General features: G+C 55.5%; 2 protein-coding genes and 1 long non-coding RNA gene across 14 annotated transcripts; 1 reads left to right on the top strand and 2 right to left on the bottom strand.

The window, feature by feature from the left end:
* Positions 1–8,125: 8,125 nt before the first annotated feature.
* Positions 8,126–41,297, top strand: TMEM184B (transmembrane protein 184B). 6 transcript variants are annotated; one of them, XM_024127311.3, is made up of 11 exons: positions 8,126–8,288; positions 17,606–17,855; positions 19,384–19,549; positions 21,322–21,405; positions 31,395–31,485; positions 32,006–32,081; positions 34,826–34,917; positions 35,771–35,940; positions 36,411–36,605; positions 38,637–38,657; positions 39,617–41,296. In XM_024127311.3, the coding sequence occupies exons 2-11, from the start codon at positions 17,664–17,666 to the stop codon at positions 39,856–39,858; spliced, it is 1,329 nt and encodes a 442-aa protein (XP_023983079.1). In that variant the 5' UTR covers positions 8,126–8,288; positions 17,606–17,663; the 3' UTR covers positions 39,859–41,296. The 6 variants fall into 6 exon arrangements, with proteins under 6 accessions (XP_023983079.1, XP_023983081.1, XP_023983080.1 ...); XM_007111732.4 differs by lacking the exon at positions 8,126–8,288 and adding an exon at positions 18,569–18,668 and having other exon boundaries at positions 17,772–17,855; positions 39,617–41,297; XM_024127313.3 differs by lacking the exon at positions 21,322–21,405 and having other exon boundaries at positions 39,617–41,294.
* On the bottom strand, positions 21,872–31,387 carry LOC129391832 (uncharacterized). The gene is made up of 3 exons (XR_008616569.1): positions 28,403–31,387; positions 28,107–28,205; positions 21,872–23,382 (listed from the first exon to the last, which is right to left on the bottom strand). It is a non-coding gene; the product is annotated as an uncharacterized lncRNA (long non-coding RNA).
* Positions 41,298–43,904: 2,607 nt separating the features above from the next.
* Positions 43,905–54,032, bottom strand: MAFF (MAF bZIP transcription factor F). 7 transcript variants are annotated; one of them, XM_028484279.2, is made up of 3 exons: positions 53,898–54,032; positions 46,335–46,400; positions 43,905–45,748 (listed from the first exon to the last, which is right to left on the bottom strand). In XM_028484279.2, exons 1-3 carry the CDS (start codon positions 53,913–53,915, stop codon positions 45,278–45,280), a joined length of 555 nt encoding a protein of 184 aa, XP_028340080.1. In that variant the 5' UTR covers positions 53,916–54,032; the 3' UTR covers positions 43,905–45,277. The 7 variants fall into 7 exon arrangements, with proteins under 7 accessions (XP_028340080.1, XP_028340082.1, XP_023983253.1 ...); XM_028484281.1 differs by having other exon boundaries at positions 53,821–53,907; XM_024127485.2 differs by lacking the exon at positions 53,898–54,032 and adding an exon at positions 53,674–53,887.
* Positions 54,033–54,287: the final 255 nt, after the last annotated feature.

The following is a 54,287-nucleotide window of genomic DNA, read 5'->3' as shown; positions in this document are numbered from 1 at the left end:
AGCTGCATGAGCTGTTTGTATATCTTGGAGATTAATCCTTTGTCAGTTGCTTCATTTGCAAATACTTTCTCCCATTCTGAGGGTTGTCTTTTCTTCTTGTTTATGGTTTCTTTTGCTGTGCAAAAGCTTTTACGTTTCATTAGGTCCCATTTGTTTATTTTTGTTTTTATTCTCATTACTCTAGGAGGTGGGTCAAAAAAGATCTTGCTTCGATTAGCACTAATATTACTAATCCTCACTGAAGTTGGTGTAGGGCTTTGCAGTTTGCAAATTGCTTTTCACATATATCATCTCATTAATCCTCCCAGTGGCCCTGGCACCTTGGAATTATTGTGCCTACTTTGTAGAAGAGGCTCAGAGGGGGTGAATTTGCCTAAGATCCCCTGGAAGGAAGCACCCAGGTTTTTTATTTCGAATCCTGTGCCCTTGCTGCTCTGAGTGACCCCTTCAGCACAGCCATGGCCCCCAGAGAGCCTTCATTCCCACTGGGAAGGCCAGCAGGTGGAACTGCTGCTTAGACTTAGAAAGAGCATTCATAGAGGATCTGGTCGAAGCTGTGGGGGCCCCAGGAGACAGCAGTCTGCTCTGCCTGCCGGTGGGCCGGGGGCCCAGGCTCCCTGGGGGAAGGGCAGTTGAGCTGGGGACTCTGATGGACAGTGGAGGTGGGCAGGTGGAGAAGCAGGGGAGGGCTTTCCAGGTAGCAGGACCACCTGGAGCACAGGTACAGGCAGGTGAGTGGAGGCGTGGAGGGAGTGAGCTCTCCCAGAGCAGTTGGCGTCAAGGCCTAACCTCCCGGAAGAGAAGTACATCTCTACATGTTTGTCAGTAGGTTTTAAACAAATAGGGTGTGTGAAAATCTAGATTTAGCAAAACCGTACATACTTGCTTTACAAAGAAAGCTTGATGCACTGGGCAGTGGTTAGAAAAATGTTAATAGCGATAACCTCAGTGCATTTAAGTATGATTTGACTTACAGGTGTTCCTGGCTGTCCAGTCTGTTGGAGCAGAGCACGGGCTGGGAAACGGGAAGGTTGGCGAGGGTTCTGCCTCTCAAATGCTGGCTTTGCTTTGCCAAGAGGTGTCTCCCACTGGGTCGGGGGCAGAAGACCATTTCTTCCATTTGCAGTTCTTAGTAGTTGAGCCAGATTCGTGAGGGTGGGAGGAAGCCCTGCCCTGCCCGCTGCATTCACCCAGCTGTCCTCACTCACAGGGGGGACACTAGGTATCCAGAGGCCTGCCTCCATCCTCTTCCAGCCACCGCTTGATGAGTGAGGTTTAGGTGGCCATTGCTGTTACGTAACAGGTCCACGATGGACACAGCAGTAAATGTCGTGGAGCCTGAGTGTGTCTCGCATGGCAGTGGTGTCCCTACAGCTCACGCACGGGAAGTGGCCAGAGGTGCTTGTCACTCGTTCAGGATAGCTTGACTGGAAGCACCCCACCGTCTCGGGCTCTGCACTCCCACCTGTCCCCGCCAGACCTGCTTCTGGTGCACGCTCCGTGGCCTGCCTGCTCTTCCCCTGGCGCCTTTGCCCAGGGAGACCAATTAGGGCCGGGAGTCGTGGTGCCTCCAGTCATCTCCCACACTTCCCCCTGCCCTGGGACCAGGGCGCCAGAGCCTGTCCGTTCTGGGAACGGCCGAGGGGCTGAGCAGGTCTGGCCCTTCACTCACAGGTGAGGAAATGCGAGTCCATGGACCAGGACACTGGGCGAGTTGGGGCTGATTTGGGTCTAGAGCCATCTCCCGACCCAGTGCTCTCTCTGTCTCTACTGTGTCTTCATCTGGGCATCCTTGGAACTACATGTTGTCCGTGTTTTCCCCAATAATTAGGCTTATTTTTTTGGATGAGCAATTAAGATGTATCCTGCCTCTCTAGCAACGTTTTCAAAATTACAGATGCTTGAAGGCTTTCATCCAGCAGTTGCACTTCTAGGAATTTATCCTACAGATGAGTTACCACGTGTGCAAGGTTAGTCACGGCTGCCTCATTTTTAATAGCAAAAGGTTGGAAGCAACCTGAAAGTCCATCAACAGGAGCCAGGAACAAATTATGGTCCATCCAGACCATGGACTACAGTGCAGCCATAAAAAATAAGATGAAGACTCCATGCACGGAGACAGAACAACCACCAAGATAGATTGCTGTGAAGGTAGCAGGTACAGGATGTGTGTGTGGTGTGCCTCCATCTGCGTGAAAGTGAAGGGAAATAGAAAGTGCATTTGCTTATGTATGTGCTCTGGGTCTCTGGGGATTCACACGAAGTTGGTGACTGCAGTGCCTCTGGGATGGTGGCTGGTGCCAGGAGACTGTTCGCTGGAGACCCTTCGAACGCTTTGAGTGCCGCCGATTCATGTGAATATGTGACTTTTTCAGAAAACTAAAATGAATACTATTAAATAAACAAGAACCATAAGAAATGTATCCTCACCCTCTTGCCCAATGCAGGAAGGTCAAGGCTACCCCCTCAAGGACCAGCCATCCTCATTCAGGCCCCTGACCATCAGCTAATCAAGAATGCAAGCTTGGGTCTCACGAAGGGGACCAGGTGTTCCTTCGGCCCCTGGCCCCAGCCCTGGAGAAATGTAACCACCTCCCTCTGGCCCCTCCCAGTCACCCGCTGTTATCTGGCTTGTCATTTAAATCCCTGCTCTGATCTGCTTATTTCCCCTGAAACCTTCAGGGGCTTCCCCACTGACACATAAATAAAGACCCTGTCCCAGGCCCTGTTTACTGGGTCCCCTGTTGTTGAGCCACAGGCACTTGACTGGTCTCTCTTTTCTCCCTGCGCCTCCCTGCCTTCCCACCTCTGTGCCTTTGCTCATGCTGTCCCCTCTGCCTGCTTGCCTTGCCCTCTCTAGCAGTCTCCACGTGCCCAGACCCTCTCTGCCTGTCAAGGCCCAGCTCAGTTTCCACCTCTTTCGGCCCTCTGACCTCCCCTGCTTCTTTATCTGTTCCTCTCCTTTGGCACTTAAGCCTTTTACGTTGTGTCCTAGGTGTCTGATTCCCCACTGGGCCACGGTCTCCTTTAGGGCAGAGTCCACATCACAGCCCCAGTTTTGTTAGATGTTTGCCGAGTGGGTGAATGGTGGCTGCTCTCTTTCATGGTGGGATTGGGAGCCGTGGAGGGCGGGGCCCGTTTCACATCTGTGAACCGTGGTGCCTGGCGCAGGGCAGGCCCACCCTGCAACAGGAATAACAAGTCTTATGCCCCAGTGCTTTGTGTGCATTCTTTCGCTAATCCTCACAAGGACCCATGAGGTGCTGTGGTTCAACTGTGGTTCCCCCGTAGCGTGAAGAAGCAGAGCGAACATCTTGTCCAGGTCACACAGTTAGAAATAAGATTTGGACACAGGTCTGGCTGCCCCCAAAACTCCTGCATTTGATCAGTTTATTCTGCCCCTTCCCCTGACTCACGAGTAATACGGATCCCTTGGCCCACTCTCATTAACTGCCCCACTGGCCGTGGTCAATCTTATTTGGTATTTGAGTGTATTTTCTTCCCCACCGGACTGTAAGCTCTTAAGCTTAAGTTAGAGTCTTGCCAGAGATACCCTTTGGACTTAGCACATAGAAGGTGCTTGAAAGTGCATGTTTATTAACCTACTCCAGTAAAATACACAACTAGATGTACAGTGCGATGGATTTTTACCTCTGTAAATACCCGTGTAAACCACTGTCCAGATCAAGCTGCGGAACATTCCCAGCCTCTCCCTGGGGGCTCCCTGGGGCCTCCTCCAGGTCATGAACCTCTGAGGTAACCACTGTTAACACCTCATCACTATTGACTGTTTTTGACCTTCTTGCAAATAGAATCATACAGGAATACCTGTAGTGAGAGTCACCCAGGTTGTGTAGAGCAGTCCTTGCTCACTGTGCCATGGAAGTCCACGCTGTTTAAATATACAGTTGACCCTTGAACAGCATGGCTTTGAACTATGTGGGTCCACTTATACATGGCTTTTTTTTCAATAAATACATACTGTGCTACATGATCCACGGTTGGTTGAATCCGAGGATGTGGAACCGCGGACACAAAGGGCTGACTATAAGTTATGCGTGGATTTTTGAGGGTCGGCGCCCCTGACCCGTTGTTGTTCAAGATTCAGCCATCACTGTTCATTCTGAGGATAGGCATTTGGGTTGTGTCCAGGCTTTTTCTGTTATATATAGGCCTGCAGTGAAGTTTCTTGTTCTTGTCTGTGTGGCACACATGGACTCCTGTGGGGTGTGCATCTGGGGTGGAACACTGACTCGCCCGCCTCAGTACACGTTGGCGTGGATGAAGTTCAGGCTAGGATTTCTCACTGGGCTGGAGCTGGGCTTTTGTTTTTTTTTTTTTTTTTTGAATTTTTGAATTTTATTTTATTTATTTTTTATACAGCAGGTTCTTATTAGTCATCCATTTTATACACATCAGTGTACATGTCAATCCCAATCTCCCAGTTCATCACCCACCCCCACCCCCCCCGCCACTTCCCCCCTTGGTGTCCATACGTTTGTTCTCTACATCAGTGTCTCTATTTCTGCCCTTGGAGCTGGGCTTCTTGCCAAAGGGGTCCCAGGGGTCAGGGCAGGTTCAGGGGTCTCAGTTCAGACAGCCTGCACCCAAGGGCCAGCGGGACTGTTCAGGGTTCCGCATCCAAAGGGGACCCGTTTGCTTAGGGCTGGGTGGGGTTTAGCTGGATGAAAAGGTGGTCTCATTAGAGGGACACAGAGTCTAGCTAGAGAGACCGAGCACCGGCCCATCCGTTCTCAGTTTGAGAGAAAACCGTAAGGATCAAAATTTGGCCTGGAAAAAAAAAACACAACAAATTTGGCCTGGTATGTATTGAAAAAAAAAAAAAAAAAAAGACTTAATTACAAGGCTGAATTAAGTAAGTGTTTGCTGAAGGATTTTGGATTACTTTGTTGTTCTCTTTTATTTCTGCACCTACCCCCTGCCCCCAATACCAAGTGAAGGACAGATACATGATTGGATGGTTTTTCTTTCCTGTTGAGAGATTCGTGGGAACTTGACCCCAGGAGAACAGGGACAGATGTGGAACCACTAGCGTGGCCTCAGCTTGTCCGTGTTGATCGAAGGGGAGTAGAACTGAGAGATGGGACCCTGCCCCCTCGTGAGGGCATGTGATCCTTTTTCCAAAGGCTAACCAGGCAGCACCGCCCAGCCCTTGGCTGCTCTTTCCCTCTAATCTCCTCTGGAGAAGGGCCAGGCTGTGGGTTGCTGACCTGCTCTGATGTGGGTCAGCCTCCCCCAAAAGGCAGCCACCCGGAAGTCCACAGAACAAACAGCCCTCGGAGACCGGAGGGCCCGTCATCCCCAGGCAACTGAAGTGAGAGCAGTGGCCAGTTCAGATTAACCGTGCTCAGGTCAAGTGCTGCCTAGTGAGCTCTGCGAAGGTGGAGATTCCTCCACGTATCTTAAATAAAAGAACCGAAACCCCTCCCAGGCTGCGTTCGTATCCCGCGTTGCATTCTGGAGACGTGCGTGCGTGCGTGCGTGCGTGCGTGCGAGCGTGTTGCCAACCCAGTTTGGCCCGTGGGTGTGTAGGAACTGCCTGAGCGAGCGCTTCATGGGTGCAGCTCAAAAGGCTTTGGATCTGAAACTGATGAATGAAACTATGACCTCAGAAGATTTTAAAAAAGAGCCAACTACCAGAGACAGGACTGGCCCGGGTCTCAGAGACCCGTGGGAGTGTGCTCTCCCGGCCTGGCTGAAAGATACAATGATTGAAACGGGAGTGAATCATCACAGGTAATGTCGTAGTAGTACGGTGCCGGGCCCTGTTCTCAGTGCTTTCCTTATAGTGACTTGTTTCTTCCCTACAGCTCCCTCGGAGCTAAGTGTGGCTGCAGGCCCATTTTACCGCTGAGGAAGCTGCAGCAGGGAGAGGTTATATAACTTGCCCGCAGACGCAGAGCGAGTAAGTGACAGAGCTGGAAGTCAAGTCCAGGTGTCTGACTCCAGAGCCCATGGCTCTTCAACAGCCCTTGGGTATCTGGGCACCTGACAGGATGGCACGGGCAGCGTGAGGAGCCATTCACCAGGATTCTGTGGGCAAATGACTTTAGGCCTCCAGGCCTCTGTTTCCTCATCTGTAAACTAGGTGTATTAGTTTCCTACTGCTGCTGGTAACAGACTGCCAGAAACTTAGTGACTTAAAATGCAAATTTATTATCTTCTGGTTTTGAGGCCAGAAGTCTAAAATGTATTTCACGGGGCTAAAATCAAGGCGCTGGCAGGCCCGTGTTCCTTCCGGAGGCTCAAGGGGAGAATCTGTTTCCTTGTCTTTTCCAACTTCTAGAGGCCACATGCATTCTTTGGCTCAGGGCCCTTCCTCCAGCTTCAGAGCCTCTCTTTCCCACTCTTGTAAGAACCCTTGTGATAATATCTGGCCTACTCAGATAATCTGGCATAATCTCTTTATCTCAAGATCCTTTACTTAATCACACCTGTAAGTTCCCTTTGACCATTTAAGGTAAAATATTCACAGGTTCAGGGGTTTAGGATGTGCACGTCCTTGGGAGGCCATAATTCAGCCTTCCAGGCAGGAAATCCGTGGGGGACACCAAACAGCAAGGTGCCTCCCAAGCATGAAGTGAAATGGCAGAATAAAATCTGGGTGAGATGGTGAGATTCTCTGAAATACCTAAATTCCAAGGCGGGTGTCTGAGTCTGGTGACTACACAGAACTCTGTAGCTTTTCTGGAAAAGGTGGGTGTCTTCAGAAAGGGAGTCAGCCAGAGACGTCCCTCCCAGAGAAGGACAGGGTGGGGCTTGTGTTAGGGGACATGAGCGTTTGCATCACTCCGAGTTGTTCGCTAAGGCATGGCTTGGCTCATCAGGCCTCGCCAGGGCCTGGTGGAATTTTACTCGAGACCCCTCACTTCCCTGTACTCCGAGCCTGTGCTCTGAAGTGCCCTTCTGGCAGCTAATAGGAGGTGGAGAGGACATGCATAAACTGGCACTCCTCCCTTTTCTTGGGAGCTGGGTCTGCCTGGCCCCGTTCCCTCGATCCCTGAAGCCTGGCTTTGTGCACCCACAAGGTGAACTCTGTCCAACCTTGCGGCTTGGTGCTCCCCAAGGCCCTCTCCGGGGACCTTGATACCCCTGCCAGGATGTTCTGACTGCAATAAGGCCTACTCCACACGGCTGTCAGGAGTGCTTCGTCAACTGTAGAGTGCCACAGGCCTGCTCTGGGTACACCCCTGGCCGAGTGTCTGTCGGCGTATCCCCAAAGCAGTCATTCAGCAAGTACTTTTTCATCACAGTACTTGGTCCCTGCCCTCATGGAGCCCCACCCACAGGATGTTAAGGGAACAAATCTAATCGCAGTTATGGTAAAGACCAGGGAAGACATGCCACGTGCAAACCGTAATAGGCCGTAGAAGGGGGTAGCTACAAAGGCAGGTGGGAATAAAGATCTGGGGGTGGGGGCGGGGCAGGAGGACATGCCATTCCTGGGAGCTGGTACAAGGATGGTGGAGGGTGTCATAGAGTTTTAGAGTTGGAAGGAGCTGCAAAGCCCAAACATTCATTCGGTTGACCCCTTATCCAGCCAAAGCCTGTTGAGTGCTAACCGCATCCAGGCTCTGAGGTAGGTGCCGGGGATCAGAGCTACACATAAGACATGACCTCTGACCTCCACAAGCTTGCGGGCTGGTTGGGGAGAAGACAGGAGCGAGTGACCACCCTTCAGAGGTTCCTTGATCAGTGTTCCTGCACCAGGAGACTTCTAGCCCTGTTTGATTGGGAGCTTCCTTATTCTGGCAGAACATTGCTAGATTGTGCCAGCTGGTAAAAATGTGTCTATCTTGGCAGATTGTCACTTCCTGTTGCTTGCACCAGGTGGACCGGGCTGTGTCCTGTTGGAGCACTTAGGACAGGTTCCTTTGCCCTCGTTGGTGTGGCTCTCCACAATGGAAGAAGCGTGTGAGATGGTGTGACTCAGCCTCCATCCTTTGCCCTCACCCAGCCCATCCCTCCCTGCAGCCAAATGTCCAGGTCCTTAGCTGAGCTCTGGATGGTGGGGAAGGGACCAAGTGACGGAGAGCCGGCAGCGTGCAGCACGTGGCTTAATGCCGGACGTTCATCAGTCATCTCATTGATTCTTCTCTTCCAGGTCCCTGCTGTGTGTCTGGCACCGTGCCAGGCCTACAGAGAGATGCCTCAGGTGTGGGGAGACGGGAGCACTGTCAGAGCAGACCTCATGGAGCAAGCACGGTGCGGCTGGGCGGGAGTGAGTGGGCCGGCCCTCGGTGAGGCCGTGACGTTGAGGATGACCTGTGAGTGAAAGTTGTCACCCGCCACGAGGACCAGGGCAGAGGGGAGGGTGCGTTGGCACAGGGGCCAGAGCTACATGTGGAGGGACCCGGTATTGCCAGCACTTAGGGAGGGAGGCTGGGACCCAGCTGGCAGGACCCTGGGCTCTGCAGAGGAGTCAGGACTGCATCCCACCTTCAGAGCCTCTCATGTTCTCAAAGGATTTCAGGTCAGGAGGCGGGCTGGGGTCATGTTTGAAAATAAGTGAAAGAATAAGCCACACTGGATTCCTGCTTCCTTGAGCATCTACCTCCCTGGAGCTCTGGAGGATGGTCCACGCCCAGGTCCCTTCTCCACCTTTCTGGAATCCAGAACGCTCGAAATCCCAAAGGTTCTTCCTAAGTCTGCAGCAAGCTAATTTCGTGGCAAAAATCTGACCTGAATTGATGCGAGACTAATTAGGGTCTTTAAAAATATCTCACCTTTCTCTGTGGAAGTACTGTGTGTTTGATTTTGGGGTGCCGCCCAGACCCCCCCTAGGGGTGTTACTGCCTAAGCACCATATACAGCACCATAATCCTTCCTAAAGTCTGAAAAGCTCTGAATTCCTAAACCCATTTGGCCCAAGGGTCCTGGTTACAGCACGATGCACCCAGGAAACAAATTCGGAGCCATCCAGTCCCGGCTGGGTGGTAGCACCAAGACTCCAGCTCAGTTTCCCCGACTCAGAGCCTAGGATTGCAAGGGAGGCCGGTGAGTGAGGGCCCGGGGGTGGAGCCACCTTGCCAGTAGGTGGGCCACTGGGAGAGAGAGAGGCAGGACCGGGCCTGGACTGGGCTTCTGGTCTGATTCAGCCTGGGCCTGAGGGCAGCGGGAGGGCAGAGGCAGAGACGTTGCAGAGAAAGTTAAGAGCCATGTCATCGACTGGCTTTTCCCACTGCTTACAGCACCACTCTTTAGACATTCTTTACCCACACATCCCTATCAGTAGTAGAACTTTGGGGGCATGCACCCCCAGTATATGGATAGTGATGAAGGTATCCTTTACTTGTATTACGTTAGTTATACTATGTATATCATAAAACCTACACCAAAAACAAATCAAAGGATGAGTTAAAGATGTAATAATGAAAAAAAAATTTTTTTTTTCCACTTTATTTAATTCTAGCCACTCAGGGGCTGGAGCCGCTGGGTTCCTGGTATTAAAAAGATGCCAACAGAGGTAGCTGTGTCTCACCCAGGGGCCCGGCCCACTGTGAATACCCCCCAAAAAAGGAGAAAAAAACACAAAATAAACCAACAAAATAAAACCAAAAGGAGGAAGAAATTCTGATCATTTTCTTCAAGCCTGTTGGGAACCAGCAACAGTTTGTGTGTAACAGACGTTACCGTGGGGAGAAGCCAGGGCCCAGAAGGCCAGCCCGCCAGCTCCCCGCAGATGGCGCCGGCGCTACTGCTGCATGTCTCTCCAGCAGGAAGGGCACCACTGCCCCTCACTCCCTCCCCTCCCCCAGCGCTCAGTGGGGCTGTTCCTCTACAACTTGGAAGATGGGGCAGAAGGAAGGAGAGGGTCTCTCAGGCCCCCAGGGGAGAAGCTGGGCAAGGGAAAGTGAGGAAGGTCACTGCTCAGCGGTGGAGGTGGTATCATCAATCTGGATCTTCACTGCTGCTGGGCTACCTGCTGTGGAGGTGGTTCAGGTGCCCGGTTTGCCAGGCGACTGAGAATATTACGCTCTGACATCTGTAGCCTCACAGCAACTGGGGGAATTCGGGCAATAGTAGCTGGGAGTCGAGTCACATCGGCTTTCATGTCACTCAGCAGTTCTTCTAGCTGTTTCAGAACTTTGTGCAGGACCGCATTTTGTTGGTGGTACAAAAACCTTTTGACTTCATGTACTTATTTTTGGAAACTCCTCTGATGCTCTGGGAAAGAGCCGTTTGTTTAGATACTTGGTTTTAATGGCCGCAGTCCCTGAAAAAGATCCCTGCCCAGGACATGTAGCTGCACACAGAGGAAATGCATCATTGGCTTTTTTTCTATATCGGGTTACTCATTTTTCCATCCCATCCACTGTGTATGCAGAGGATTTGTTGAAATTTGGCTAGTACATTTCCATCCTCCCTGATGCCAATCACATGTTCTTGTGAACTAAATGGAAGGTATTTTAAAGTTCTTAACACATGAGTCCAAAACCCACTCAAATGCTTTGGAAATTTTTAAACAGATTAGAAAATTCTGTTACGTAGGCTTTTAGGAGCTCGGACATGAGCGTTTTTGTAAGTTACAGACATACCGTTTTTGGTGATAAAATCCTACAGCAGGAGAAGCATTTTCACATATACTTTTCCAGAAAGCTCCGCCCTAACTGAGGTTTCTTTCGAAGAGCAGTTCCTTTCTCATTCATTGTGATAACATGCCTTTCCTGTGAAGGGACATATTAAATATGCCTTAAGATGTTTTTGGAACATCCCTGGGAAGCATATCTCTGATAACCAGTAGTCATAGGAAAAAATGGGGAACTGGAACTTTTTTTTTTTTTTTTTTTGGTAAAAGAAAGATGTGTTGAGCTCAGCTGTTAGGTTTGACAAATCTTTCTGATTGCATTTCTACTAGATACGCAGTAAATCTCTGATACAATTTCCTGAGTGACGGCGCGTCTCTTTACAAATTTGGTGGAAAATTCTACTGTTCTACAGTCTAAAGCTTTTTATTATGGAAAATTTCTAACACAAGAAGAGCGCAGAGTATTGATAGAATGCATTTCTACCCGTCAGTCACTCAGCTGCAATAGTTAGCCACACCTTGTTGAATCTGTCCCTCTCCCCCTTTTCAAAGAGCGAAAGCCCAGATGTCGTGTTCCTTTTTGCCCTTAAGTAGTTCATCGTACATCTCTTCTTGATAAGAACCCTTTAAAAACTTTTAAATTTTGAAATAATTATAGGCTCACAGGAAGTGGCAAAAATAGTATGTAGAGTCCCATGTACCTTTCTTCCCCCCAATGGTGACATCTCAGATTACCGTAGGACGGTATCAAAACCAGGACGTGGACGTTCGTACAGTACTGTTAACTAGACAAGAGACCTTTCTCAGTTTTCACCGTTCTTATGTGTGTGTGGTTCTATGCAGTTTTGCCTCCTGTAGACCCCTGTAGCCACCACCACTATCAAGATACAAAGTACCTCACCGCCTGGAGGGAACTCCCTGTGTGACCCTCTGGGTATCTGTGCGCCCACTTTGCTGGCTGCCTCGGCCAACCACCGATCTGTTCTCCATCTTTATACATCTGTCATCTTGAGAATGTTATCTAAACGGAATCGGGCAGTACGTGATCTTTTGAGATTGGCTATTTTCCCTAAACGTAGTGCCCTGAGATCTGTTTGGACTGTTGCCTGTGTCAATAGTTTGTTCCTTTTTGTTGCTCGGTAGTATTCCATGGTCTGGATGTAGCAGAGTTTAACCTTTCACCTGTTGAAGGACATTTGGACTGTTTCCATGTTTTGAGGATTACAGACACAGCTGCTGTGAACATTTGTGTATACGTTTTTGGGTGCATGTGCAATCATTATCTCTAGGATAAATGTCTAAAAGTGATTACTGGGTTGTGTGGTAGGTACATGTTAGTTTTACAAGAAACTGCCAGACTCTCTTCTAGAGCCGCTCAGCCATTTTATACTCCCACCAGGAATGTATGTGAGATCCAGTTTCTCTGCATCCTCACCAGCATTTGATGTCACTGTTTCGTATTTATATGTGGGTAGTGATATCTCATTGTGGTTTTAGTTTGCATTTCCCTAATTGCTAATGTTGAACAGCTATTTGTGTGTTGGCAATGATCCTTCTTGAGTGAAATGTCTGTTCATGTCTTTTGTGCGTTTTCTGATTGGATTGTTTGGGGTTTTTTTGTGTTTTTTTTTTTTTTTACCGTTGAGCTTTGAGCATTCTTCCTATACTCTCTATTCTAGATGCCGGTCATCTGTTGGATATGTGTCTGGAAGATATTTTCTTCCACTATGTGGCTTGTCTTTTCATCCTCTTCACAGAGCCACAGAATGAAAGTTGTTACTTTTAGTGAAGTCCAGTCAATTTTTCCTTTTACAGGGTCATGCTTTTTTTTTTTTCTTCGGTACACGGGCCTCTCACGTTGTGGCCTCTCCCGTTGCGGAGCACAGGCTCCGGACGCGCAGGCTCAGCGGCCATGGCTCACGGGCCCAGCCTCTCCGCGGCATGTGGGATCTTCCCGGACCGGGGCCCGAACCCGTGTCCCCTGCATCGGCAGGCGGACTCTCAACCACTGCGCCACCAGGGAAGCTCCCAGGGTCATGCTTTTGGTGTCAAGTCTAAGAACACTTCGCCTAGGCCTAGGTTTCAAAGATTTTCTCCTGTGTCTTCTAAAAGTTTTGTAGTCTTACACTTTACATTTAAATCCATGATCCATTTTGAATTAATTTTTGTATATGGTATAGGGTTTAGGTTAAAGTTCTTTTTCTTTTTTGCTTCTGGATATCCAATTGTTCCAGCACTATTTATTAAAAAGATTATTCTTCCTCCATTGATAAGGACTTTTATTTTTACAATACCCACCATGCACCTAACAAAATTGGCAAGAATTCCTGCGTGCTGTGTATTTCAAAGATGTCTTCTTTTAATCATTGGTTTGTTCGCATCAGGACCCAGCAAGGTCTAGTAGACATTGCATTTAGTTGTAATGACTCCTTGGCTCTTGTTATGTAACAGCCCCTCAGCCACCTTTGTTTATAAGCCACTAATTCCTGGGAGAAGCCAGGTCATTTGTCCTATAGACCGTCCCATGGTCTGGCTTTGGCTGCTACTTCCTGGTGGTATCATCTGTTTTGCTACCCTCTGTATTTCCTGGATACTGGTGGTTACTTCTAGCGACTTGTTTTGATTCCAGTTCACTTTGGGGATGAGGGTCCTTCCTACTTGGTACTGTGTGCTGCCTGTGCACCTCACTAGGGGGCTCAAAACTTCTGGCTGCCCCTCTTTAGTGATGTTGATCTTGACTGTGAGTTTGGAGGGTGCTGCCTGTTCCATCCCTTATCAAGTTCCCCGTCAGCCTCTCGCTTTGTGGTTTCATCATCCACTGATGATCTGTATCTATGCCCATTATTTGTGTTAGGAGTTGCAAAATGGTCATTTTTTGGTCGCGTTCTGTCTCCATTTACTAATAGGCTTGTATAAAGCGGAACACTCCCCCGACAATGACGTCGTTACCCTCAAATATTATAGATGAAACAACTGAGTCTCTGAGAGATGAAGTCAAGCCAGCAGGCGGTGGAGTCTGGCAGGAACTCCGCTTGGTGACTTCACAGCTGGAGCTTGGTTACGCTCCATAGAGACTCTGCCCCAAAGTCCCTGCCGCTTCAAAGCCTACCCCACCCCTCTCCCCAGCCTTGGCCAAGGCAGTTGGTGCTTCCTCGGGGTTCCCTGGGTGCTCGGCACTCACCCTCGTGCAGTGCGGTGGGGTAAGGCCTCTGTGTACCCCTGTTGCATCGAGCAGGCTTGCAGAGGAGCCGTGAGTCCTTGAGGCCGAGGCCGGGTCTTCCATGCCCAGCACAGCATCCAGAGGCCTCCGGACATGTTTGTTGGAAAGATGACTCCAGCGTCTCCCCTCAGGCTCTCTGCCTGACCCTGGCAGAAGTTTAACGTTCAGTCGATTAAGAAAATACAGGGGACCTGCCAGAGCATCTGGGGTTCTGAGCTGCATCCGTGTGTCCCCCGCTCTGGCATGTGTGTGCCGCATTGAAGAAACGCAGCCGGGGGGTGGGGGTGGGGGGGTCTTTTCCCTGGGGAGCAAACTCCCACTTCTCCCAGGTCCGGAGCTCCACCGGTCCAGTGTCCTGCTCACTTATGGGACTCGGGCAGGCAGAGGTCCTTTCCAGGTAGGTGCCCGTCCCGAGTGTGAAAGGATGGGACCCCAGTGTACATCCTCTGCCACCAGCACCCATACTCTGTGAAGTTTGCGGGGTCTAGTGCCGTGAGCTGCCTGGGGTCCTGGGAACAGGGTGAGCTCTGGGAGACAGCCTTCCAGGAGTTGCCTTCACCTGCCTCTCTGGGTGCCGGGGACGCTGCATCTGTAAGTCAGAAGATTGCCTGAAGTATTTTGAGGGGTTATTATGAAAACCCTCAAGTCATTTGGTGCTATCCCAGGAAGCTGTAAAACCCAGTTACGCATCATTTTTCTCATCTTTAAGATGTAGATAGTGTTACTTACTTCAGAATTTGTGTGAGAGAAAGCATGAGATCGTGTTGGGGAAAATGGTTTACAAACAGCGAGGGCCGCCCGAGAGTGAAGTAAATGGGTTGTATATCACAGCGCCCCGGTACGAAACGTGGCCAGCGTGGGTCGGGCCGCCGGAGTGCTCGCCCGGGTTGTGGCTTCCCCTCCTGGGAAGTACCTCCCTCCCCTTCCTGCAAGAAGAAGTCAGGGCCCTGGTGAGACGGCTGTGACCCCGGTCCTGGAAGGGGGCTCTGGAGCCCGAGGGCAGCTCATCCACAGCCCGGGTTGGTAGACAGTAGGCACCTAAAACGTGTTCTAGGACCTGGGTTTAAGTCCAGCGTCTAATCTGGGGGCAAGTCACCTGCCCTCTCTTGAGTGGACTTCTTGGGAACCAGATGACCTACATAAGGAGGGCCTTGAGTGTGAGGAAGCAGAGTCCCAGCAAGAAACGGGGCGGAGCCTTCCTCAGCTCCCACAAGCTGCATAGATAACCTGGAGGGTTACCTGTGGTGCGGGTTAGGGTGGGGTCAGAGCTCAGCGGTCTCCCCTCTGGGGAGTCTGTACAGGGCCTTCTCAATGCTGCCATTAGTAGAGGACAAAACAGCCTTTGACACACCCGGCCCTTGCTCAGAAGGAGAAGATTGGGGCATATTTGTACTTCCTGAAGCCCCCCCCCCCATTTCCTTGTGTTTGTTCATTTAATTTGGGATGACAGACAAAGATGATGATTTACAACCCAAATCTTCTTTTTCTGGAAATATTTCTGGCACTGCTTTTCAGTTTTGCAACCATACTTACAGGAGCTATTCTTAGACTTGTCACTGTGTCTCTTTTTCAAAGCACCACCAGTCTTTATATAGACACCTTCTCCAGTTTTGAGTTTCTTTATATAGATGACGTCTCCAGTTTTGAGTTTTTAATCTAGATTCTTCTCTTGGTTGGTGTGTTAGAGATCATTTATTTTTATAGGAAAATAGCAATATAGAGGGCTCTCCTGGGGTAATAACTTACAGCTAAGAGCAGACATGGCTCAGATGGGGGCAGAAGGGTGGGGAGATGGTGGGCAAAGAACCTCTTCTTCATTGCGGGGTCATGGTGTACCCCAGGAAGGCCCAGGGAACCTCCCGTTGGTGTCAGAATGTTTTGGCTGAGAATATCAGCTCAGACTGGGAAGGCACTGGGAGAGGTCATCTGGGCTGACCTCAGGGTTCAGGCTGAGATGATTGGGTTTGGGGGTTTGGTCATTTTCTGGGTCAGGCAGTGGGGACCCTCTGGGCCCAGTGAGCCCGTGCAGGCACACGGCTGGTTGGGGTGGAGCTGAGACTTGAGCCCCGGCCGGGGCTCTTTCTCCTCTCACCTTTGCACCTGTTTGCATCAGTGGTTGGTTGGTCCCCTGGTCCATTGCAGCTTAGTCTTCCAGGGCCTCTGTTGCCAGGAGACTCCGTGACCCCAGGATGGTGTGCCCAACCTGTCAACAGGTGGCAGCACTGAAAGGCACTTCCGTCAGGGCCGTGGGTCTCGGAAGCCTGCGGATGCAGGAGTGGCAGCCCTCCCAAGAGCAGTTCCGGGTGGTTCTGACAGAATGGCTTTGCTCTTTGAGAGCGATTCTAGCCCCCGGCCAGCACTGGTCCCTGTTCGTAAACTTGCCAGGAGATCCCTAACAACAGCTCCTCCCATAACATCTGGGTTACCATCCAGCGTGCAACCATTAATTTGTTGCCACCAGGAAGTGCGGAGCTGACATGACAGCCCACCTGGGGTAACTGCCTGGGACCCTGGAGTGCCATCCTGTGTCCTGCCCACTCGCATCTCTCCCACCCAGAATCTTCCTTTGTGCCAGCTTCCTCAGCTCTGTTCTTTGCTTCTCTCTTCAGAGAGAAGTACCTCAAATTCCTTTTGAAATAAGTTGTGAAAATCAATAGATAATAAAATAAATGTTACAAATGGCCTTGGTGCTAAGCTCGGTGCCGGGGATTTAAAGATGGAGATGTGGTCTTGCCTCAAAGAGTAGGCAGTCTTAGGAGGATAGACGCGAGCAAATGACAGAACTGCGTGTTATGTAGAACAACAGAGGCGGGTGAAATGCATGGAAGTACCTGACTGGGGAAAGTGAACAGGACAGGCTTTTAGGAAGAGTGATACATGAGCTAAATTAACAGGTGAGCAGTTTGTTGGTGGGGAAGAGCCACAAAGTCTCCAGAACGGCACAGCTGGATGGTGAGGAATGGACGTTAGCCATTAGGGAAACTGGGGAGAAACGGCAAAGAAAAGACACATACCCGTAGAGGGGATGCCTCAGTGTTAAAGTGATCTTGCTAGACCCGGAGGTGTAAAGATGGGCGGAGCCAGCAGGTAATTACTGAACACCTGCTGTGTGCCCTCACTGTTCCAAGTGCCAGAGATCCAGTCGTGAGCAGAACGGGGCCCCTGCCCTCGGGGAGCTTGTGTCTGGTGCAGGAGGCAGTTAATGAACATGTGAGTAATGTACAGTTTGTCAGATGGAGTCAGATGGTGATGAGTGCTCTGGAGAGAAGTCAAGCAAAGCAAAGTGGTCAGGAGCGCCTGGGGTGAGGGAGGGCTTGCCACATTTGAGCAGGTGGTCAGGGCAGAGGCCTAAAGAAAGTGCGGGAGCGAGTTGTGTGGCTGGGCAGAGACAGCCAGTGCAAAGGCCCTGTGGCAGGAGCAGGCTTGGCGTTTCCAAGAAACAGCAGGAGGCCAGTGTGGCTGGAGGGAAGGATCGAGATGGGAATTGTGATGAGATCAGAGAGCATGGAGGGCCCATGTGCTCTGTAAGGACAGCAGCTTATACTCCAACGGAGATGGGAACTGTTGGAGGGTATTGAGCAGAGGAGGGACCCAATCTGGCTAACATCTTAGAAGGCTCCCACGGCTATCGTGTGGGGATGGAGCGGGCAAGGGCAGAAGCAGAGAGGTTGGTCAGGAGCCTGTTCATTAATCCAGGAGAGACATGCTGGGGGCTGGAGTGAGACGTGGTCAGGGTCTGGTCACATTTTGAAGGTGGAAGTAGAGACCTGGAAGGTTCTTTCCAGCACCGCCACTGACGCTGGAAGGAGGCTAATGTTGCGGTTCCCTCTCTCTAGGCCAGCTCATCGCTTACCCCGAGGGTTTCTCTCAGGAAGCCCCCTGCTGCCGGGCACCATGACTGTGAAGGTGGTCGCACTGGCCCCAGATCCAGCGTCGCCCACGACAGCAGCAGCCTCGCCCAGTGTCTCCGTGATGCCCGAAGGCAGCCCCACGGCCATGGAGCAGCCCGTGTTCCTGATGACAGCCGCCGCTCAGGCCGTCTCTGGCTTCTTCGTTTGGACGGCCCTGCTCATCACCTGCCACCAGGTACCCCGGCCGGGCAGGAGCCCCCGAGCCAGTGAGCCCCAGCCCTCTGGGGAGGTCCTGAAAAGTTTGTTGTCCAACAGAGTATTAGTTAGGCCAGGCCAGTCTACACTGCAGTAAAAAATAAGCCCGAAATCTCAGGGGCTTCCTCCGGGGCAGTCAGGTTCTTGCTCAGTCAGCCCAGTGCAGGTCAGTTTCCATTCTGTGACTCCAGCATCTTGCAGCTTTTAAGACATCATCCATCTGACAGCTGCGGGGAGGGGCGTGTGCAGAAAGCACTCTGGGTGTTTAGCCTTCTCAACCAGAAATGGCCCATTTCCATGGGCCAGAACTGGTCATGTGTCTATAGCCTAAACGGTAGGGGAGCCTGGGAACTGTGCCGGAGCACAGGATGGCAGTGACCCCTTTGCAGATGAGAAAATTAGGACCCAGAGAGGGAGGAGGGAGGGGAACTAGCCTAGTCACGTACAGGTTGGTGGCGGAGCTGGGATAGAAGTCAAGTCTCCCGTCCCCCTGTGCTCACTTTCCCCGGGGAGGCTGCCAGGGGCTGGGATGTGCCTTGGCTGCCCCAGGAGGAAGGTTTGAAGGTTGCCAAGCGAAGAGGGGAGGCTGAGCCTGTCCGGGTCCCAGTGTTCCCCGTCCCTTCTAGAACTCGACTGTTTCCAAGGCGGTTGGCTCACAGCAGATGGGGAATACTTTGTTCTCTTCCTCCCAAGCCCAGGGCTCGGCTGGGCCAAGCATGAAGTCATGGGAGCGGAGACAAGAGACTCCGGCTGCTGGGACTGTGCATCGTGGTTAGAGCAGTTCTTGGCATTTGTATGCAGCTTTTATTTTTTCTCCTGCTTTCTAAAAACCGCATTGCATTCTCCCAACTTCCCAGCAAGGCAGGCAGCACGGCACCTGTTCAACAGATGGGAAAATGAGACAGGCCATCACTGCAGCCATTCAGCCAGGAAATGCTCCCACCTTCTATGAAAGTGAGGGTCCCGTCCCTCCCGCCCTCTACACCATAAGTTAGTTAAGGGACGGGGTGGGGTGGGCGACCACCTGGATGCCTGTGTTTTAGCTCCATGCCCCAGGGGCCAGGTGTTTAGAAAGGCCAGGCGGCGGAGGGACACGCACACGCATAGCCTCCTCTGCACCAGGCACCCAGTTCCCAAACCTGGCCGTGCACTCGGGTCCCCAGGGAGCTTGTCACAGCTGCGGATGCCGGCACATCCCTGGCTGATTTGCACGGTCTCGGGTGTGGCCTCGTGGCCGGTGTCTGTGTGGTGGCCCCGGCGCCACCACGCGCAGCCTGCAAGCTTCACGCACCCTGTGGTTGGATGCTCCCACAGCCTCACGACGGAAGTTTTGTGTCATCACACTTTACAGAGGAGGACGCCAAGGCTCAGGGTTGAGTAACTTGGTCCCAGCGCTAGTGAGGACAGAGCTAGACGCGGGCTGGTCTCCTCCTTCTGTGGAGCAGGCGGGCCAAGGCGGGCCAAGGCGGGCCCTTGGGCTCTGACTGACCCGGCCCCTCTGCCCCCAGATCTACATGCACCTGCGCTGCTACAGCTGCCCCAACGAGCAGCGCTACATCGTCCGCATCCTCTTCATCGTGCCCATCTACGCCTTCGACTCCTGGCTCAGCCTCCTCTTCTTCACCAACGACCAGTACTACGTGTACTTCGGCACCGTGCGCGACTGCTACGAGGGTGAGGACAGCGCGAGCGGCACCGGAGGGCCAGGGGAGGGGCGTGCAGAGCTGGGCCGGGGGCTGTGCACCCACCTTGTCTGGGAGCCAGAAGCCCCTCCTCCCAGCTTCCTCCCTGAGGGGCCAGCCGTCACTTCCTGACCCCCTTCACAGTTTCCATCCAGGTACCAGCACACATGTAGCCAGAGTCTCACCTGCTGAGGCGCTTTGCGATGTGGCCCCCAAACACCTCCACAGATACCTGGGAGCAGGGACCCTCCACCTGTGTCTCATTTCTCAGTGCCGGCATCTCTGATGGGGGGGGTGGGCAGCAAATAAGTGGTCCGTTTGTAGGTAGAAACCCCAGGTATAGACGGGTAAGGGGCTTATCCAGGGGTCCGTGGTAAGGTGGTAGCAGGACTGGACCTCCCTCCCCGCGTGTCTTAATTCTGAGGGCTTTGTCCCAGGAGGAGCCTGTGCTCCTGGGACAGGTGACTCACTGCCTTTCAGGGGGGCAGTCCTCATGTGTGGTGTGAAAGCATCACCCGCTCCTATACTGAGTTGCAAGCACCGGCCAGGCCCTGTGCTGGGCCCTGGGCAAGCCTGCCCTCAACCCGCCTGCTCTCCGGGCATCTGTGCCACCTAAACTGTCAGCACAAGGAGACAGGGACGCTCTCTCCCAGTGGCCCTGGCCTGGGGTGGGCAGGGAGCAGCGTCTTAGAGAATGAGTCAGCGTCTGCCATGTCGTACCGTGGATGAGCATTCATTCTGGGCAGAGAGGAGTCCCAGCGTGCTGGGCTGGGAGGTGCTGGGAGCTGTGCAGGGGGCCGGCCACGGCCAGAGGAGAGACCAGCAGCTGGAGGGCACTGCCCGGGGAACAGGGACGGGGACATACAAAGCCTGTGGGACATAGAGGGAAACTTAGATTTCTCTTTTACTGGTGATACACAAAAATACGATGCGATTGGAAACTGCAGTTTAGAAAATCTCCAGGTGGTGGGTGGGTGAAGGAGGGGGTGGCCAGAGGCCCCAAGACAAGTCACAGGCCCGCGATGCTTCGGCCTGTACGCAGACAGGCCCGCAGGGATGGGGAGGAAGGCCCTTGAATTCCAGATCGCTGCTCTGACGCCCACCCCCCTCTCACGGTCCTGCGTTTTCCTGTTCCTCTCCATACCTGCACTGCTGGTTTCGGGTCGCGTGGCCAGACCTGGTATTCCTTATGCCGAGGCCCGGCAGCTCTGACCACGACTGGTTATTTGCTTCCCAGACCCCAGAGGGCTTTGCCCCGGCCCTGGGCTCAGTGGATATTGGGGTGCAGCATGCTCATCCCCAAAGAAGCTGGAGTCTCTCTTCTTGTCCCACTTTGAACCTGTGCATCCCTGAGGACTCGTGGGGCACAGGAAATGCCTTTGGACTTGGCGAGGGAATGCAGGCAGCTGACAGGCACAGACTGCGCCCCACCAGCCCCTGCGGTCACATTGACCCCTTTTCCCGCCCACCCGGGCACATAAGTTTCCCCAGTGGTTGCAGAGCTCCTCCTCCTCCTCCTTCATCTTGACTCCAGCATCTCCTCAGAAGGGCCTTCCCCGTCACTCCCGCTCCCAGCCCCCCTGTCCGAGTCCTCTCGGCCTTACCGCGGTTTGCAGTTAAGCTCAGACAGCCTGCGAGCCTGGTTTGCTCCGTCTCCCTCGTGGACTCTCAGCTCCATGAGAGCAGGAATGGCCGGAGAGCCTGTGCGACAGAGCCAGGCACGTGATGGGTGCTCACTCCTTCTGTATTTTTCGAATGAATAAGGGACTTCATGGAACACCTGCTGCGTGCCTCGCGTTCGCCCACGTGGGGCCTCATCGAAGCCCCAGGCTGGCCCGGCTCTGTCAGGTGAGAACACTGCGGCCAGGCCGGGGACCTGCCCAGGGCATAACTGGGGCTCCAGCGCCTGGTGTTCCTGGAAGCAGTGGAGTCCCCAGGGAGACCTTGGGGCACCTGGGGAGCTGTAAAGGCTGGGGACGGGGAAGGTGGGGCTGAGAACCCTTTTCCGTTCGGCTGCCAGCCTTGCGCGGTGCCCAGGGGCAGCCGGTGCCGACTGGTTTCTTCAGAAGCAAAAAGCTGGTCCCTGCTGGGGGCGGAGGTGGGGGGTGTCTCCTGTGTGATGGGGGGCAAGTATAGGCTCCTTTCTCTCCTGGGCCCTGAAGTCTGGGGCGCGTGGCAGAAGGCGGGGCACCGCCGGGGCCTCCGCACCATCCTCAGTCCAGGCCTCAGAGGCAGCGGCAGATGGTTGGTAGCTCCCCCCACCCCAGAAGCCCTTTTGTTCAGGCCCTGCCTGTCCCAACTTTCCTCCCAGCCACGTAAAGATCCTCCCGGGAAGCCTGCTGCCCTGCGAAGCACATCTCCTAGCAACGCTATTATCCGCTTGGCCTCTCCGAGGGAGTTTACAAACAGCACAGCAGCTGCTGTGAAGTTCAGGCTGCCCCCGAGTTCACCAGCTTGCAATGTCTGAGTCAGTGGGCTTGGCCCTGGCCTGGCCAGTTCGTGCACCTCTGCTCTGTCTCGGACCCTCCCCCTTTGTGGTCTTATCTGCAGGTGCCAGCAGCTGCCAGCAAGAGCTTCCCCTGTAGAGTTGGTGATGGGGTTTATCCCTTACAATTCAAAAAGAACCCCCCCTCCTCGTTCATTCCCCCTCCCACCCTTCCTCCTCAGTGTCCCAGCACCCGGGTGGGATAGGAATCGACTGGGCTGGAGGCCTGGAGCCAGCCCGTCCCGCAGGCCAGGTCAGAGCCAGACTCCCTGCCAGGCATCACAGAGACATTTGCTTTTCTTTTTAACAAAATTAAAACAACTAAAGTTTTATTTTTATTAAGGTAATACATGCACATGTTTGAAACACAGAACTGCCCCAACTCCTCCTCCCTCCCAAAGTCATCCTACTGTAAACTCTTTAAACTGGTTTCTTTTTCTAGAATAACCTAAAAATATGCTTATACTGTTGTTTCTTGATTTTTCAATTTTATGTAGCGTTACATAGTGACTTCCTGCTGTGGAAGGTCTCGATTTAGGTATGTTACCTCCAACTACACGCGCACACACACGCGCGCGCGCACACACACACACACACGTTTTCTTTCCTTCATCCTTTTTTTTTTTTTTTTTTTGCGGTACGCGGACCTCTCACTGCCGTGGCCTCTCCCGTTGCGGAGCACAGGCTCCGGACGCACAGGCTCAGCGACCACAGCTCACGGGCCCAGTTGCTCCGCGGCATGTGGGATCTTCCCAGACCGGGGCACGAACCCGTGTCCCCTGCATCGGCAGGCGGACTCTCAACCACTGCGCCACCAGGGAAGCCCCCTTCATCTTTTTAACGTGACCATATCATGATTTTTCTTAGTCTGTGTTCAGCGTGTACATCATTACATGTCTGTAAATGTTGTTCAAAGCTGAGCCTTACAGTGTCCCAAGACGACATTTCCTTGTTTGACTTCATTTTTCCTCTGGTTACTACTTGTCTTGCTTTTTGGTTTGCTCTGTTTTCTGTGTCTCTATCATTACTTTATTCCGCAAATGCTTCAGTCGAGTGAAAAAAGAAGCCCTCCTGTCAGTGACGCCAGACACATCAGCTCATCTCCTAGCTCTAGGGTTCCTGGTGGTGATCCTCCTGGAGCCCTGCCCTTCTTGCTCCCGTCTGGACTGGTTGCCCTTGAGGCCTCTTATTGCTCAGCTGTTGTCCTGCGTCTTTCCTTCACCGTCATCCCGGGAATCCTGTTGCCTCTCCTGTCCTGAATCACCTGCTCCCTGGATGCCATCTTTTCCACGTTGGACGTTTGCTGTCTTTTCAGTTCGCGCACATCTTCTAGGAGCTTCCTGAGAAAAAAAAGTTGCATGGGAGTTTTGTTTTTTGAAATCTGAAAATTATCTGCAAATATCTTTATTATATTGTCTATTCGATTGGTGTTCAGTGGGAATATGATTCTAAATTGGAAATCATTTTCCCGCTGAATTTTGAAGGCATGTTTTTCACATTCTCTTAGCTTCCCGTGTTGTTTTTGGAAAGTCTGCTGGATTCTGATCCTTAATGATTGTATGTGACCTTTTTTTTTTTTTTTTTTTTTCCCCCTGGCTTTTAGGATCTTGCCTTTATCCCCATTGTTCTGAAACCTCACAAGAGGTGGGATGTTCATTGTGCTGGGCACCTGATGGGCCCTTTCAGTTCAGTGTGGAAGCAACTCCTGTCCTATGGTTCTGGGAAATTTTCCTGAATGTTTTTTTGATAATTTCTTCCCATCCACTTTATTATCCCTTTCTGGAATTCCTGTTAAGTAGAATGTTGCACTTCTGGATTGAGCCTCAAATTTCCTTTACAGTTTCCCGGGATTTTCCATCTCTTTTTTGTTCTGCTTTTCAGGGGGTGTTTTTTTGTTTGTTTGTTTGTTTCTTGTTTTGCTTTTTAATCTTTACCTTTGAGCTTTTCTGTTGAAGTTTTTTTCTCTCTCTCTCTGTTTTTGTTTTTTGTTTTTTTTTTTTGGCTGCATTGGGTCTTCGTTGCTCCGCGCAGGCTTTCTCTAGTTGTGACGAGCAGGGGGCTGCTCTTCGTTGCTATGTGGGGGCTTCTCACTGCGGTGGCCTCTCTTGTTGCGGAGCATGGGTTCTAGGCACGCGGGCTTCAGTAGTTGTGGCACACGGGCTCGGTAGTTGTGGCTCGCGGGCTCTAGAGTGCAGACTCAGTAGTTGTGGTGCAAAGGCTTAGTTGCTCCACGGCATGTGGGGTCTTCCCAGACCAGGGATTGAACCCATGTCCTCTGCATTGGCAGGCGGATTCTTAACCACTGTGCCACCAGGGAAGTCCCTCTGTTGAGGTTTTATTTCCTTTATCATGTTGTAAAATGTCAGGAGCTCGTCCCTGCTCTCTTTTTCCTAGCCTTGTTCTTGGTATTGGTTCTTCTTTCTCTGGGGATGCTAATTACAGTTTTCTTCTGTTCCCTGCATTATCTCTGTCTCCTGAGTTCCTTCCATCTGTTTGTTTGCTTTGCTCTTTGACCTTTGGGTAAGACGCTTTCCTCAAATGTCTCATGTCCTTGGCTATTTTTTATATTTAAGAATGGGGCTTAAAACTGTTGGGCCTCCTCCCAGTTGGGTGATAGGACACGGGGCTCTTCCTCTTCCATTTTCATGTGGTGGTGGGGCAGACACCAAATGAAGGCTTTGATTCTGGACCTGTTTCCCCAGAGAATAATGTTCTCATCTCCTGCCTGGGAGGAAGGAGCTGAGGGGCTGAGCTATGGGTGCAGCCGGGGAAAGGCCTTGGACATCTCCCCTTGGTATTTAGACTTCCTCTCTATATTTTCTGCAAGTCTTTGCATTGCTGTCCTCAGCTGGGCCCAGTTCTGTGAGGACAGAACCATCACAACCTGTCTTGAAAGTACAAAGCCAAGAGCTCCACGTGGACACTTGTAGGCCAGTGTTTCCGTTTGCACCCCTACCCACAGCCATCAGAGCTGCGTGGTGAGCCCAGTCTTCGGGTTTCTAGGGTTCTCGCTGGCTCCCTCCTGTCCCTGGGGTTCGTGACCATGCCGCATCTTCCAGAGCTTTGGTCGACATCCCTTGTTTGCTGCCTCTGGTGCCATGTCCTTGTCCTTGAGGGTTTGTACCTCTCCCCCGATTCGTTCTCACTTCAGGGGCATTTCAGGGGACGGTGGAGGTAAACCCTGCGAATTTGGAGGTAGTGTTTCCATTTTCCAGGGAGAAGTGAATGCTTGTCCACGATGCCCCTGCTCTGCATCTACTACCTGGTAAGGGCCGGAATTCATAGAGCCTCAGGATGTGCCACCAGGGTGTAGGGGGCAGGCGGATGGTGGAGGGGTAGAATCCAACCCCCTTACCTACATTTAGTGTTTGATTGTGGTCGGGGTGAGAGGTAGCCCCTAAAGATGACTCTGAGACAGCCTGGGGAGCTCTGTGGGCAGACGTGTGGGTGGCCAGAGCTCAGACGAGGGAGACGCCCTCCACAGGTGTTTCGTGCGGCACTGTTTTTTTTTTAATAATGTTCGTGTGTCACTTCACAGTTTACCATGTATTCTTCATTACTGTTAGCTCATTCTCACCTCTCAATTACCTGGTGGGGTATATATTATCATCCCCGTTTTACAAATGCGAAAAAAAAAATTCACGTAGGCTAAGAAACTTGCCCAAGTTACCCAGAGAGTAATTGCCAGAGGCTGGACCTCAGCCCTGGGTCTCTGAGGCCCCGGAATTGCTCTGTGCCAGGCTTGGTGAAGAAATACAGGACAAGTTTCTCCCCTGCAAAAGTGTGAACTCTTGTTAAGGGAAGAGATTTTACATGCATGAAAGAAGCAAAGAATGATGCTTCATTTTCTGAAATCTGTCCCAGTTTCAGATTTGGGACAAACTTAGCTTCCTGGAATCTGGCCCAAGTAAAACATCTTCCCAGGTAGGGAGCATACAGCCTGGATGAATACAGCTGAGGACCACAGAAGACCCAGAGGCCAGTGTGCTGCCAGGAGGACTCACGGGCTGGTAGTGGCCCTTGCTGGCCATGGCTCTGAGAGAGCCAGGAATCAGAAGAGCTCAACCAATCAGAATAAAGGCAGACATCCTGAAGAAACCAATAGAAAGAGGGGCCAGAATCGGTGTTTCAGGCGGCAAGAAGCATCAATGAGCAGGAACAGCAAAGGACAGAAAAGCTATGAGGAAGGAAGAGCAAAGTGCCATCGGAGCAGCTCAGTGTCTGGGGACAGGTGCTTAGGGAGGACCCCGCCCACCTGGCTGTAGCACGTCGCGTCTGTTGTTGTCAGTGGTGATCACCAGTCAGAAAAAGCAGGAAAGAATGTTTGGGTGCCCCTGTTTACTGAGCAGAGAAGATTTCTGTCCAAAGTGGTCAAAATTAAGTTTTCTGGGCTCATCCACAAGTTACTCTGAAATATATCTTTCCAAATAACCAAAGTATTTTCTGTGCAGCGAAAGGGCCTAGGCCCTGAGGCCGGCTTTAGGTGCTGCGGGTGTGTGGAGGAGGTGAACTTGGGATAATCAGTGACCTGTAGCCAGTGTCACTTGCAGTGGGGGACTCATGAGGACAGTCCCCTGCAGCTGGCAGGGACAGTCAGAGTATGCTTCTTAGCGGGTCCTCTCTTGAAGCCCCTCGGGCCCCTCAGGGTTGTGTGGTTGCAGTTGTCAGGCCAAGGGGGATGCTGGATGGGAGGCTGGGTGGAGAGTAATCTCTTGGTCTGCAGCTTCCTGTGCAGGCAGCTCTTGGTGGGAGAAGTTGCCAGTGAGGAAAGAAAGCCTCGCATCTCAGGGTCGGCAGGGACCTGTAAAATCCTAGCTGCTTGGAACCCCTTTAATGTCTCAGCTCAGAGGCTGCCTGGCCTCTGATTGCATGCTTCCCCTGGCAGGGAGCTCACTACCTTTCATCTCTGAAGACTACCTGCCAGAAATTGTTTCTCATACTAAGCTGAAGTCCTAGGATCTGCCCCTGGGATGAGTGGGTCCTGTCTGACCCTCTGGACGAAGGTGGTCATCACTTATATGAAGAGAATGATCCCTAATGACTTTTCTCCAGGCCTCAAGTCTCCAGTACCATCCTCCTTTCATCTCCATTCTGGTCCTTTGCCCCTGATTGTGTGCATTTGTCTCTAGTTCCTTTAAGATTTGGTATCTAGAATGGAGCTGAAAGTTCCAGGTACCTGATTTTCCAGGGCGAGAGAGAGGGGGCTGGGGGGTGGGGGTGGGGGTGGGAACCCATCCCTTCCCTCATGCTGGATGCTCCCTGGGGGCCCCTTTGGTCACTTGTGTGTGGGGGGCCTCTCCAGGGGACCAGAACTGGAGCTGTGGTCGGAAGCGTGGTCAGGCGACAGTGCTGCTGGTCGAGAACCCCACTCATAATGTTTTTTGCTCTTCTGATGTCCAGAGCCAGCATATCTCTGTGTTTGTTCCTGGGGTGTGTGTTGAGTTGTCCAGTTTAAACACGCCTGCTGGGGTGGGGGGGTGGTATTTTACATGGCTCTCATTTCCTCGGAAGGGCATTGATTTGTCCAGATGGTCAGTGGATCTTGGTGTGGGCTGGTTGAGTCATCTCGAGGAGATTCTGTCTTGTCTCCCTTCTCCGAGATACATTATTGACTCACTAATGACTCTTTAACAGATGCCGTCAGCAAACTGGTATTTGGCCAGACTGTCTGGCCCCACAGCACTGTGAAAAGGTCAAAAGTCCTGAACTGAGGTGGATGAAATTTGATGATCTGACCAGTTGAATGCAGAGCTGCATATGGACAGACAGGTGGACCACGTAATCAGGAGCGTGCTGTGTGTGTTGTGACACAGGAAAGGATGTGAGCTCAGGCGCCAGGCTCTTCCCAGGAGTGGATTGCAGGACAGCCTAGCTTGGTGGTCCTGGACAGAGGGGCGGATGAACCTTGGGTCCCTGTGGCCTTGCCTGAGGGTTTTGTCTTTGGGAACTGGAAGTCTGATCACCTTGGGGAAGGTGCAGCTTTCCAGGCTGTGACAGGGTGAGCTCCTTGAGCTCAAGACTGAGTGCTGGCCGTACCCGCCTGCCCCGCCTCTCTGAGCCTCACCCGGAGCTGTGGCCTGTGTCCATCTGTTCGTTCCTTCCGTGTTGATTGAGTATGGAAGCGTCAAGCCCTTTGGTGGTTGTTGTGGGTGGGCCTCGGTTCCTGCCTGCAAAGTGTTTACAGTGTTTACAGAAGACTGTGGGTGACACTATGGACTGTTCATTGTGAGCACAGCCTTATAGATAAGGCATCACACTCCCACCCCTAAGGCCCGTCCTCACAGCAGCCTCACCAGGAAGAAGCTGTTGTTATCCCCGGCTTAGAGATGAGGAAACCGAGGCACAGAGCACTTAAGAAACTTGCCTGAGACCACACAGCTCCTAAGCGGTTGGAACCATGATGCACAGCCAAGCAGTCTGGCTCCGGGATCCGTGGCTTTCTGGCTGCTTTATGCCGCCTCTTGTACTGGAAGGATCAGACAGATCAGCAGAGAGATCGTGGGGTGTGATGTGAGCATGGCGACGGGACAGGAGAGGCCGCCAAGGACGGGGTGGCATCTGAGCTGGGTCTGCCTCTGGGGTTTAGCAGAGAGATCGGATGTGCCACCAAGGGGAGGTGTGAGAGATCACGTCGTGTCCTGGGAACTCCGGAAGTGGTTTTATGTACATTCCACTGACTGTAGCTGTGTACGTAACTACCCCAAAACCAGACTAGTGTAAAACAGCCATGTATTTTGTTCATGGATACTGCACATCAGGAATCTGGACAGGGCGTGTTGGGGACAGTTTGGTCCTGCTCCATGATACCCTGGACCTCAGCTGGAGACCTGAGGCTTGGGGAGGGATCATCGGATGTCTGGTTTACTTATGTGTCTGGCAGTTGATGCTGATGTCAGCTGGGGGCCTCAGTTCCTCCCCCACATGAGCCTCCATGTGGACTCTCCACGTGGGCCAGCGTGGGCTTCCTCACCGCACGGTGGCTGGGTCCAAGGGCAAGCATCTCAAGAGAGGATGAGCCAGAAGAGAGAGGCCTTTTCTAACCCCAGCATCAGATGTAACCAAGCTTCACTTCCGCTCTGGTCACCCCAGTTCACCCAGATGCAAAAAGAGGGAAGAAGACCCCATCTTCTGAGAGGAGTGTCATTGTCATGGGATGTGGCTGCCTTGGGAAAATACCATCAACCACAATACAGCTGGACCCAGATTGGAATGGACATATCCACTCTACTTGGCCTTGAATGGTTTTGGACGAAGGTTATTAGCCGGCTGACATCAGATTGGGCTTGACTCCCCCCACCCCCTCACCCCCCTGCCTTCAGATACCCCAAGGTTTCTGTCAGTGGAGAGTGATCTGGAGCCCAGTCAGTGGAGAGTCCTGCAGCCACCAAACGTCCTGAGCTGCTTCCATGTCGGACAGGCAGCTCACAGGGCCCTCAGCCCCGTCAGGGGACAGCAGGCCCCTGAGGAAGGCGGGCAGATAAACAACAGTGGCCGTGACAACCAACACTGAGAGTGCTGGCCGCTCTTCTGAGCACTTTGCCTACTCACTGAAATCCTACCACCTCCTAACTCCGCAGGGGCTCTTTCTGTCCCCATTTTAACAGATGAGGAAACTGAGCCGCAGAGAGGCTCCCCGCAGAGTCGCACTGCAAACCCTCTGCTGTATGTCTCTAGGGGGACGGTTGCAGCACAGCTGACAGGTGCTATGGGTCATGTTTATGCAGGGTGCCACTTGGGCCCCTGTTCCTCAGCCCCAGACGTGAAACCTTACTAGGTTAGAGCAACTGAGGGGCGTACAGCCCTCAAATATATTCCTTTCCACGTTGCTGAAAGCCAACTTCTACCTCCAAACGCACGGCCAGGATTTCCTGTGTTCCAATTTCAGGCAGTCAAGCGTTTGTGGTGTGGTTAGTGTATGCCAAGGGCTGGGCGCACGCTGGAGGGAGAAGCAGGCTCCCAGTCACACTCCGGGGATGGGCGGGGCAGGGGCACAGCGTCTGTCCGCAAACTGGTAGGTAGGTTCCGTGGGTGGGGACGCACGAGCCCCCACGGCGGTGGCCGGGGGCTTCTCATGGTGGGTGGTGTCTGACGGGTTGACGACGGTACTAGGAGGTCAGAGGGCAGGGCGTCCAGGCAGTAGGATCTGCAAGGGCGGAAACACGGAGGGCACAAGACCCTGCTGAGGGGAAGGGGGCACCTAGTGTTGCTGGGAAGGAAGTGTGACGGGTGGGCAGGGACCAAGCCACCTGGTGAGAGATCTTGAGCTGAGCCAGGGGGCTGCACCGGGGGGCCTTGAAGGCCCTTCTGCTGCAGGGGGGTTGGCCGGTCAGACGATGGAAGGAGCCCGCTGGCTGCAGGGCTGCTGGTGCCTCTCCCTTGATCTTATTATCCCCTGACCCCGCCTTGACCCTCCCCTTGGCCTCACTCCTGCGCTGGACGAGTCTCCTGTTCCCCTGAGCTAGGTCCCTGATCTGCCTCCTGTATCCTCTCCTCCGTGGTGTCCTCCGCTGTGCCCCTCATCCTCCTCTCCACACCCTGTCTCCCTGGCTCCCGGCACTTCTGTGTGCTTCTAGCACCCTGCAGGCAGCAGCCTGCATCTGCTGACCCCGCAGAAGTCCTCTGACCAGGAGACCAATTACAACATAGCGCTGTATTTGCAGCATTTACAGCGTACTTCTACTGTGCCCTAGGTTGCTGTTGTAAATTTTGGATCTTTGTGGGTGATGTCAAGCTGTGTCATGATTCAGGATGAGCTGACCCAGCTTCCTAAGAAATTTGCACTATATTTTGTGCACCTCTCATAGGTTTTGTTACAGCTTATCATACTGTGCTCACTAAGATGCCGCTACACGCTGTTGAATGCATAAGGGGTTCTATCTCATTCTTCATGAGAATGTCTCCTGAGATCCCTCTGGAGAAAGTTTTATTGTTGCTTTGTCATAAAATTGTGATCTGTGACACACAAACAGAAAAGTGCATAAAGCTAATAAATAACCGTAAAGCCGAAACCCAGAACACGCACACTGCCAGCTCCTCAAGCCCCCAGCATCCCGTCCCGATCTCCCCTCCCACAGCTCCCCACACGTTGCTGGATTTGGTGGTAATCTCTTTCTTGCCTTTCTTTGTGGTGTGACCAGCAGTGTGTGTGCGCATCCCTGAACAGCATGATTTAGCCATGACTGATTTTGATTACAAATGGAATATTCACTGCGGATTCTTATGTCCCTGAGGTTCCCTCCCCGTTGCTGCCTGTGACTGTGGTTCTTTCACTTTCGTTGCTGTTTAGAATTCCACCATCTGTTTATCCATCCTGTTGATTTGAGTGGTTTTTCTCTGGACATTGTTTTCACAGCCTTGGTCATCTATAATTTCCTGAGCCTGTGCTATGAATACCTTGGGGGGGAAAGTTCCATCATGTCAGAGATCAGAGGGAAGCCCATCGAGTGAGTATGAAGTCCCCCCAGAGCCCCCCACACCACCCTGTTTCCTGGGCCTGACGTTCTCAGAGCTCTCCTGGCCGTCAGCCGGTCACACAGACCATCTCTGCCCGTGACCTTGACCTCTCTGCCTCTCCCACACTTCCTGAGCGAGGCCATTCATTGGAACTCTTGGGAGGGCCTGTCTGGCTCTTTCTCCTTCTCTCTCTTCCTGTCCTTTCCTGTTTTCCTGTTTCTCCCTCTTGTAGTTTTTACATTCAGTGCCTTTTAAGTTGGTTTGTTATCCCAAGGTCAGCGTCACCCCGCTACTGCATACCCTACTGCATATGCAGATACTCTCCTGCGTCTCTCCCTGTGCTTGGCCTTGTGCTCAAAGACTGCCCAGGATCCAAGCCCCATCCTCACCCTACCCCGCCCGACCCCAGCTTGTCTGGATCTGCAGGAGGGTGAGGGCGGCCTCCCCCAGCCCTACCTTCCCGAGTCTGGCTCTTTGCTCACCAACCCCTTCTCTGCTTGTCTCTTCCAGGTCCAGCTGTATGTATGGCACATGCTGCCTCTGGGGAAAGACTTACTCCATCGGATTTCTGCGGTTCTGCAAGCAGGTGGGTACCCCCAGCAACTGCCCTGGTCAAGAGTTGCCGGCCAGGCACCAGGAGCCTGGGTCCGTGCCCTGGAGTAGCAGCTGCAGGGGACGTGCTGCCCCTGGTTGACATAGTGACAAAGACGGGCATAGGGCCCACCTGCAGGGTTCCCATTTCCTGTGAGGCACCCCAAGCCCCAGCACCCACTCCCTGAGCTGTGAGGGCTGCCCCTGCATTGGTGGGGTGTGCTGAGAGGGGCAGCAGCAGGTGTCCCAGGGGTGCCTGATGCAGCCCTGGGCAGGAAGCGGTTCTAGACTCTTGCTCACTTTGACCAAGTTGTGGTGTGTGAGTGTCTGAGGAAGTGCATGGCGATTCTAGAATCTCAGTTTGAAAACTTCTCATCAGCTGCAGCTAGAGGCCAGGAGGGTTTCTGCATTAAAGAACATGAAAAAACAGGCCTGAGCAGCCTCTGGTCCCTTCCCCCATTTCCCACTTGGCAGGCAGTCTAGCAGCTTCCAGTTTCCAGAGCTGCCGCCCCAGTGGCCTCGAGTGGCCTGGGTGGAGGCAGTGTGGTGTTGTGCGTTAAGTGCATGGGTCTGGGTGTCTGACCATCTGAGTTTGAATTCCAGCCTCTCCTATGACTGTGTGACCTTGGATAAAGTACGAAACCTCTCTGAGCCTTGGTTTCCTCTTCTGTGAGATGAGCGTAGTGATACTTACCTCAGGGGATGGCTTGAGGAACAGGTGAGGGAAAGCCCTTAACGCGGGCCTGGCTCAGAGCCCGCTGTCCCTTGCTCGGGAGGAAGTCAGGCGCTACGCCCAGCTGGCATGACCTCGATTCGGTCTCCTCTGGGGCTCCACAGGGCCTGTCAGCCCGTCCAGCGTCGTGCAGCGTCACCACAAGGGGAAGTGAAACCCACGGCCCGTCACCATGACCCGCGGGAGGACTGGCCTTTCTGCTCCCTTCTGGGCGGGGCCGTGCCCGCAGTGCAGACGCACCCACAAAGCACTGCCTGCACGGCCCGGGCTCCAGTTCTGCTTCCAGATCCTCCTTCCCTAGGGTGTTTCTAAATTCAGAAGCTCCCCACAGGACCTGCAGGGAAGGAGTTCAGACTGTCCTGGGTTCAGGGTGGGGCCTGTCCGAGCCATTGTTTACCAGTGCTGGCCCAGCTGTGACTCACTGCCTCCTTTGATGAGGATGTGGTGTATGAAGTTTTGACCCCAGATCACTAGCTGGGTTGCCTTGTTGCAAATTATTCCCCAGCCCTGTGGGCTTTGATGTTCCACTGCTGTTCCTGGAAGTGGCAGGGTCAGGTAGTAAAAGGAAAGCACTGAAGAAGCCGCCTCCCCGCTTTCCCATGTGAGAGAGGACACTGCAGCTTTGTCATCGGTGCCGGCGCCCGGGTCTGAGTCTCCTGGAGAGTTTGCCTCTTCTGCCACTTCAGCTTCTCTGTGCCTCAGTTTCCTCATCTGTACCCTGAGGATGATGACAGTACTTACGTCACGGGGCTGTCGTGAGCACCCAGTGAGCTGACCCGGGGCAGCACCAGCCTATCGGCAGGCTCGCAGGGCTCGCTTGGGACACGCTGCTGACCACTCTTTCCCCAAAGCGTGCTGGTCCCGCTTCCTCTAGGGGTGGGGGGCAGGGGAGTTTTGTGGGGTTTGCTGACAGCAGCATCGCCCCTCTAGCCCCCGTCACACGCGCCTCTCCTCCAGACAGCCACACGGCTCAGGCCGCCCCGGGCTCCCCTGCAAACTTCACTCGAGCCTCTTCCGGGACAGAAACTTTGGGTTCCACAGGTTACTTTCTCTGCTCCGGGGTCCTTGTCCCATTTGGAGCCACACTAGCTTAGCCTTCTTAAATGACTCTCATCTCCACAGAAGGGGCCTTGTGGCTTAGATTTATTTGGTTTCAAGAGAATGGTGCTTCTAGTGATTTAATGGGCACCGAGGGTACCTCTGGCGTTTACTGGTGCCTCTGTAGGGACTTGTGGAAACCTGGCTGAGGGACTCTTTCTGTGGCAGAGGCCTCTGCTGAGTGCTCAGAAGTGGGAGACCTCCGAGGACACCCCGTGCGGTCTTGCTCTCCAGTCGCCGCACAGCGAGCGTGCAGCACGGGGCTGGTTACAACCAACCACCGTGAGCAGCCACTCGGAGGCTGAGTGACCGCCCACTCGGTCTTCTGCAGCGGTAGTTGGCAAGGCCAGAATTCAGACACGTGTCGGGACTCCGGACCTTGGGCTTCAGGCTGCTTCCTATTTTGTGCTCCTGTGGGGTCACCTCCATCCCCAGTAAGACCCCAGCTTGACATAAAGCCTGCACCCAGGCCTAGAGCGTGGGGCAGGGAGCCAGACCCGGGGTAGACAAGGAGACTCACCTGCCTCTGCTCCCTGGGCCCCCTCCCCGCTGCTGCCCCTCACCAGCGCTTAACCCCTCGCACTTGTCCGCTCTCTGCCCCTGGGCCGAGCTCTCTGCCCGTCCCCCCGTCCCTGGCACGTTCCTGGCGGCCCCTCCTCTGGTGGAATCTCTGTCTCCTGCGTCTCCGCCATTCTTCCTTCACACCCTCCTGTCTTCTCACGCGGCTGCATCGCCCTGTTGCTGTCTCGTGTATTCTGCCTTCCCCTCCTGACAGCAGTTCCCCCAGGGGCAAGAGGTTGGGCCGCCCCCATCCCCTGGCATCCAGCCCAGGCCCAGCTGGCCACAGGAGGTGCCTCTTCCGTGGTTGCTGTGCTTCTCCTTGACTCTTGACCTTCTCTCTGCAACAGGCCACCCTGCAGTTCTGCGTGGTGAAGCCGCTCATGGCTGTCAGCACCGTGGTCCTCCAGGCCTTCGGCAAGTACCGAGACGGTGACTTTGAGTAAGCAGCGGGTCCCCCCGCGGCGCATGTGGGGAGGAGCGGGCGGCCCTGCCCCGAGGCTCATGCCCCGGCCGAGGGAAGGGGCTGGCCTCAGATTGCCCCACCCCCGTGTCCATCCTCTGAGTGGAGGCCCGGCCCGACCCCGGCCTTCCTCCCGCCTGCTGCACCCCTGAATTGCGAGGCCGGAGCCTGGCAGTGGTGCCATCGCACTTGGCCCCGCCTCTGGCACCAGAGTGAGCGCTCAGCGTCTGTCACCTTCAGGCTGCAGAGTGGTGCCGCGTGGGGGCCGGGGGGAGCAAGAAGGGACGGTGACCACCCCAGGGCAGGGGGCGAGAGGGCCAGAGCCCTGGGGGGCCCGTCTCGAGTCTCCTCTCCTGTGTAAATTGACGCACACAGAAGACGTCGGAGGGTTAGTGAAAGTGACCACGTGTCCCTCGTGGCCCTGAGCTTGCACGCACTTCGGACACACTCCCTGTACCCTACACGACAGCCCCCAAGGGCCGGTGAGCAGACAGGCTCACAGGGGACGTCACTTGGCTCAAGCGCAAAGAGCAAAGCTGAGCTTCGTGACCGTCTGTCTGAGGCCCCGCCCCCGAGGACACCTGGAGTCCTCCACCAGGAGCGTGGGCACCGGAGCTGCAGGTGGCAGGGCTGGCCTGTCCTGCAGGCGCTCACCCTTGCACTCCCCCCAGTGTTTAGACCGCTTTGATCACCCGTCCCCTCCCTTTGATGGCTCGGGGGGCATTGCTGAGAGCTGTGCAGAGTGGCACGTGGGCAGGGCCGAGGGGGGAAGGAGGCCCCTTGTCCCGCAGAAGGGTCAGTTCAAGCCAGAGGATGCTCCCCGTTCCCGCAGCGTCACCAGTGGCTACCTCTACGTGACCATCATCTACAACATCTCCGTCAGCCTGGCCCTCTACGCCCTCTTCCTCTTCTACTTTGCCACCCGGGAGCTGCTCAGCCCTTACAGCCCCGTCCTCAAGTTCTTCATGGTCAAGTCCGTCATCTTTCTCTCCTTCTGGCAAGGTGAGCCTCCTCCCAGCCCGTGTGAGGCTGGCCTGTGCCTCCCTGTCCCCTCAGCCTTGTCCTCTTCCTCCTGCTCACCGTCCCCAGTGCCCCGAGGGCCCAGGCCAAGGGGCTGTCCCGCGCTTATCCTGGCCTGGAGCTCAAAGGGACCTCTGTCCACTGAGCGCCTGTGGGGTGTGACGTCTGGGCCCTCAGGGGCCTTTCACAGGAGCCATGACCTTGGGTGGGACTGCTTCCTGGACAGGGGGATCCAATCCAGCTGGTGTCCAGCCAGGACCTGGGGAGTGTGGTTTCCCTGAGGCCTTGGCTCGTGTCAGCATCCCTGCCCAACAGGAGTAACCGTGGACCCTGCTTCCAACCTCCCTGGGGAGTGTGGCATTTGGGGGGCTGTAAGGAGGAAGGGAGATGGGGAAGGAGGTCCAGTCTGGGGCCAGATGCCCATGCCTCCCCTTCCACACCTCCCCTTCCAGGCATGCTCCTGGCCATCCTGGAGAAGTGCGGGGCCATCCCCAAGATCCACTCGGCCCGCGTGTCGGTGGGTGAGGGCACTGTGGCTGCTGGCTACCAGGACTTCATCATCTGCGTGGAGATGTTCTTTGCAGCTCTGGCCCTGCGGCACGCCTTCACCTACAAGGTCTATGCTGACAAGAGGCTGGACGCACAAGGTATGAGCCAGGGTCCTGGAGTCGACCCCCGCAGTAGGAAGGGTGCTTCCCGGCCCCGCCCCAGGGCCCCTCCTGCCTCCCAGGGTCCTTCAGGTGTTGATGGGTCAGGTCAGGGATCCCAGGTGTAGGAAAGGGACCACAGAGGTCCAGGCTCCGCTGTCCCCTGTCACAAGGTGTCAGGGTCAGGGACTGGTCCTGGAAGCTACACCCACCTGTCTCTTGCAGCAGATCTAGAGTATGGAGATGATCTAGCACATAGGAAGGTCAGGACAGAGACCCTAGAATAAACCCTAAACACTGTTATCCATTTTGTCCTGTAATTCCCTTGTCTCTAAAGCTCTTTTTTTTTTTTTTTTAACCTGATCCCTTCTGAGAAACAGACTCAGATGGTAATAGCTTTTAACAGCTTTCCTGTTACACCTGCTAATCTTCGCTTTGTTAGAACAGCGGTTGGCAACCCCAGTTGTATATTAAGATGCCCTGGAGAGTCTTAAAAGTCCATGCTGTCCAGGCCCCACCCTCGGAGATTCTGCATAATTGGCCTGGGTTTGGGGCTGGCAGGATGTGCTGACAGGTCCCCAGGTGATTCTAACTTGCTGGCTGGAGAAGCAGGGGCTGGGGCCTGCCTCTGGCTGCTGCTGGGCAGGGAGGGGTTGCTCAGGGGAGAGGAGGAAGAGGAGGCTGGGACGCCTGAACTGACTCACCCTGTGGGGGGTGGGCCTGGGGAGGAGGAAGCCTCCTGGTCTAACACATCCACCCAGGGGTTTGGCTGCTGCCAGCTCCCTGCCTGTGGGGCTGAAAGCAGGACCCACTTGCCCAGGCCCACCACCTGTGCCCACCTCGGGCCCCAGGGAGCGGCGTGCTGAGCAGAGTGTAGAAGCACTGGCCTGGCCTGTGCAGGGCTCCTCGGGCCCCCACCTCTCACCCTACCTGCCGTGTTCTTTCCCTGGTTGGGAAGAGGCCTTAAAATACCCGAGGCTGCTGGAAGCATGTGGACTGAATCACCCTCCAGGCCTCGCGACTCTTGGGCACCTGACACTTGCTGCCTGGCCACCCTAGGTACTTGTTCCGGTTTGGATTCTACACTTAGTGCTGGGCGCTGTACTGGCCAGGGCTCACCGCTGCCGGCTGGCATCCCACCTGCTTCCCACCAGGCCCCCAGTTGGAAGGATCTGGCTGACACCCTCCCAGTGTTGAGGGCGATGTCCCTTCGACCTGGTCCTGACACCCTCTGCCCTTGGGAAAGTCACCCTTATGCCGGGAGTCTGAGGCCATGGCCAAGAACCCTTTCTACACCCTTGAGGTGTAACATGGTTCAAGCTGGCGCTTCTGCACTAGCGGCCCTGCAGAGGCTCTCCGCGGTTGCCTGGGCTGTCTTCCCGTCCACTGCCCCCAGACACATCCAGCTCCAGCCAGAAACAGAGTGGCCAGGCATCCAGCTCTAGCAGGGATGCCAGCCTAGCCCAGCCCAGCCCAGCCCGGGAAAGGTGCTGCGAGCCCTTGTCCACCAATGTGCTGGTCCCAGGCCGGTTGTCCACCCACTAACCGCGGCGCCCGGCCCCTCTCAGCCCGTCAGGGTTGGGTGCAAAGCCGTGGTGTGGTCAGTACACGTCACCTGCGCCCTCCTCCATGTCCCGTCTGTGGAGTGTTGTGAGGTTCGTAAAGCAGGCGACACAGGCTCAGCAGTTCTAGCCAAGCCTGAGGAGAAGTGGGGTGGGCGGACCCTACTTTAGTGCGGAGGTGGAACTCCGAGCAGCGTTCTGGGGGTCCACTCTTTGTCCCCCACCAGAAGGAAGCGTGAGCCCCGAAGGAGGATTCTCCTAGGTGGACACGCCCCGCAGGCCCCCAGGGGGCAGCGGGCTGCCTGGGTGCCGGCAGGGCCTGGGGCGGGGTGGGCAGGGTGCGTGGTGCGGTGCCGGCCTCGGTGGTGGGCACGAGGTGTTCACTCAGCTGTCTCTTGTCTTCTCTGTTCCTCTGGCTCCTCTCCCCCTTCCCCTGCCCCGCTTTTGCCCCGGGTTTGGCTGCGGGCAGTGCCGACATACGGCCCTTACGGTAGGTTCTGCTCTCAGTCTGCACGTCTGTCCTGCACGTCAGTCCTGGTCCCCGTCACCAGCATGTGTGTCTCCCAAGCTCCTTCGCTGTGTCCCCGCCTCCTCCCCCCCAGGCACCCCTGGGCGGCAGAGCCCAGTGCACTCGCCTCCAAGGGCTGCCCTCTGTAGAGCTTTCCTGTTTCCGTCCTGGTCTCTCACTGTCCTGGAACATGCCCTGCACCGTCTGGGGGCACGGCTCTTGTTGGTGGGGAATGGGGGAGTCTAGCTCTGTTTCGTGGCAGAGAGCGTGAAGGGGAACAGAGCATGCAAGTTTGAGTCCGAAGACCTGGGGCCAGAGTCGGGCTCACCCCTTCCATCTCGGTTTGGGGGCCTGGGCCATTTCTGCCCCCCCCAGAGCCCTTGGGGATGATTTGTTAGGGAATTACGAGGAAGCACCTCAAGGCAGGTGGCCCCTGCCCTGTCAGAGCGAAGAGGTCTGCTCCGTTGTGGGTCCGGGCCCCTGTTGGCCTGTCCTGATGGAGCGGGTCCCTGGTCCACTCCCCAGCGTGAAGGGGAGCACGCCGCAGGCGAGAGGGGCCAGGGGCCAGCGCCTGTGGAGCCGGGCCCTCCCCCCACTCCCTGTCTTCAGTTGGCGTGGAGCTTGTCTTGGCCTCCCCGGGGCGCTCGGGCTCACGCCTGCAGCACGCCAGTCTCCACCCCAGCTCCCTTCCCACCTGCCAGGCTTTCCCAAGTGGCTGCTTACCTTCTCCCCGGGGGTGTGCTCCACTCTGCACCCCGCCAATGGAGCCATTTCCTTGCTTGTCCCTTCTCATGTCCGGGACCCCATTCTCTGCCCCAGGAGGGGTTGGTTAGATGGCGCAGCCTTGGGGCAGGGGGTTCGGTCCCGGGACCAGGGGCAGGGGGCCAGGCTGCCTTGCTCCCCGCTGCCCGGGCCCCTCACCCCCGCCTCCTGCCCTGTAGGCCGCTGCGCCCCCATGAAGAGCATCTCCAGCAGCCTCAAGGAGACCATGAACCCACACGACATCGTGCAGGACGCCATCCACAACTTCTCGCCCGCCTACCAGCAGTACACGCAGCAGTCCACCCTGGAGCCCGGGCCCACCTGGCGCGGGGGTGCCCACAGCCTCTCGCGCTCCCACAGCCTCACTGGTGCCCGGGACAATGAGAAGACTCTCCTGCTCAGCTCTGATGACGAGTTCTAGGTGCGGCTGCTGGTGGGGAAGGACTGAGACCTTGGCCCAGGGCAGGGTGTGCCCCGCCTCCAGCCTCACGTCCAGGCTGGGAGGCAGGCTGCCACAGCTTTGGCAGCGCCCTTTAATTTATTGGACCAGAAACACGTATCGCTTCAAGAGGAACAGCCAGATGCTGTCTGCCCAGAGGATGGCCCAGGCTCACCCAGGAGCCTTCAGGAATATTTATACAAGGCCAAGGCTCTACTGCCTGGACAACGGGCAGAGGACAGTGGGAGCGACCCCCATGCCGCTGTGGCTCGTCCTTTGGCGGCAGCATGTTGGGACCAGCCGTGCCCAGGCCCAGAGCTTGTGCTGTGGACCAGCGGCTGCAGCCTTCTCAGCCCCTCCCCAATAAGACGTACAGCCCCTCCCCCAAACACCGTGCAATACTCTGACCCGGGCTCTCCCTCCCGCCTGCTCCCTCCCCTGTCCCCTTGTCTGGTGTTAGATTAGCCTCAGCCTGGGCAGGAGGAGGGAGGAGGGAACACGGATACTCTCTGTGGACCTTCCTCCTGACCCAGGCCTAACTGGCATGCTGCAGGGGTCAGAGCCAGACACCAAGAGCCATGGGTCCCACCTCAGAAGGGTGCTCAGGTGCATCTGGGCTCCTGAGTGTCCTCTCTGTGGCTGCACCTTCTGCCTGCCTCGTGCCCCTTCCTCCTGGCCTGCTGAAGACAGCCAGCCGCCCACACTGCCCTCCCACTTGCGGTCCTTCCTCTTGAGAGCATTTTGGGTAGAGCCCTTGCTTCCCAGCTACTCAGAGGGTCAGGGGTTCCCACCCCTCCTTCCCAGGCTGAGCAGTCAGCACCTCTGCTGGATCCTGGTCTCTCCCTGGGGCTGCTCCCTCCTGTTTCCTGGGGAGGGTCCGGTCTCTGCATTTCAGACCAGCTTCCAGCTTCCCGAGGAGCACAGCCCTCCGGGAGGGAGGAGGGAGGGATGGGGCATGTGGCGGGGAGCCAGGAGATGGGGGACTCCTCTCTCTGGCCCCGTGTCCAAACAGGGCCTGGTGTCCTGCCTCGTCTGGCCCCAAGGCCCATCTCTTCTGTGCCTTAGTCACATATGAAAGCTTCCCCTCACTAGGCCCTCAGCCTGTCCCAGACACTCCCAGGGGGCTCCCTGTTAAGCTGCTGGCGCTCAGAGGATCCTGCAGTGCTGGGCCAAGTGCCCTTGGACAGGCCTCGGGTGGCCAGGACCACCAGTCCCCTCCCCCTCCCCCACCTCCACGCCCATATCATGGAGCCTCCCGGGGCCAGAGCCCCCGGGCAGGCCGGGCTTACACTGGCCACTGTCTTCGGAAGAGCCTTGTGATGGGACACAGTGCACGTTCATACAGGCAGAGCGTTCTGTCACTTGAAACCTAGAGAGCACATGGGTTTGGGCTGCAGCAGCCTGGAGGAGGGGGCAGAGTGGGGGAGAAGGGCCCTGCCCTGGGGGCGCAGACCTTCGCTTCCCGGGGCCAGAGCCCCCGGGCAGGCCGGGCTTACACTGGCCACTGTCTTCGGAAGAGCCTTGTGATGGGACACAGTGCACGTTCATACAGGCAGAGCGTTCTGTCACTTGAAACCTAGAGAGCACATGGGTTTGGGCTGCAGCAGCCTGGAGGAGGGGGCAGAGTGGGGGAGAAGGGCCCTGCCCTGGGGGCGCAGACCTTCGCTGTGGCATCTCTCCTTCTGGCCACTCTTGGACTGAACTGTGCCGGGGGCGGTGGGGGGGGTGTCCGTCACAGTAGTCTTGCCCGGCCTCCTTCAGTGACCAAGGCAGCCCTGCAGGTGGCGGGCACAGAGGCCTGCATGTCTGGTACCGGAGGCCAGCTCTCAGGCCCCTGGTGGGCCTGGGCAGTGGTGGCAGGCTATGCAGGAGGCAGCGGGTCGGTGCAGGCCGTCCCGGGAGGACCTCTATCCGCCCCACCATCTGCTCTCATGAATCGGTTTCTCTGATTCTCCTTCCAGGCCAAAGTGTACTGCTGACTCCCTGCCCCACCGGTCTTTGCCTTCCCTGCTACCTGCCCGCTGGCATGGTGGGTGCGGGGCTCCGTGGCAGGGAGCTAGCAGCCCCTGGGGGGATGGGGCTGGGAACGCGTGCCCGACCACTCCACCACCCCCCCTTCCTAGGATGTGTAATCTGCCTTGTCTTTTTATTTTTTATTTTTTTGTTAATTTTTTTCCCCAATAGAGTAGCTCTTTGTACATAAAAAATACTTGAAAAATTAATTGTATGATGTATGAGAAGACAGAGTCCCCTAGTTTTGTATCTCGTGTATGACTGCCATGAGTTCCACCAGAAAGCCGCTCTATTTTGGTCTCTGTGACATTTTAAATGCGTGACAGAAGTGAGCAAATACAGTGAGAAAGAACTATATATATGAAATAATATAGATTGTATTGAAATCTCCTCTGCCTGTGGGTAAGGCTTTTTCCTTCCTCTTCCTCGGCTCCCTTGTGTGTGTTTGGGGGTGAGTTTAGTGGTTGTGGACAAGGGTGTCCTAGGAAACGCCCTTCCTTCCGGGTGTAGGTGTAGGTGATGGGGGGATTCCCATTGCCGGAGACTGAAGTTGGGGTCCAGGCCCCTGTTGGACAAAGTGTCTCCCCCTCCCCCGGCCAGTGGGACATGGTGGCAGCCTTGGTCACTAGGGGTCCACCCTCCTCAATACCCCACAGGGCTGGCTTGCACAGTGGGTTGACACCTCGTACCCAGTTTGGTCAACCAGATAGGGGGCCCGTACTCTGGCAGCCCCATTCCTGCAGGTGTCTCCCAGGGGTTGGAAGAGATTTCCCAGCGCCCTCATACCTCGCAGGCTATCTTCCTGCCTCCCTGGGCCCACACTCCACCCTGGGACCCTAGGCGCCTTCCCGCAGGGGCAAGGAGGCCTGAAGCAGGGCCTGTGGGGCAGTGGGCATGCGCCAGACACCTGGCACCTTCCTACCACCGCCGCATGCCTTCCTGGGGCCTGGCCTGGCTGACGGGGGCACTCAGGAATGCAGCGTGGGTGGGGGCAATTCCCAGCCCAGCCAACCTCCACTCGTCCCCCTGACAGCTTCCTGCTGCCCTTTCTGCTGGCCTGAGCTCAGCATCTCTGGATCAGGATCCTGGGCCCCAACCTGTGAGGGGAGAAAGGCCTGTGGACCAACCCAAACCATGTGGTTTGGCCCTTCCCCAGCTTTCAGATCCTGCACCTTCGACAGGAGCATCCTTCTCCCAGCCCCACCATCCCTCCATACCCAGCCACGCAGAAATCCTCCTCACCACCGTCAGGTGCGCCGGGGTAAGCTTTCACTCTGCGTGTTAAAGCTTGCAGCCCCTCAGGTTCCCAGCGCTTGTCACACCTACGCCCTTAGAGTACTTTAGTTGTACAGATGGGTAAACCGAGGCTGCAAGAAGCGAAATAAGTCATCAAAGGTCATACAGCTAGAGAAAAACACACCTCGATTTCCCTGACCCACAGACCACAGAACACCCCACTGGGCTAGCAGATTGGGTTGAATTACAGGGAGTTTGGGGACTAGGATGAGACACAGCGTTGTGCTTTAGGCCCGCAGGCGGGGGTTGAGGAAGCCACTTCTCTCCCTGCTTCTCTGTGCCTTCCGGAACACGAGGAGAATATTTTTTACTTGGCTGTAGAAAATCAGACCTCAGCGTGAAAGGCTGGAAAGATTACTCTTCAATCGGGGAATTTTCCTCCCTGGGCGGGACTGTTTATTTGCTGAAGGGATGCCCAGGAAATGCCCTCCATATCATTGTCCTCCTGGCTTTGCCTTCCCCAGGGAAGCTCCTTGGCCCCAGGCAACCAGATGGAAGGACAGATGTTTGGGCACCACCCTGCCCGGTTCCACCTCCACCTAACGCACCCCCGCACCAAGCCTGGGTGCAAGAGCTAGTGATGGGACACAATTCCTTCATCTGCAAATTGGGGCTAACCTTCCCACCCAGCAGAGGGGCCTGCCTGGGGTTGAAAGCACAACCCCCTCTTGGGCCCCTCATTCAGAACCCCGCCCCCAAAAAAAACATAGACCAGGACATACACTTCTAAAGTGTGGAAAAAGAGGACTTGACTTTATTCAGAAAGTCTACAAAATACAGAAGGCAGATAACTCGCTTACTGTAAGTCAGAAAAATAAATAAATTCCAGGGGCCGGGCAATTGTTTTTAAAAAACATTTTTTGGTTGTTTTTGCCATCCGGCTTCTCCTAAATATAAGATAAAATGTGATTTATTTGCAGATACAAAATATAAAGTCCAGCTCAGGGCCACACACCACTTTTCCCAGGCAGTGGGCGCTGGGCTCTGGCTGGGGGAATAACTTAGATTCGTGCAATAAATAAACAGCAGGGAGGAGCAGCTGTATAGTTGGGAGGGGGGGCGCGGGGGAAGGCTCGGGCCGGGCTTCCCAGGAGAATGCGATCAATGGCAGTGGTCAGCCCCCATCCCACAGGGTGGACAGCTGGGACCCTTCCCTTTAAGGACCCCTATCCCAGGCCGCAGAACCATAGGATCTGTCTTCTCATCTCCCCACCGCCACAGTGGTCACCTCCTTGGTCCCCTTTCTCTTTGGCTGGCCAGCTCCCTGGCTGCAGGGAGAGCCCAGGGTTGAGCCTGGCCAGCTCCTTCCCTCTCTTCCATCTGCATCACCTTCTCCCTCCCTCTACTTCTCTTCACCTGACTCACAGAGAGCCATCTCCCAGGCTACGGAGGCCCTTTCACCACCTGTTCAGGCCCTGGTCGCTGTCCCCCTGACAACCATGGCTGGAATCTCAGGGCAGCAGTGGGAAGACAGGGTTCCAGCTCAACCACTAAAGCATATGTGGCCTTGGGCACGTGCGATAGAGGCCTGTTGTCTCATCTGTTAAGTGGGCTTCACTAAGTGATTTCTAGTGAGTCTTCCAGCTTTGGAAGGCCAGGCATCCGGGTGCAAGGCGGAGGCGGGAGCATCAGCTTCCCAGCTAGACAGCCCCACAAGACCCATACCGGGCCAAGCCTAGTCCTGTATCCCTGGCGGGTGGGGAGGGGCTGATGGCACAAGCTGAGCAGTTACAAAATGAGGGGTGGCCGTCTTCCCCTCGATGGCCCTTCTCTAATCCGCTCTGTATCCCCTCCTCAAACTAAGAAGGCTGAATTTTCTACCGGAGGAAACCCCAGACCCCGACCCCACCTACATCCTATCTCATCACCGTTGCCCCTCCCCAGGGCCGTTAGGTCCCAGTTTCAGGGGCCACAGGAGGAAGACAGGCTCTGGGGAGGGAACGTGTGTGTTCACCACGGGGGCTTGTGGCTGCAGAGAAATGGCACTTGGAGACAGAGACTGCGCTTAGGCACTTAGGGAAGGCAGCTGGGGTCAGAGGGGTCTGTGGTTTGGAGAATGGACGTGGGCGGAGCGAGCGGGGCTCGGCGGCCACTAGGAGCAGGCGGCGGGGCCGGGGGCGGGGCCCGGGCCGGGGGCGGGGCCCGGGCCGGGGGCGGGGCCGGGGCTCGGGGCGGACTTGACGATGGTGATGACACTAGCCGGAGCCACCAGCGCGGCGGGCCCGCGGGCGGCGGCCACGGAGCGGGCGAAGCCCTGCAGCGCCTCGCACTTGCCGCGCAGCGCGTCGAGCTCCAAGCGCATGGCGGCGTTCTCGCGCGCCAGCTTGTCCACCTCGCGCTCCAGCTCCGACTTCTGCTTCTGCAGCTCCTCTTTCTGGCACACGCGCTTCACGCGGCAGCTGGCTGCGTAGCCGCGGTTCTTGAGTGTGCGGCGCCGCTGCTTGAGCCGCGTCACCTCCTCGGCTGAGAGCCCGCGCAGGTGCCGGTTCAGCTCGCGCACCGACAGCCCCATCAGCGCCTCGTCGGACAGGTGCGGCGTGTTCTCGCTCAGCTCGCGCTTGATCTGCGGGCAGCAGGTCGGGCGCATGGGGAAACTGAGGCCCAGGGTCGCACTGCGACCTGCGGGGCCAGAGCTCTGGACTTGGCGCGCAGCAGGTGCTGGGGACGGCTCCCCCCTCCACCGCTAGTGTTCCCCCTTCACCGCCAGGGGCACTGAGGTGGTGGCTGGACTTGCTCCAAGACTCGGAAGGGGAGCAGTAATCCCGAAAGGGGAAACCGGGCCAAACCGGGATCTGAACACAAAAGGAGCCACCCGAGAGCTCAGCCCGGATTCTAACCCAGCGACCGGGCCTGGACTCAGCCGGAGAAACTCAGGAAAGCACCTTTGAAGTCCTACAGCCCAGGGGACGTTGTTCCGATGGGGAAGCAGGTCCAGAGAGGGAAGTGACCTGCCTCGGGGCACACAGCCTGTGGCCAGAGCCCTGGCCTCTTGGTTCCCAGCCCGGGGCCCTTTCAGTGGCTTCATGAATGCCTGCTGCCTGCTGAGCCACTCTTGGGGATTCCAGGAACTGAAGGGGAAGTTGGGATGGGAGCTCAGCGGGGGCAGGGAGGGAGGGGAGGACCAGAGACAATAAGGGCTGCCTTCTCACCTTCAGGGCTTTGCTGGATAAGGGATCCACAGACATGTTTGCAGAAGGTGCCCTCTGGGCTGAGACCTAGGGGAGACAGGAGGCCAAGGTCAATTTTTTTTTCCCACTGGAATAAAACCCAAACACACTACCTTGGCATCCAAGGCCCCTGCTGTCTTAGAACTCATCTCATAACACTTTCCTCTGCCCCAGTGGTCCAGCCACAGTGGCCTCACTGAGGGGTCCATTCCAGTCTCAGGGCCTTTGCTGTTCTCTTTACTGTTCTCTTCCCTGTTATCTCCCCATAGACTCTTCATCATTTAGGTCTTTGCTCAGTGCCACCTGTTCAAAGAAGTCTAACTATCCAGCTAAACCACTCCTTGTGCCACATCACATAACCCCATTTACTAACCCACGGGCACCCCAGACTCATTTCCCACTACTGTCCGCCTCCATTCTGCACTCCAGCCACAAGGAATTTCTTTTATTTTTTTAAATATTTATTTATTTAATTTATTCATTTGGTTGTGCTGGGTCTTAGTTGTGGCAGGCAGGCTCCTTAGTTGCGGCACGTGGGCTCCTCAGTTGTGGCATGCACGTGGGATCTAGTTCCATGGCCAGGGATCGAACCTGGGCCCCTTGCATTGGGAGCATGGAGTCTTAACCACTGCGCCACTAGGGAAGTCCCAGAATTGCTTTCACTTCCTCTCACCCTATGCTTTCTTGCCTTTGGGCCACCCCAAACCTTGTGACACTTCTCCCCCCACCCCCACTTAATCTGGCAGACTCCTACTATTCAGCCTTCTGCCCTGGACGTAGACCTCTCCTCCAGGAAGCCCTCCCAGGCTCCTAGGACTTGTTCAACACCTCCCACCCCGGCAGTTCTCCCCTGCGTTGTAATGGTCTGTTTCCTTGACTCCCTACCAGACAGGGAGCTCCACAGGCAAGAACCAGGCCCAGGCAGCTTCGGGTGCTGAGGCTGCCAGCACAGGGCTTGGCAGGGAGCAGGCACCGGTGAAGTGTGGATGGGTCTATGACACTGTCCATCACCCAGCTTGTCAGAGTCTGAACCGAGTGCCAAGCCCAGGCCCCGCTGAATACCATCGAGAGACAAACCTCCTGGCCCTACCTCCGATTCTTCCTCCTTTCCATCTGCCTCCTGGCTTCTGCATGGCAGGGATGGTACACAGACACCAGGAGGATGGGAAGGGAGCAGAAGGGATTCTATCCTCATGACTGGCTCCCAGGTGGGGTATGGGAAACAAGGAGAGGAACACGGGATTAAGGGTAAAGCCTGGGTTTGAGTCCCGTCTCTCTTTTCTCCAGGCTGTGTGACCGTGGGCAAGACACTCCACCTATCTGTGTCTCCACTTTCCCATCTGTAGGATGCAAACAATACCTGCCTCGCAGGGTTTTGGTGGAACTAAGTGGTACAAACCGGAGAGGTCAGTGAGCACGTGGGCGGTTATTAGAATTGCTGAGTCTGTCCAGGAGGGGTTGGGCCTGTAGCAATTCCTGGGACCTCGCTTTGATTTGGCAGCTCCTGGCTGGCCAGAGTCACACAGGAAAGGTCCTGAGAGACCGTCTGGCCACTGCCTCCTCACTTCACCCAAGGGGAGCTGGAGACAAGAGAGGGGCATCTCTTGCCTGAAGTCACACAGCAGGTGAATGGCTGCCTCCCCCCAAATCAGGAGGAATTCTGAACACCTGTTAAAGGCCCCAGGACTGAATCCTGATCCCTTTCACACCATCATCACCCCAGTTCTCCCAACAACCGTGTGAGGCCAGAGATGTCAACAGAGTAGTCCAGGGTCACACAGCTAACAGGGGGTGGATCCTGGGACTGAGGCCACATTGAGCCATGTGTCTCCTCCCAGTGTGGCCCTTACAGGGCACCCTCTCTGGGCCCTGTTTCCCCACCCCTGTGAAGCAGAGGACTTGCCAGTCTCCGAGGCTGCCCAGCTCTGATGTGCCAGGATTTGTATTGGGTCTGCTAGGGATATGCAAATGACATACAGATATCCAGGCCCCCTGGCCGGCTGTTCAGGGAGCTGGGGTGTTAGGTGACACCCAGGCAAGTCTGGGCTAGACGGAAAGCCTAATGGGAGAGGGGAAGCCTCTCCTGACATAGGTTAACTAAGAGCCTGCTGGGTGCTATGGCTGATGCAGAACTTGGGAGGCATGTCCCCTTGGATAAGTCATTTTTCCTCTCTGGACCTTGGCTTCCTCACTTATAAAGTGGGGACAATCATCATCGTATTAGCGTGTAAAATACAGGAGGCTTAGACAAGATCAGAAGTGGCAGATGGCTGGTTTATCTCACCATCACCCCTCCCTCCACTCCTAACACAGACATCAGTAATCAATCACAGCACTTTTTCCCACTGAGGCTGGACACAGCCCCTGAATCTTTCTCAGCATAGCACTGTTTTCCACCGAGCTTGGACACAACCTCAGAATCCTCGTCAACATAGCCCTGCAGATTAGGCCCAAGAGGAAACTGTTGGCCATGCCCTCTTCTATCTAATGGCTGAAGGCCCCATCCCCTCTGCTGGCTGTGATTCTAAGTACTTTGGGGCCCCAGGGAAGCTTTCAACCTGTTCTTCCCTCCTTTCATCTTTCTCCTCCTGTCCTAGCCTCAGCAGCCTCAAGCACATGCTGGATGTCAGCTGAGGCACCTATGTTTGCGCAGGAATGTCCCAGCTCAGCAAAGTCCGGCAATCACAGAGGGAAAGTCACAAGAAGGGGGACCTTTCTGATAACCTCAGGCTTTCAGCCTCCAACTTCAGGCCAGGGGCTGCTGGGCTGTCAGCCAAGGGGCCAGGGTCCTCCACCAGGCTGCCTCAGCCAATCCGGTAGACCTGGGGCCTGAGACAGCAGCTGATCCAACCTCCTTGTTCTGTAACTGAAGCAACCGGGCAGCCGTTTGGTGGCAGTGGTGGGCTGGAACCCAGGAGTCCCGACCCCCAGCTCACCCACGCGCCCAGCCCTGCTTCTTCCCTTTTTCTTCTTGAGGTCTGGAGAGCTGACCTCTGGGGTCTTCAGGTTCCTAACATTCCCTTGGAGGCCTGGAGAATGAACTTACTCTTGGGGGATTGACAGCTGCCCTGCCCAATCAGCAGCCACATCCCCGGCCCCCTAGTAGACGGCCCACCCGCTGGCATGGGCTCCTCGCTGACTGCTGAGCCATTTTGCTTCCTCTGTGAGGACAGAGGGAAAAAATGTGTTTTCCTGGGCCTTGGCAGCCAGCACTGGTGGAGCCTCCTCCCTGCTGGAAGGGGAGCAAAGCTGGGAGAACCCAGCTGGGAAGGAGGAGCCTGGGGGTCCAGCTCAGGTTCTACCACCTGCTCACACTCGCTGTGTGACTTCAGGTACGCCACTCCCTCTCTCTGGGCCCAACACGCCAAACCACCAAGCCTAAGGTACCTCCTAGCACTGACAGTCTCAGAGTTTAGAGTGTCAGATTCTGGCCCAGAATGGAGCTCCAAGACCACTAGCAGAGTAGAGGCCCTGGAGGAAGGGAAAGGAAATCAGGGAAGGCTTCCTGGGGGCAGGGGCATGAGAACACAAACTCAGAGACTATCAGCCTCAACCCTCCCTCTGCTCCACTTGCATAGCCAGGGACCACTTCCTCTTTCAGCTGAACCATGACCAAAGCCACCTCCTCACTGGCCTCTAGTCGTGCCCGCCTCCACCTCTGACCCCACCATCTATCCTCCCCCAAGAGCTGTCAGAGGGAGCATTACTGACACAAACCTATAAACCTGATGATGTTCGGCCCATTTCAAAACCCTAGGATGCCAGCCTCCCTTCCAGCCCTTCGGGCCTCCACTATGTTCTCTCTCCACTCTCTTCCAGGATCCTCAGGCTGACAACAAATGAATGAGCACCCAGTAAACTCTACCATCTCTGCACTTTTCCCAGAGGGTCACACGGGGTGTGTGGGGGGGTGGGGGTGGGGGGAGGATGTCACCTGGACCCTGAAGTATCTGCTCGCTTTGGGGAAACTGCTTCAAGAATCCTACAGCCCATGCCCAGGCTTCTTGCTTCCCTGGGCTTCCCAGGCCTTTTTCTCTAGGTGTTGTGGAGTTCTACCAGAATACCGACCCAGTGCTCATTCATTCATTCAATCAGCAAACACCCGAGAAGCACCTACCCTGTAGGTGCCAGGCTCAGTGCTGGGCTTCCTTAGACCCAAAGTTGAATCAAAGCCCCTGCCCTCAAGGCATTCATAGATGATCATCACTTGATCTGACAACCTGGCTGACTGGTCACCTCCTCAGGGAAGCCTTCCTTGATTGCCCTGGCTAAGTCAGAGCTCTGTTATGTACTTTCTAACCACAGTGACTTCCCCCTCATACCACCCATCTCAGCTGTGGTTTTGCATTTAGGTTAGTGGCTCTTCCTTCAACTTTGTCTCCCTTCCTTGACTGTAAGCTCCCAGAGGGCAGGCTTTGGATCTGATTTGTTCACCATGTTATCCCCAGCATCTAGGCCTTGATGGGCTCCATGGCAATGCAGGCTAAAAGTGTTAGGACTGAGGGAGGCACAGAGGCCAAGGGAGCCGACATTGGGTCCTGGGCCCTACTGAAGGCCCAGGGCTGGTTCCATGGGAGGTTAAACCTCTCAGTCCTAGCTTTCCATCTATGACTGAGTCAACCAGCCACTCCCTCTTGCCCCCCACCCCCCTGGTCCCTAGCCCTACCCAGGGATGTTTCTTGCCCAGCTTTGAGGATGGGCCTGCTTGATTCCTGTGCTCCTGGCGGCCGCCTCCCTTACTTGGACCCCACATATTTCTGGACACCCTTGGCCTCAGCCTGGGGCGGTCGGCTCTGCTTTCTCTCCCACAGTTCCCCTGGAAATTAGGCTGTGTGTGCAGGCTGCCATACCTCCCCCATTCTACTCCCATCCTACCACCTTGGATGTTACCTAGTTCCTGTTGCAGATGGGGACACGGAAGTTCCCTGCTGTGGTAGCTGCTCAAAGATTCAAAGTTAAAAGTTTATCTGATCGGACTTCCCTGGTGGCTCAGTGGTTAAGAATCCACCTGCCAATTCAGGGGACACGGGTTTGATCCCTGGTCCGGGAAGATCCTACATGCCGCGGAGCAACTAAGCCCGTGCAGCACAACCACTGAGCCTGCGAGCCACAACTACTGAGCCCATGCGCCTTGAGCCTGTGCTCTGCAACAAGAGAAGCCACTGCAATGAGAAGCCCACGCACGGCAAAGAAGAGCAGCACCCCCCCCCAGCTGCAACTAGAGAAAGCCCACATGCAGCAACGAAGACCCAGTGCAGCCAAAAATAAATAAATAAAGTAAATTTATTTTTTTAAAAAAAGGTAATCTAATCAAGCTCAATGCCCTCCTCCCAACCCCCATGATTCTGTAGCCTTGTGGGTGGGAGGACAGGGAGGGCAGAATAGGACCAAGGAATCCCTAACCCCCAGCCCACACCTCAGCCTCCCTCAGCAGGGGGCTGATGGGGAGGGGGCGGGGCGAGGTTGGGGGCCCCACCCCTCTCGCATTAACCCCTCATGCACCAAGACCAGCAGTCCCACTGCCTGTTTTCCATGCCTGGCCCAGGCCCTCAACTATCTCCTCAGGTCCAGTCATTCCTAGGTCTGTCTGACTAGTCCCACCTGTGAACTGAAACCACCAGGAGGGCAGAAACCAGCTCCACCCCAACCTTGGGTTCTCACCCTCCCTGACCCAGCAGGTACAACCTCTAGAACCCAGACCACCCAGAGGAAGCGTCGTATCCCTTCCTACCTCCGACTTTTGCCGTGGGTTTTTCTGGCCCTTCCTGTTTCTCCTGAGACTGAAGGGTTGGGCAGCCCTGGGGATGAAGGAGAGTCCTGAGGGGAGAGTCTGTCTTCCCCCAACTAGCCAGAAAACCTGGGGACAAGGACCTGGACCCCAGCCTACTTTGTTGCCAGACCCGCTAGGGTGCTGGGGCCAGGGGTGGCCCCCTCACCTCGTCGCCCAGACGAGCCCGCTGGGATCTTTGATATTTCGCCCCACCCTGTGGCTGAAGGCGCCGGCTCTGGGCGGGGGACAAACACCGCGGGTCACATGGCTGCGGTCCTGGGAAACTCCGGGGAGAGCAAGGGCCTGAACGCCGCCGGCTGGTGGAGAGGAGACAACCCGGGAGAGAATTCCCGGACCCCCCCTGTGACTATGGACTGGGCCGCTTCTCTAGCTGCGTCCCTATTCCGTGTTTATTCCTGTGGTCACTCTCTCTCCGAGGTACGCTCCGCTGGTACACAGGCGCCAGGGTCCTTATCCTCCTGGGAACTTTTGCCGTGGGTTTTTCTGGCCCTTCCTGTTTCTCCTGAGACTGAAGGGTTGGGCAGCCCTGGGGATGAAGGAGAGTCCTGAGGGGAGAGTCTGTCTTCCCCCAACTAGCCAGAAAACCTGGGGACAAGGACCTGGACCCCAGCCTACTTTGTTGCCAGACCCGCTAGGGTGCTGGGGCCAGGGGTGGCCCCCTCACCTCGTCGCCCAGACGAGCCCGCTGGGATCTTTGATATTTCGCCCCACCCTGTGGCTGAAGGCGCCGGCTCTGGGCGGGGGACAAACACCGCGGGTCACATGGCTGCGGTCCTGGGAAACTCCGGGGAGAGCAAGGGCCTGAACGCCGCCGGCTGGTGGAGAGGAGACAACCCGGGAGAGAATTCCCGGACCCCCCCTGTGACTATGGACTGGGCCGCTTCTCTAGCTGCGTCCCTATTCCGTGTTTATTCCTGTGGTCACTCTCTCTCCGAGGTACGCTCCGCTGGTACACAGGCGCCAGGGTCCTTATCCTCCTGGGAGCGCGCGCACACACACACACACACACACACACACACACACACACACACTCACACTCCCCAAGGTACACAGCGCAAGCACGCACCTGACTGCATACCCAGGAAGGTGGCCAGGGAACACACACGCACGCCCGCCCTCGGACGTAAACAAACCGCGCACGCACGGCCCGCGGGCACCGGTCCAGGGACTGTTCTCACCGAGTCACGTACTTTCACACACCGCTCCCGGCCCCGCCTGGGCGGACGCTGACGCTCGCCAGCCCGCGCCGTCCCTTCCTGCCCGGCTTCTCCGCCTCTCGGCCCGCGCCCCCAAAATGGGGCCCATAACCCCCGCACCCCGCCAAGCTTGCTTCGGCCGCGTCTCGGCCCCACCGGACCTCTGCCCTTCCCCCCACCCCAACTCCCCAAGCCAGCCGTCCCGGCGAGGGATCCACGGGAGCACCGACTGAGTGAGCCCCGGCGCCCTGCCCCAGCCACGTTCCCGGGGTGCGGAGACCCTGCCGCCTCCGGGTCCCGCGCGCCCGTCCCGGTCCAGACCAGCGACCCTCACCCGCCTCTCGGCCTGCTTCGCCTGGCGTCCCTGGCACTCGCGGGTCCCGCTGCCTTCCGAGCTGCTGTCCCCGCCCGCGCCCTGGTCAGTCTCCCCTCCGGTCCCGACCGCGGGTCGCTCCGAGCCCGGCTCCCGGGAGCGACGCACCGAGTTTTGTTGTGGGGCGGGAAGCGCAGGGGGCCGCGCGGAGTTGTAAGGCGAGCTTCCCGGAATTACTCACTCACAGGATTCCTTTCATTCATAAAAACTCAGTCATGCGGTGACGTCACCTCTCCGGCCGCCCCCCGGCCCCGGAGCGTCCTCCCAGCTCCTCAGCCCCACCCCCGGCCAACTCCGCCCCGGAAGACCCCGCCCACATCCAGGCCCCGCCCCCGGGATTTTCAATCCCAGTTAGAGCGCGGCTAGGGGCGTTCACGTGACACCTCACTAGAGCCGCTCGGATGAAGGTGTCATTTGTCTCTCTCTTTTCTTTTTTTTTCGGTACGCGGGCCTCTCACTGCTGTGGCCTCTCCCGCTGCGGAGCACAGGCTCCGGACGCGCAGGCCCAGCGGCCATGGCTCACGGGCCCAGCCGCCCCGCGGCATGTGGGATCCTCCCGGACCGGGGCACGAACC

The sequence above is a fragment of the Physeter macrocephalus genome, unplaced genomic scaffold, assembly GCF_002837175.3.
Source record: "Physeter macrocephalus isolate SW-GA unplaced genomic scaffold, ASM283717v5 random_154, whole genome shotgun sequence".
NCBI lineage: Eukaryota > Metazoa > Chordata > Mammalia > Artiodactyla > Physeteridae > Physeter > Physeter macrocephalus.
This window is presented reverse-complemented; position numbering and strand designations above follow the sequence as displayed.

Excerpts from the sequence above, each read along its gene's own strand:
- MAFF (XM_055082530.1), bottom strand. The coding sequence starts at position 47,547 with ATGAGGATAGAATCCCTTCTGCTCCCTTCCCATCCTCCTGGTGTCTGT. Across the intron at positions 46,401-47,442 it reads GAAAGGAGGAAGAATCGGAG|GTCTCAGCCCAGAGGGCACC; the intron begins GTAGGGCCAGGA and ends TGTCTCCCCTAG. Across the intron at positions 45,749-46,334 it reads TATCCAGCAAAGCCCTGAAG|ATCAAGCGCGAGCTGAGCGA; the intron begins GTGAGAAGGCAG and ends TGCTGCCCGCAG.
- TMEM184B (XM_024127311.3), top strand. The coding sequence starts at position 17,664 with ATGACTGTGAAGGTGGTCGCACTGGCCCCAGATCCAGCGTCGCCCACG. Across the intron at positions 34,918-35,770 it reads TACCGAGACGGTGACTTTGA|CGTCACCAGTGGCTACCTCT; the intron begins GTAAGCAGCGGG and ends CCGTTCCCGCAG. Across the intron at positions 36,606-38,636 it reads CAAGAGGCTGGACGCACAAG|TGCCGACATACGGCCCTTAC; the intron begins GTATGAGCCAGG and ends GGCTGCGGGCAG.